General features: G+C 37.4%; 4 protein-coding genes across 5 annotated transcripts; 1 reads left to right on the top strand and 3 right to left on the bottom strand.

The window, feature by feature from the left end:
* Positions 1-9,272: 9,272 nt before the first annotated feature.
* On the bottom strand, positions 9,273-9,659 carry LOC138905120 (uncharacterized). The gene has a single exon (XM_070193622.1). It carries the CDS (start codon positions 9,657-9,659, stop codon positions 9,273-9,275), a length of 387 nt encoding a protein of 128 aa, XP_070049723.1.
* Positions 9,660-19,066: 9,407 nt separating this feature from the next.
* Positions 19,067-22,722, bottom strand: LOC104086547 (uncharacterized). The gene is made up of 4 exons (XM_009590839.4): positions 20,994-22,722; positions 20,294-20,848; positions 20,090-20,113; positions 19,067-19,473 (listed from the first exon to the last, which is right to left on the bottom strand). Exons 1-4 carry the CDS (start codon positions 21,040-21,042, stop codon positions 19,400-19,402), a joined length of 702 nt encoding a protein of 233 aa, XP_009589134.1. The 5' UTR covers positions 21,043-22,722; the 3' UTR covers positions 19,067-19,399.
* A 2,991-nt stretch (positions 22,723-25,713) lies between these two features.
* Positions 25,714-29,766, bottom strand: LOC104086548 (equilibrative nucleotide transporter 3-like). 2 transcript variants are annotated; one of them, XM_009590840.4, is made up of 10 exons: positions 29,602-29,766; positions 29,293-29,377; positions 29,060-29,164; positions 28,809-28,964; positions 28,592-28,735; positions 28,390-28,495; positions 28,066-28,241; positions 27,004-27,164; positions 26,337-26,595; positions 25,714-26,255 (listed from the first exon to the last, which is right to left on the bottom strand). In XM_009590840.4, the coding sequence occupies exons 2-10, from the start codon at positions 29,338-29,340 to the stop codon at positions 26,145-26,147; spliced, it is 1,266 nt and encodes a 421-aa protein (XP_009589135.1). In that variant the 5' UTR covers positions 29,341-29,377; positions 29,602-29,766; the 3' UTR covers positions 25,714-26,144. The 2 variants fall into 2 exon arrangements, with proteins under 2 accessions (XP_009589135.1, XP_018623002.1); XM_018767486.3 differs by lacking the exon at positions 29,602-29,766 and adding an exon at positions 29,494-29,592.
* A 27,407-nt stretch (positions 29,767-57,173) lies between these two features.
* Positions 57,174-61,154, top strand: LOC104105985 (protein PAL OF QUIRKY). Its single transcript, XM_009614433.4, has 2 exons — positions 57,174-57,338; positions 59,642-61,154. Exon 2 carries the CDS (start codon positions 59,644-59,646, stop codon positions 60,889-60,891), a length of 1,248 nt encoding a protein of 415 aa, XP_009612728.1. The 5' UTR covers positions 57,174-57,338; positions 59,642-59,643; the 3' UTR covers positions 60,892-61,154.
* Positions 61,155-72,089: the final 10,935 nt, after the last annotated feature.

A 72,089-nucleotide genomic window follows, 5' to 3' on the forward strand; every position in this document is an offset into this window, starting at 1 on the left:
TGCAATTTAAAAATATTTCTCCTACAACTGAAGAGCTAAGGAGATTTACTTTGCCTGTTGAACTTAGCGATGAGTATCAAAAATATTTGACATCGTGTAATAGGGGAAAACTTCCTATTGATGATAGTGATGATTTTGTCACGCCACCCCCGAAACAGATTAAGGAGCATGTCCCACCAAAAAAGGCGTCGGGTGTCTAACCTGTTAATTATGACCGTGAGTTACAGAAGTTGAAAGCTGATGTTAAAAAAGTTTGTATCGGTTTTTTATATATATATTTTTTGAAAGTTTTGTTAAAAATATATATTCAAAGTCTATTATTTTTCTTATTTGTTTCCTTTTGTAGCTCCATAAGCAGTTAAAGTCCTTCATGGAATATGTTTCTGATAAATTCAAGGAAGTCTTTGAGTTGATAAATTTCAAGGTATGTGTTTCTTTTCCATTGTGCATTTCCTTTTATTTTTTTAGTTAACTTATTGTATCCTTTTTAAAAAAAAATAGTTTGGTGCAAGCGAAGACAAATATGGTGCACATCCAGAGGAAGACACCAGTGGTCGTCAAGATAATAATAATTTGTGAGCAATATGAAGTTTGGTGGCAATGAAGATGTTGACATGGATGGTTGTAAGGTGTGTTTAGTTTTGCATTCTGCACTTTTCTTTGTTATTTTTGATCATTCGATTCTTTTTTAAAAAAAATAGGTCGGTGGAAGTGAAGGCAAAGATGATCCACATTTTCAAAGAGATACCAGTGCGCATCATTGTAACAACATTGTGCTCGATGCAACAGATCAGTTAGGTGTCAATATCATAGAAGAAACTTCTGGTGTGAAAGTTAACATGTTTGCTGCTAAAGTAACTTTCACACCAGATGCAGCGCATGTTGGCGCTATTAGTGAGATTGAAGATGAGGCGGCAAGGGAGCTAGAGGCAGAATCTGAGAAAGAAAAGGTTCCCGAATCTCAAAATGTCGTTGTTTGTGTGACTGCAAGTGTTGATAAGGCGGCATGGGAGATGAAGAAACAATCTGAGAAAGAGGTTCCTGAATCTCAGATTGTTCTGTACCAACCTGAATTACTTCCTGAAGTTTTGCCTCAAATGGAAAAAAGAAAGAGATATCCTGTAAAGGTCGTGCAGTCTTCGTTCATTACTGTATTTGATTCACGATCCAATACTGGTGTTGTTGCAGCGAAAGAAAAAAAGCAAATTTAGTCTATTAAGCATCCTTTTTAAAGCAAAATCGGAACTAACGTTAACATCTCTTTGTTGAATATATTTGTTGCGTGGGTCAAAGAAGGGAAGTCGAGAAAAAAGTATGTTTCCAACTTGTGAGTTTTGTTCAGTTTTATATTTTAATATATTGTCATTTGTAGCATTATTTTATATCAAATCACTGTATCTCTTTTGTGTATATTTGTTACCATGAATGAAATTTACCCGAACCATGTTAGTGAACTCGATCGTGCTTATGATCTTGGGGTATATCATGTTAAAGACAAAAAATGGTTTTACACTTTGGCATATAATGGTCAGCCTTTGGATGACTCGGTATGTAAGAAGTTACTTTTTATAGTTTTTTTTAATTTTAGCCATTGTACGCATGATCAGGACTCTTAAGCTAGAACAGATTATTAATTGCTATCTTGCCTGGCACAAGAGAAGTAATGAGAATTCATTTTTCTTTGTTTTCTGTGAATTTGGTTTGAAAAATCATAGCTGCTTAAAGCTTACAAGCCTTCAGTGTTTTGTTTCTACGCATTGATATTTTGTTCTATTATTTGAGGAAGAAGGGGAAGTATGACAAATACCTACCTATAACATTCACCACCACAGATTGGTACTTCGACGAGAAAATTAATGAGTTGTGGCAGATGTATATTGATACAAATGGAGATAGTGAAGTATGCAATCCGAAATATGTCATTGCAGAGTATATTCAGGGATATGTCATGGATGCCAATGTTCCATGGCACACTGTTGAGCACGTCTTAATTCCAATTAATGTTGCGGAACAATGGTATTGGATAATGGTTGTGATGTCCTTCAAGGATTGGTGCATTTATGTGTATGACTCTATGCGCGGTGGAGCTGCTCATCAAGCCAAAGTTCATTACATAATGTGCAAGTATTATGTGTTGCTACCTCATTTTTTCGTGCACACACATTTCTATTTAAACAAAAAAGATATCAATTGGCGCACTAGTGTCTACAAATCAAAGGACTTGATTACTGTCATGACCCAAAATCCCACCACAGGCATCGTGATGGCACTCAGTCTCTAAGACTAGGTAAGCCAATTTTAATAACAATTCTGTAACGACCCGACCGGTTGTTTTGAGAATTAGATCCCCGATCCCCTAATATCTGTTTTCCCCACATTTGTTTCTGTTTTGGAGATTTTCTGGAGTTATTGGTTATAAAATTCGGGGAGTTTTGGGATGCTTAGTCCCTAGTTGTGAGTTTAAGCCTTAAAAACTATACCATAGTCGGAACTATGTGAAGACAGATCCGGAATACAATTGCGTCAACTCCGTTAGCTCCGTTGAGTGATTTTGATCTTAGGAGCGCGTCCGAAATATATTTTGGAGGTCTGTAGTAGATTTAGGCTTGAATTGGCAAAAGTTAGTTTTTCGGCGATTTCGGCCGATAGTGGAAATTTTGATATCGAGCTCGGAATGGAATTCCGAAAGTGGTTGTAGGTTTGTAGTGTCATTTGTGACCTGTGTGTAAAATTTGAGGTCATTCGAACTAGATTTGATGTGGTTCAGCGTTGTTTGTAGAATTTAGAAAATTCTAAATTCTTAGGCTTGAATCTGTGCTTAATTCATGATTTTGGTGTTGTTCAATGTGGTTTGAAGGCTCGACTAAGTTCGTATGGTGTTATAGGATTGATTGGTAGGTTTGGTTGAGGTTCTGGGGGCCTCGGGTGTATTTCAGATGGTTAACAAAATGAAATTGGACTTAGGAAAATCTGGTGCTTTTGTTGGTTATGGTGTTTCGCACCTGCAGAAGGGAGGCCGCAGGTGCGGAGGGAGTGTGCAGATTCGGAACTGGTGGGGTTGGTGATGGAGCGCAGGTGCGCAAGTTTGACCGTACCTGCGAGCCCGCAAGTGCGAAGCGTGGGCGCAGGTGCAGAGCCCGGCTGCTTTAATGAAATGCACAGATACGATGTTTGGACCGCAGGTGCGAGGATCGCTGGGCAGAAAAGGAGATTTCGAGGATTTGAAATTTCATAACACAAAATTCGATTTAGAGCTTGGTGGGAGACGATTTCTCGAGGGATTTTGAAGGAGAACTATTGGGTAACTAACTCTAACTCTATTTTGATCATAATACATTAATCTATTGTTGTTTTCCTCGTCTAATTAAGGAATTTGAGGGTAGAAGTTTGAAATTGGGGGAAAAGGTTCCCCAATTGAAAATCTGAGATTTGAATGGGAATTTGACGCCGTATTTAGATGATTTTTATTCGAGTGAACTCGTGAGTGAATGGGTGCTCATAATTTGTAATTTTTACCCAATTCCAAGACGTGGGCCCGGGGAGACGTTTTGGGTTTTTCCTAATTTCACGCTTTAACTTCGAATTAATTAGTTAAATTAGTTACTTGTAGTTATATTTACATTATGCAATTAATTTGAATAGATTCAGGCCATTTGGAGTCGGATACTCGTGGCAAGAACGTGATATCAAGTTGATTTGATCGGTCGAGGTAAGTGGCTTGCCTAATCTTGTGTTGGGGACTTTTCCCTTAGGATATTTGATATTAATTGATGTGTAGGCACAGTGTACGTGAGGTGACGAGTACGTACATGGGCTATTATTGCAAAAATCTTATTTTTCCTTTCTAAAACATAAACTGTTTTCCCTATTTAATTGCACTAATACGTTTAATTGTTTAGCTTAGATTAGAGAAGCATGCTTACGTGTTTTAACTGGCTATTTGACGTTCTGTGCGCCATGCTTAGTTAAGTCCCTACTTTCCTTATCTGTGTTCAGTGTAAATTGTATAACTCGATGCCATACCTGTCATTTCATCTTGCGTTGTATATTTAAATTGGGACTATGGACATATTCTGGGAGATCCCCCTGTATTGCATATTCATTCGGAACTACGAGACGGTATCCCGAGAAATTCCCCATTGTGTTTACCTTGTTCTGAGCCGAGGGCTCCCTTAACTGTTAAATTTTTGAGAATTTCTTTAATTGTGTTACCGTAAATTTTAGTTATATCTTTTACTGTTTAATTTATTATATTTACTCCGGTAGGGCCTTGACCTGATCTCGTCACTACTCGATCGAGGTTAGGCTTGGCACTTACTGGGTACCATTGTGGTGTACTCATGCCCTTTCCTGCACATGTTTTCGTGTGTAGATCCAGGTGCGAGCTATCAGCCTCGGGGTTAGTGCGTGCTGTTGATTCTAGGAGACTTCAAGGTACTTCTGCTTGCGTCTGCCGACCCTCGGAGTCCCCTTCTACTCCCTCGCCTAGAGATTTTCCTTATTATCTTCACACTTTTGTATAGAGCTACATAGATTATAGCAGCTTGTGACTTAGTGATATTCCGGGTCTTGGAAAATTATTTTGTATATGCCGAGTGGTACTAGTTTTGGTTATTCACAATATGTTGTTTATCTTTAAAATGTTGTATTTTATTTATATTTTTTGTAATATTAGGCTTACCTAATCGTAAAGACTAGGTGCCGTCACGACACCTAATGGAGGATTAATTTGGGTCGTGACAAATTCAAGCCATTTTTTTTAATTCAATACAAGTGTCAAAACCAACAGCGAAAATATTCAAACAACCTCCCAAGAGTGGTAATACTGAGTCACGAACTCTAACTGAATACATGGAATGATCTCGAGGACCGAATATACAGTATTGTTCGAATAAGAAATTAATAGTACAATAAAAATGGAAAGACTCCAAGGGACTGCGTCGACCAAGCAGTTCTACCTTAAGTCCTTGCGATCACACTCAAACTTTGTCCGAGTTCGATATCTTCAATACTTGGCTCTGCACAAAAATGTGCAGAAGTGTAGTGTGAGTACACCACAGCCGGTACCCAGTAAGTATCAAGACTAACCTCGGTGGAGTAGTGACGAGGTACAGTCAAGACACTCACTAGTCAAATAACTTGTGCAATATAGTATACAAAAATAATAGGAAAACAAATAGCAGTTATAGCAACAATAATCAACTAGTGATATAAACAACAAGGCACCAAGACACCATAATTATTACTCAAACGAATAAGAAACACAAGTACACCCAATTAAACAAGTCCTCGAATATAAATCCTCCACATATAATTCCTTCGAATATAAGACTCTTTTCAAATAAATATCTTTCGAATATACTTCTTTCAAATAAATATCTTTCGAATATACTTCTTTCAAATAAATATCTTTTGAATATAATTCCTTCGAATAAAAGTCACTTCTTTGAAACCTCGTTTCATAATCATAAAACATGGGTCTCGGCCCACTTTCATATTTTTGTAACACGGCCCTCAGCCCACTTTCATGTATACATGGCACCTCGTGCCCATATTTCTATCAAAACCGTACGGACAACTCACATGCCAATAATAAAAACCATCATATTTTCCCTGGCACCTCATGCCCACATTTTATATTTGTTGCGGCTTGCAACCCGATCCCGTATAACATTAATCATACATGTTGCGGCGTGCAACCCGATCCCATATAACATAATCTGCCTCACAATAGCTCACGATTTCAACATAGATAAGACTATTATCAAGTTTACCGAAACAACAAGATAAGTTGCACAAGATATAAGAATAAAGGAAAATCACAACATCACATGAAAATTACCAACGCAATAACCTCACATCATCACATAAAAATTACCAACACAATCATCATCACATATCATCCCTGACAATAGCCACCCTTATCTCTCTTATAGCCACCCTTATCACTCCTGTAATAGCCTTCCTTATCCCTCCGACCTGACCATATCAATAGCCAACCTTATCGCTCATATAGCCACCCTTATCGCTTTGTATAATAGCCACCCTTATCGTTCAGTATAATAGCTACCCTTATCATTCCGCTAAGATAATATCCTAACACACATAACCACAGTGAAATGCCACATTTATACCCACACAATATTTAAATGGAATTCCCCCCTTATGTCCTCATAATAATAACTCAAATCATACAACAATTCATACGGAATATTATAATGACAACACAACACAAATAATTCATATCACAAATTTTCCAATGGCCACAACAAATTCCAAAGATACAATAAAATTAATAAATTTCACAACAGATAGCCCAAGGCTCCACACAACGTATATAACACCTCAAAAACAACAATAGAGATAGAAAAGTAACTCAACATAGGACAACGCCTTCTTAAATTCAAATTTTGATAAATATATTAACGTCTCAATTTAAACTTATTTAATAATTATTTGCATATGGAAAACCCATAATGAAATTAATTTCAAGAAATATCAAATCAACAAACACACAGAATTCACATAAAAATCCAAGTGTCAATCACCCCAAATTATCATATAAAATACAAACTCGACAAACAAGGAATGAGGCATGACAAATCAAGGATTTACTAAGTTCCAACAATTTTCCAATTTAATACATAAGGGTGTCTACGCATTTTAACCGATATATTTGCACATATAAACCAAGTACATACTCGTCACCTTGCGACGACTTTCAATCAAATAATTTCTAAATGCCAAATGGTTTGGTTTTCTGAAGATTAGACACAAAGGACTACAACTTTCATTTTTGGATCATCTCCAAGTTCCTTATAGATTGCAAGATATAAGCTTCCTAAGTCGGGTAACGAACAACATGATTTCCTTCTTCGCGAATGCGAGAGTCTCTTCGCGAACGCGAAGAACAACACCAGACACCAGAAAACCAACATCCAAAGTAGCCCAAAATGATCTGAAATACACCCGAAGCACACCCGAGGCCCCCGGGACCCCAACTAAATATACCAACACGTGCTAAAACACGATACGAACTTAGTCGAGGCCTCAAATCACATCAAACAACATCGAAACTATGAATCGCACCTCGAATCAAACTTATGAGTTTATGAAATTTCCAAATTCTATAACTTGTGCCGAAACATATCAAATCAATCCGGAATGACCCCAAATTTTGCACACGAGTCCTAAATGACATAATGGAACTGTTCCAAATTCCGGAATTTAATTTTGACCTCGATATCAATAAAGTCAACTCCCGGTCAAACTTTTTAAAAATCTTTCATTTTTCAACTTTCACCAAAATGCGTCAAATTGTCCTACATACTTCCAAATCTAAATCCGGACATACGCCTAAGTCAAAAATCACCATATAAAGCTATTGACATCATCAAAATCCTATTCCAGAGTCATTTGCTCAAAAGTCAAACTCCGGTCAACTCATTTCATTTAAGCTTCAAAAAAATAAGAATTGTTCTTTAAATTTAATCCTGAATCATTCGAAAACCAAACTCGACCAGACACGCAAGTCATAATACACATCATAAAGTTTCTTGGGACCTTAAGTCGCCGAACGAGATGCTAATTCATAAAATGACAAGTCGGGTCGTTACATTCTTCCCCTCTTAAACACACGTTTGTTCTCGAACGTGCCGAGAATTATTCTGAGGACTTCAATTTACTGAGTGTATTTACTATACATATATTCGCGGGTGATCCTACGTCACCACAATCGACATAAGTCCGACAACACCATCTCAATTGAAGACTATTTCTTTTATCCACACTTATAAACTTTAAACCCAATATTTCTTACACTCCAAACATTTTCAAAAGGTCTGATTTTCATATCAACACATGATATTAGTCTCAACTGGTTATAGCAATTCGTGCCTACACTCGCACACATCATATGTATGCCCATAACCACATCTCTAATCATAATAGTTGTTCATAATCAATTACAACATCGTCAATTAACCTCATGTTCACTAAAATTTAGTTTCAAATCTTCACCTTACTAACAATCAGACACGAGGCATGAACACCTCATAATTACTTACCCGAATTAACGAGTCACATTTACGCCATCTGGGCACTCACCTTGTAGGCTAAAACTCAATAATTACAGCACGAATATGGCTAAATATGCATAGAAACACATAAAGAAATTATCAAATAAGCCTAACAGGCATGACTCCGTATCAGTACTATAGTACAAATTAAATTTCACAAAGGGGGAATTTAAAACACATAAATTTAACCACAAGGATCTCATCCTGATATAACTTCCACCGCGGCACACAGCCTGGGTTAAACATATCAAATCACATTAAACCGCGAGGATCTCATCCTCAACTCTGAATCACAAGTACTTTGCACATTGTGCCACTGAGATTTTTCATTTCTTTTCTTTCTTCTTTTTAATAAATTCTATGAAACAATTTCACGACACATAATAACCCCCATTACCGGTAAGGCATATAATTCATAATATTGTAATCAATTATCCCAAAATTACATCAAAACCTATTGTAGTGAGTAATCGAAAGTCACTTTTGGATTCATAGCCCACAATAATATACAAAAAAAATGATAGACATGGGCTAACACCAATAAATCTCCCAACAAGGATAAATACGGGAGTGGAGTACAAATTCACAGACTCACCATATAAGGAGCATGAAAGGAGCTTTCACCTCGATAATCGAGATCGAATCAAAATAAGAATAATGTTCCTCTATTATAAATTAAATCATACCGGTAACAACACCATATGGTGTATTGGCCTCAACCAATTCATAGCAATTATATCAACGGGCCGGGCCACCCCCTTTTGGGCGCCCTCTACCCACCTGTCCTTCACCCCTAGTTGGTTGTGCACGTAGAGTATTAACTAGAATAAAGTATGTATCCTGAGTGTTGTGATGAAATTCGCCTCTCCCAAGTCTGGGACAATCTCTCATGATGTTCCTGGTATCACCACACTCATAAGAACCCCTCTGAGGTCGCGACTGCTCGTACTGAGTCTGTGTCGGATAACTAGAATAACCATTGTAAGAACCCTGTGCTGGTGGTGCACTAAAAGTATTAACTGGAGCACTATGAGTACTCTGAATTGCGGACTGGACTTACCGACGGCCCGAGACTCCGCCATGATGAGTCATAGATACAGAGTAGAATCCGTTGAATCCTCCAGAGTTTCGAGACCTTTTGGCCTCTTAAGACTCCTTTTCCTCACTTCGAACACGTTCTAACATCCTGGCAATCTATATTACTTGCTGAAATGGAATGTCAGTCTGCAACTCTCGAGTCATACATTTTTTAAAATCATAATCGAGCCCTTCAATGAATCTGCGGATCCGCTCTCTAACTGTAGGAACCAAGATAGGTGTGTGACGGGCTAACTCACTAAACCTGATAGCATATTCTAACACCATCATGGTTCCCTGACACAACCGTTCAAACTCTATGCACCATGCATCCTGGAGAATCTGGGGAACAAACTCTTTCAAAACCATTTCCGAAAATTGATCCCAAGTTGGTGGTGTTACATCGGCTGGTCTGCCTTCTTCATAAGCTTGCCACCATCGATACGCTGCTATTGATAGCTGAAATATAGTAAAGACAACTCCGCTCACTTCCACAATATCCATTGTGCAGAGAATACAGTGACACTTTTCTAGAAATCCCTAGGCATCCTCAATAGCTATGCCACTGAAGGTAGGTGGACTATACCTCTTAGATCTCTCAAGTCTCTTTTGTTCTTCATCTGATGCCTCTGGCCTGACCTCAAGCTAAACCGGAATAACATGATGTACTGATACTATACCCAGAACCTGACTAATGTGAACCTGCTGTTCTGGAGTATGGGTGGTAGGAGTTTGAATTCTTCCCCCAATTTGTGAAATATTTGGTGAAAGGGAGATCAATCCTGCCTGAGTTAATGTACCAAACATGTTTAGGAACTATGCTAAAGTCTCCTGAATTCCGGGGATAACAACAGGTGCTTTCGGTATTTGTCCCCCAACTAGAGCTATTAGCGGCTCCTGAATTGCTACTTTGACAGGTGTTCTAGCTGCGGCAAGTGCCCTTCATCGGCCTCTACCTCGGCCTCGGCCCCGGCCTCTTGCGGCCCTAGTAGAATGCGCAGGTGTCTGCTCAGCTATTCCAGTAGCACGTGTCCTCACCATCTGTGAGAGAATAGAGATACAGAGGCTCAAATTCCAAAATCAACAAATTCGGCACGACATGAATGAAAGAAGTGGAAATTTCCTAATATTTTTGTAGCCTCTCGAAGATAAGTACAGACGTCTCTGTACCGATCCACAAGACTCTACTAGACTCGTTCTTGACTCGTAGAACCTATGAACCTAGAGCTCTGATACCAACTTGTCACGATCCAAAATTCCACCATATGCATCGTGATGACACTTGGTCTCTAAGACTAGGTAAGTCGATTTTAATAACAATTCAAGCAATTTTGTTTTTGAATTCAATACAAGTGTCAAAACCAACAGAGGAAATATTTAAACAACCTCCCAAGAGTGGTAATACTGAGTCACGAACTCTAACTGAATACATAGAATGATCTTGAGGATCGAATATACAATACTGTTAGAATAAGAAATTAACAGTACAATAAAAATGGAAAGACTCCAAGGGACTGCGTCGACCAAGCAGCTCTACCTTACGTCCTTGCGATCACACTCTAACTTTGTCCGAGTTCGATATCTTCAATACCTGAATCTACACAAAAATGTGCAGAAGTGTAATATGAGTACACCACAGTCAGTACCCAGTAAGTATCAAGACTAACCTCGGTGGAGTAGTGACGAGGTACAGTCAAGACACTCACTAATCAAATAACATGTGCAATATAGTATACAAAAAAATAAGAAAACAAATAGCAGTGATAACAACAATAATCAACTAGTGATGTAAACAACAAGGCAATAAGACACCATAATTATTACTCAAACGAATAAGAAACACAAGTACACCCAATTAAACAAGTCCTCCAGTATAAATCCTTCACATATAATTCTTTCGAATAAATACCCTCTGAATGTATTTCTTTAAATAAATATCCTTCGAATATAAGACTCTTTTCAAATAAATATCTTTCAAATATACTTCTTTCAAATAAATATCTTTCGAATATACTTCTTTCAAATAAATATCTTTCGAATATACTTCTTTCAAATAAATATCTTTTGAATATAATTCCTTCGAATAAAAATCACTCTGTGACATAATCATAAAACGCTAGTCTCAGCCCACTTTCATATTTTCGTAATACGGGTCCCAGTCCACTTTCATATTTTCACGGCACCTCGTACCCATATTTCTATCAAGACCATACGGACAACTCATGTGCCAATAATAAAAACCATCATATTTTTCCCAGCACCTCGTGCCCACATTTCATATTTGTTGCGGCGTGCAACTCGATCCCATATAACATTAATCATACTTGTTGCGGCGTGCAACCCAATCCCATATAATATAATCTATCTGGTAATAGCCACATGCTCAAGATTTCAATATAGATCAAACTATTATTAAGTTTACCGAAACAACAAGACAAGTTGCACAAAATATAAGAATAAACACAAGAAAAATCACAGCATCACATGAAAATTACCAACGCAATAACCCCACATCATCACATAAAAATTATCAACACAATAACCCCAAATCATCACATATCATCCCTGATAATAGCCATACTTATCTCTCATATAGCCACCCTTATCACTCATGTAATAGCCTCCCTTATCCCTTCGCCCTGACAATATCAATAGCCACTTTTATTGCTCCTATAGCCACCCTTATCGCTCTGTATAATTGCCACCCTTATCGCTCCGTATAATAGCCACACTTATAACTCCGCTCAGACAATATCTCAACACACATAACCATAGTGAAATGTCACCCTTATGTCCTCATAATAATAACTCAAATCACACAACAATTCACATGGAATATTATAACGACAATACAACACAATCAATTCATATCACAAATTGCCCAATGGTCATAACAAATTCTAAAGATACAACAAAATCAATAAATTTCACAACAAATAGCCCAAGGCTCCACACAACGTATATAACACCGCAAAAACAACAGAGATGGAAAAGTAACTCAACATAGGACAACGCCTTCTTAAATTCAACTTTTGATAAATATATTAACGCCTCAATTTAAACTTATTTAATAATTATTTGCATATGGAAAATACATAATAAAATTAATTCCAAGAAATATCAAATCAACAAACACACGGAATTCACATAAAACTCTAAGTGGAAATCACCCCAAATCATCATATAAAATACAAACTCAACAAACAAGGAATGTGGCATGACAAATCAAGGATTTACTAAGTTCCAACAATTTTCCTATTTAATACATAAGGGTGTCTACGCATTTTAACCGATATATTTGCTCATATAAATCAAGTACGTACTCGTCACCTTACGTGCACGGCTTTCAATCACACAATTTCCAAATACCAAACGGTTTGGTTTTCTGAAAACTAGACACAAAGGGTTACAACTTTTATTTTTGGATCATCTCCAAATACCTTATAGATTGCAAGATATAAGCTTCTTAAGTCGGGTGACGGACAACAGGATTTTCTTTTTCGCGAACGCGAAGAGCAAAATCCCAGAAGCCAAATCCTTCTTCGCGAACGAGAAGAAAAACACCAGACACAAAAAAACAGCATCCAAAGTAGCCCAAAATGATTTGAAACACACCCGAGCCCCCTAGGACCCCAACTAAATATACCAACAAGTTCTAAAATACGATACAAACTTAGTCGAGGCCTCAAATCACATCAAACAACACCGAAACTACTAATCACACCTCGAATCAAACTGATGAGTTTATGAAATTTCCAAATTATATAACTTTTGTCGAAACATATCAAATCAATCCGGAATTACCCCAAATTTTACACAAGAGTCCTAAATAACATAATGGAACTGTTCCAATTTACGAAATCAAATTTCGACCTCGATATCAATAAAGTCAACTCCACGTCAAACTTTTTAAAAATCTTTTATTTTCCAACTTTCGCCAAAATGCATCAAAATGTCCGACCTCCAAATCCAAATATGGACATACACCTAAGTCCGAAATCACCATACGAAGCTATTGACATCATTAAAATTCTATTACAGAGTCGTTTGCTCAAAAGCCAAACTCAGGTCAACTCTTTTCATTTAAGCTTTAAAAAAAAAAGAATTGTTCTTTAAATTTAATCCTGAATCATCCAAAAACCAAACTCGACCACACACGCAAGTCATAATACACATCACAAAGCTGCTCGGGACCTTAAGTAGCTGAACGAGGCGCTAATTCACAAAACGACAAGTCGGGTCGTTACAATTACCCCTTTTGATGTAAAACTGGTTGAAGGACTGCCTGAACAATTCGAAGTGTATGAATTTCTTTCAACACAATCTATTTTGTTTTTAGATTCTGCAATTTGATAATTGTTGTTATTTTTATTTTTGTAGTGATTGCGATGTAGTTGTGGCATCATTTGCCGAGTATTTCATTGAGGGGAAGACGCCTCCAAACAATTCAATGCATATGCACACCGGTGCAGATTTGGTGCTCTCTTGTGGGATTATGCTAGAAAGAAGAAGGAACTGAACGCGCAAAGTGATGATGAGATTATTGGTCGACAGAATAAGTCGTGAAGCGGAAGAAGTAGTTACCTTTGTCATTGTTGTGGGATGAACTCAATAATTTCGTTTTGTATTGTGTTATGTTATGCTATCATTGTTGTAAGACGGGTCAGATTTGTTTGTGTTTGAATTTTATGAATACTTTTAAGATTTGTATGGAAAATGAGATGTATGCTCTGTTATAAAGGTTTAATGCGTTTTAGTGCAATATTGGAGTGTTGCAGTTTAGTTTATTTTGGTGTTTTATCCCTTGATTTTGTGTTGTGAATTCAAGATATGAAAAATATACGGTAGTTTGTGATACACTGTCTCTTCCAGATACACGCATGATACATATATGATACACGCATGATATAAAGATGATATAGTCGTTTTGGATTGTTGCACAGTTAGTTTCTTCACAACGAGTTCTGCAGTTTGTTTGGTTTTGAAATATGTATTGATGAAGCCACACTCTTATTTGCAAATTTCTAAAACTATTTGCACAGTTTTCTAGCTGCTACGACTGTTTTCCATTAGTTAACTTTGTTATTACACAAATACATACATGAGTAAGAGACGATATACAAAGATACATAGGTGATACACACGAGATACATAGATGATACAAATATGATACATAGCTGATACATAGGTGATACACAAGAGATACAAATATGATACATAGCTGATACAACTTCTTTTTTAATCAAAAAGATGTATAATTTAAAAAATACATTTGCAACACAATTTTAAATGATATATCAAATATTTATTTATATCTAAAATTCAAATGACATTCTGCATTGATACAGTCCTTGATATATTGGATTCTTCTAAATCCCTATGATATTCAGTAAAGTAAAATAACAAGTAACTCTAAGTTTGACATATTTCATCCTCTCTTTGGATTATTTCTATAATTTTTCCTATAAAATCGACCTTTTTCGTTCCATTTCAGAATTTGGCTTGCACCTCCCCTTCCTTGGCCTTCTTATTGATTTAGTCACGTCTGGTGGCAAGACTTTTTCATCTAGAACTTCTCCAGGAATTTTTCATGTGCTTTCATCAGGAACCGGATAAATTAGAATTTCATAGGTCTTCAATAGGTAATTTCTAGTATAGTACACCGAGCAATACTCAATGTGATCGATGTATTTGTATTTTAATACTGCCCAAGCATGTGCACATGTCAGCTCATCCAACTAAAACTTTTTACAGCTGCAAGTTTGATCTTTTAGGAATACTATTCTCTGCTTACCCTTGTCAAGTACTGAATATAAGTAACTCGTCGAAGGGGTCACCTACAAAATTTATCAACTATCATTAGTGGTGACAAAGCATATCCCCTCAAAACAATATACTGGAGAGCCTATAAGATTCAAAATAGCTTAATATCATGTCAAACTAACCAATATTTCAGCAGTGGGGTAGGCATATATGCTACATTAAATTGAAATCCGTATATACATGCTGGTGGTCGCCTAAAAGTTGAACAATTTGCTTACATAATGACTAATTTCTTACATGCCCCCAAAGAAACAGAGAATAGAGGTAGACCAACCAACTTTGAAAAGAAACAGAAAACCTGAAACCTCGGGTAACATAGATAAGACCCTCCATTACTTGAACACTATAATATTGCCTTTGTGCAAACAATGAATTTTAGAAAACGTTAGCTTTAATCAATTTGGTCTCCATGTGCCGTGTATGTGGACACTAGTTTAACAGAATCACATAAAGGGCTCAAGATATAACATATTCGTGAATACATGATTACATATTATATGCACAAGTATCTACAGATTCTAGTCATACCTTCATCCGATGTGACAATTCGAGATTGTCCATCAACATTGTATCATATGTTTTCCCAAGATTAGTAAATGATTCTATTGCATTCTTTTAGTTTGTAACGCTCAATCGTCCAATCAATTGCCTTATGTACTCCAGCAAAGGCAGTACCGGGAGTTCCCTAACAACCTTGAGCGCTAAATTGATCGATTCCGCAATGTTTAAAGTCATTGTCAATGTTCTGTTGACAGTGGAATGTGTTCTGGACCATCTTTCACACCCAACGCTTATTAATTAATTTTTGACCCTCTTATCAATTCTCTCTACCTCTGCCATGTAGTAATCAAACTTCTCAACTGTGTATGCTTTGGCCATAGCAAAGAATATGTCTTTGAGATGCAAATGGTTCTTCTTGTAATTATTTTTTACATTATTCCATAGATGTCATATGTAGACACAGTGAGGTACTTGTGGATACAATGTTGCCGCTGCATTTTCAATGCCTTCATGCATGTCTGAGTTTATGCACATTCCCTCCCTTTCCCCAAATGCATCCTTGAACCTCGCAAAAAAATACTCCCAGGAAGCATTATTCTCTCAATCTACTATGGCATATGCGAGTGGTGGGATACTACCTAATAAATTGAATCATATAAACAGGTGTATATATATATATATATATATATATATATATATATATATATATACACACACACACACACACATTAGTATTCTTATTTTTACCTGCTGGATCTTGTGTGGATGCTATCAATAATGTTCCTCTATATGTCGATTTAAGAAAGGTTCCATCTACAACAACAACCGATTTGCAATACTGCCATCCTTTTATAGACGGATATAGTGCAACGAAAGCATACATGAACATGCCTTCCTCTATTTTTTTCAAACTTACCACCGACATAGGATTTGTAAGAACCAGCATATAAAAGTAGCTTGGCAACTTTTCACATGATTCACTCAGGTTCCCTCTCAGTTAGGGCTGCTTATCGGGCGGATTGTGCGGTTAATTACTCTTAACGGTTATCGGCTTTTAAATGTATTAATCCGCTAGCCATCCGATAAGATATCGGGCGGATTGGTAACGGTTTAGCTCTTATCGGGCGGTTTATCGGCCTAATTCAATCTATATTGCGTTCATTAATTGTTTGTTGACCGCCTAGCATACAAGTTCAGAATAAGAAATTACACATTGAGTCCAGACATACATGTCTGTTAACGCCTACATAAGAATGATGTAGTGTGTCATGTATTGTAGAGTGAAAAAAGTTGTGGCACAACACTGTTGTTCTTCTATTAAACATAGACAACATGCATTAGTTTTAAAAAAACAAAAGCAGAGGTGAACCATAGACATCATCTTAAACAATCTTGTTGTAGGGTGGGAGAATAAGCTAAGCTAAGCCAAGCCTAGGATCTTCTGATGCATAATACGTAAGGGTTCTGATTATTTAGGAATTAGGCGTTGGAACTTAGAGATGGAGTACTGGAAGAAGTGGAAGGGTTTTTGATATTTAATATATATATATATATATATATATATATATATTCTTAACGGGTTAGCGGATTATCCGTTAAGAAAATTGAATAATCCACCCCTAAACCGATAAGCCGTTAATAAAAAATTTTCAATCCGTTCCCCGTCCGTTAAACCGTTAACCCGATACCAATAAGCCATTAAGTTTCGGTTTCGGTTCAGTTTTCGATTTTAGTTCGATTTTGAACCCCCTACTCTCTGTAGTTGAACTACATATTCCTTTGATCTTCATGCTTGCATATATGTCATTTGAAGACCATACAGCTTGTTCATGTCTCCAATTATGTCATTAGGAGTGTATATTATTTTTGGGTCTTTATACCTGTCTATCATAAGACTGTCGATGAGTTTTGCAGTAGCTTGACGTTGTGTGTAAGATCTGTCTTTCAGCGGGCATGAGTGCAGTTTGCTGAAATTTCTGACCTTGAAAAGTTTTGCTTTTTTCAGGCTCGAAGACTTAAAACACCAATCGCAGTTGTTGTTGATGCACACTAAGCAGTACCTACGACAAGGATATAAAATTTTCCATCAATAAACAGAACGACATGAAATACAATGATATATAGTGATACACATTGCCATCAACAATACTAGATAAAAAAATACAACGACTATACAGTACTACACGGTGACAACCACAACTAAAGTGTACAACCACAGACTTACAAGTAGCAACTTATTTTCTGCATAATTATGCTTCTAACATCAACTACGATATATATTGAGATACATAATTATACAGTAGATATTCTGATACCTGCTTTCACTTGATCTATGCACCTTAAACTGTAATTTTTCCTTTACTGCCAAGTGTTTCATGACTTTAATTATCGTAGCATTGTCTTTATAAATTTGACCTTAATCTACATCTATGTATTGAGGGTCAGTTATTATTGTATTTTCATCAGATTCCGTATCCTGCCAGTCTTCTCCATCCCCAAACTCAATCATATTAATTGTATCACCATTGTATCTCTCATGTATAACTGAGCTTTGTGCACACTCTGAGGAAATCACAACAGAATCTGAATTGTAGCAGATCATATCCATATCCTTTTCAGTCGATGTTATACAAAGGGGATACATTGTAAATTCCGAGCTTTTTTTAGCTCAAGATATACACATACACCCATATTATTGTGTATCACTATTGGTGGAGAACCGTTTTGGACAGTGTATTTGATTTCATTAACATTCATAAGTTGTTTCGAAATCACGCCTACGAAATCTTCAAAACTTATATTTGGAGTAACTATTACAGCATCCGCATTGTAATATACAAAATTGTTGTCAACATTCCATCGGCCACCATACTGAATTAAAATTGGTAAATTTGTCATTGAAGTAGCTAAAATTAGGTCAAAACTCACTAATTCCTTGATTTTGATTGTAGTTCGTAGTTCCCTCATCAAAGCTGAATTTACAGAGAAATCGCGAAAGGAAATTGTTGTTTCTATAGTGAAATTGATCGATTTTTGAGTGAAACTATTTTGGGCCGTGATTTACAGAATGTATGTCTCTGTAAAATTGATACGCTTGAAAAACAAGGAAGGAAGGAAGATCTTTAGCGTGATTCTCGAATGGAAGAATCCTTCCTTGCGTGTATCTCTAATTTTCGGCTAATTTTGGTAAGTGTCTAATTTTGGGCTAGAGGTTGGTATCTTTGAATTTAAATTGGCAACTTCCGTACTTTTCCCCATAGCTATTTTTGCAAAACTTTAAAAGTGCCTCAAATGATCCTCTTTGTGGTCCAGAAGCATAAGCTAGACACTAGATCAAACAACGGGTAACTTGAAACCACCATAGTACATACCAATTACTCCTACCTGAGATGAGGAACTACTGTAGAATCCAGCAAAGTTTCATCAATAGAGAATAGTAACAAAGCTTTTTCTACAGAATTGCTAATTGGTGTAACAAATAATTGAAACTTTAAATTACCGGATTTTCATTTTGAAACTTTAACCAGACCATCTTACGAGCTATAGAAAATACATGGTAGAAAATGAACCAAGAAAGAAATTGCAAATTAGCATAAGTCAACATACTAGTGATTTTAATCTGTAATCAAGATATAATCAATGACGTTTCAGTTGTCTGATTTTCAGGAGATGGAGGCTTTTATTTACAGCAGCAGTAGGCTGATAAGTCAATCCACAATTCCCCTACCCCTTCCAACAGCAATTGATATGATAATGTTTTGCATTTTTCAGCCAAAAGCAAAGATCACTGCCACGGCAAAACTCAAGTATTTATATATCGTCTAATGCAAATACTGATCTGCTGCCACTACTAATACTGATGAACTTGAACATCTCATACATCAAAAGACAGCACCAGCCCCTGGTTTGAGAATCATAATCTAGGCAGACAGCAGTGCACCATATTGATAATTTTTAAAGAGACAACATCCACTGCTCCATGTACTTCTTGCCTCTGCAAGTGAAAAAGGAATTAGACAAGGAAACTATAATCATATTTGCATATCCATTACACAGACTACACAGGAAAGCTTAAAGATTATATACATATCTATCTTGAAGAATCATTATAAGTCTGCCAGTTTTTAGACGAATAGTTAAAGATATCTTATGACTAGACACTTCAACGCTTAACGGGGGGAGGAGCTAGGAAAATAAGGTAGATCACAGAAAGGGAGTCCATGTCGAGCTCAGCATACAGGTGTTTCCTTGGTCACAGTTACTCTTCAATAGGACATACTCATAATCTGTGAAGCATATTTTAAATTAATGAAAAAGAAGAATAACCAGACAACTAAAGAAAGTAATGGGCAGGAGTTGACTACCAATCCGCATGAAGATAATTTCAAGAGTCAAGAAAGAAAACGGATGCCAAAAAGAAAGCAGCCGCGGAGACATATATATACCCTAGGTATTGGCGATGTTCATGTTGACATGCTGTGAGAAAAAAGAAATTTAGTTTGATGAGAGTATTTATACTACTTAGTCCCGTTGTTGCAAATAGAAAATGGTATCTAACATTGCCATTGAATAGGAAATCTTATGCGCCAGAGAAGAAAAATCTAACATACCATCAAGTGACGAGGAATCCTGTCCTGTAATTGAAAAATCAAAGGATGGTTAGACTTGTTAATGAACTGCATTTTAGTAAAGATCTATAATTTTACTAGATCATGCTTTAACATGCACCAAAATAGACTTTGAATACATTTAGTAAAAGTGTGAAACATTTTTTGTACATTATGTAAAAGACTCTAGAAAAAGAAAATACTCACCGTAGTAATAGTTGAAATATGACAGGACCAGCACAACAGGAATGTAGATACCTCCGAGCACCCAAGACAAATTGATCAACTTATAATAATGTTTCTCAAAGTCAGAAAAATCTATAGCATCAGAAATATTCTTAGCTCTGTCAATAAAAAAATCCATGCTCATGACAAGACCTTCACTGTTATCCACAACATTAGCTGCTAGCCATCTTTTCCTGTTCTGTTCCAATTCCATTAGAATTGTTGCGTCTTCTCTCACCTTTTTATATTTTTCTGTAAAACCCTGGATGAACGCGTTCATTAGTGTAATCCTTGATTTTGCCATGCCGACGAGAATGAATGTTCCAGCCAAAAATAAACACATCAATAGAATAGAGATGGCAAAGGCAGTAGCAGTTGGTATTTTGATGGTTAGGTAGATGCTAATTCCTCCCATGAATGCAAAAAGAAAGAGGATATTGTTGGACAGTTCAGATATGACCTTGTCAGCTCGTCTTTCTAAATCATTTTTCTCCCTTAGTATTGCGCTGCTCCTCTGTTCCACCTCTAACAACATCACTACATTTGTACACAATAAGGGACTATCAAATAAAAAAAAGGAGAGAAAAAAACAAAAGAAGCAAGCAACTTGAGAGAATTAAATTTCAGTATATCATAATCTAGAAATGCAATGTTTATTATCTGCACAAGTCTAAATCAATACCTTGGCGGCTTTCAATATCATCATTAGTTATATCGTCTGTTCCAGCCATGAGGATACCAACACCTTGAAGTCTTCATATATCATCAATTTCTCTATCTCTTGTTCCAGCCAAAAAAAATAATATGCAAATTTGAATTTGGTTAAACAACATACTCAAACACTGAAATCAACTCCCCAAACCCGAGTAGCAACCCAAAGACAAACTATGACAAGCCAAATAGAGGATGTTCCACCACAAGGCGAGAAACATATGTTTGTATAATGTAACTTTTCCAGCTTTACAGATGAATGATAAATGTACATTCTTTTTCATGTATAACGAAAACAAAATGATGTTCTTACTGAATAAACATAAAAGTGCTTAAAATTTAAGCAGTGTAGGGTAGGGATTCATTCCAGAAGATAAATAAATGAGGTTGTCTAAAACCTCTCAAGGCACCCATGGCCTCAGTGCTATGAAATTCACATAAAGACGGTTCTCTAAAACATCTGACAAGAGTACATTTTCCTTACCAGGTGTAATATCTTCATCTCTCTTAACTATATATCACCAGAAAGACTTTGTGACTAAATTAAAGAAAAAAAGTATATGGAAGAATCTTGAATCTTACTCATATCAATAGTTGCTTCAAAATATAATGTATACACTTAAGAGTCAGTATCATTAGCTACCAACCAGCTGTATATTTGCAACGGATAATAGCTGCAATGCTTTGGATGAATTGGTAATATGAGAAACATCTTTTGAACTGTCAAGCAGATACACGAATTAACTTATTGAGCTTAAATGCTTGGTCTTGTCACTTGCATATAACCTGGTGACTATATTTCAGAGGATGGGCAGGTAGCATATGTCGCTCCCGTGCCTGTCTTGGTCATTAAACATTACGGCCGCAATGAGGAGAACTTGTGCAGGAATAGTAGGGAAGAAAACACAAGGCAAGCATGAAGAATTTGACATGTGAAATGCACAAAATCTATAGTGTCCTCATAAGAATAATACCACATAGCTAGTAGAAGTAGTAGAGTCAAGCACATAAAGTGTGTAGACACAAATAAAAGACCACAAGAACAAGAAGTGTTGTCAAAGACTCGCTTGCGGCACGTTTAGGCCCTCAAGGTAGGGGCAAAATAGAATTAGCACTTTAGTTCAGGCACCAAGACATTTTAAGGTGTGTGTCTCATCACCCATGAGGTTTGCCATGAAGAGGGCAAGACTAAACATAACTATTTCACTTAATTATTATTTAGTCCTTTGTCCATATATACATTTTTTTTTATGTTTACAGTTATTATTCTTAAATTTGATAACTATTTTTAAGTTTTCTCTTCAACTGCGTAATTCTTCATTAAAACTCCCACTATATTTGTGTTTTGCACTTAAAGCTCCAACAATCCTCAACACTTTTTATCGTTTTTATGGATTTTTGCCTTCCATAACAACATTGAGAACAAGTCATCAGAAAGAGGAACAGAAATCCTAATAATTATTAATGGTGAAAATACTAGAAAGAAAACGTTATACACACTCATCCAACTGATATGAAAGGATAGAAGATATATTAATAAGATTCCATCACATTCACCAAATGCTAAAAGCTGAAAGCATTGATGACCTAGCAGTGCTTAGTTTTCCAGCATTATTTCCAATTAACAACAAGATTAAGAAACAAATACATGAACTGGTGGAGAAAAACAAAGAAACTTAAAAGAAAAGTAAAGACAATGTAGTCATATTTTTAAAAAATTAGACAAGTGAGAATGTGGAATTAAAAATAACTCGATTTCTTCCTCTAATTAATATAAATAAAATAGTTTTCTATCAATCTTATTTTACTTTTTTTCTTAATTATATTTCTCTATTCATTAGTTGGTCACGTAATTATATCTAATAATCTAACTTATTATTTATTTTTCTTACATAAATTATACTCTCTCCGTCTCAATTTATATGAAAGAGTTTGACTGGAAATGGAGTTTATGAAATAAAGGAAGGCTTTTGAAACTTGTAATCTTAAATAAATCATAAAATTTTGTGGGCTAGAAATCATCTCATTAATGGTAAAAAAAAAAATTTAAAGTTGAATTGTTACCAAATATAGAAAGGGACTTACTAAAAAAAAAAGGAGTCACTTAAGTTGGGACGAAGGAAGTATGTTTTCTGGGTTCTCCCATTTCAGTTGTGATGCAATCAACGTTAAATTCATTTAATTTTCTGTACTTTATAAAACTAAGTTCTCATTTTTTTTAATTTCACATTCTCAGTTGTCTAATTTTTAAAAAAATAATATTTCATTAAATAATATATATATATATATATATATATATATATATATATATATATATATATATAGGCTTTTAAGGTTTTGCTTTAGGTCTCGGATGATGTTGGGCTGCCCCTGCCATCAAGGTTGATATTTCTCATTGAAGAAGTGTGTGCGTTCAAAGTTTAGCAGCCAAAGAGAGCATAGTTTCGACCAGCTCATTGTTTTCTGGAAGAGTTAGTTGAAATTCCATAGGTTTGTGCTTCATGATCTTTTCACCTTATAGTAATTTTCTACATAAAAAAAATCGTGTAACGGCCATTTCACCTTCCCTCACATGTCGTGTGAGTGCATGAAACAACAAAGGGAAAATTATTTTATCTATACTATATTAAAAGCACAAAACTCATATCGAAATGTCGTTCGCCTTTTTTACCCTTAGTAATTATATTTTAGTTGGATATAATTGTACTTGCCATCACTAATAATTTTTATTGGGGAAAAAAACCAAAATTGCCGTGTATTACCATTATTTAGGGTTTTCTTGGTTTAAAATTAGGATTGTTTACTGCTGTATTCTTTGCGTTTTTCTTTGTTTTGATTCTTTACGCATGGCTTTCCTTTAGGATTTAGAATTCTTTATTATCAATGTTACCTATGTTACAGTGTGTCTCTTACGTTGTGTTTTTCCTTTGTTTAGGTTTAGGATTTACTTTAAGTTTCTAGAATATGTATACAAGGGTTTGCTTTGGTGTATTTAATCATAGTAGTATTTTTCACCTTTCTAATTTATTCTACAATATTTATTTTATTAATACTTAAAAGGGAAAGATATAGGATATCATTTCTTACTAAATAAACCAGAACAATATGCGATTCACTCTATAATTGCAGAACCGCCAAAAATCAGTACTGGCCCTTTCAATCTTTCAACTACTAATAGTTAAACAATTTCAAGTAGAGTATGTATCGTCCTGATAATGGCTCACAAATCGCATACTCGAAGTGTTTCTTGATCTTGGTTAAATTCTTACCAATTTTGGGGAAAATTCAAAAGAAGGTTTACACTTTACACCAACGTTAAAATAGAAATCTTTTTTTGATTGTCATTACTCTTTGGGGAAATAAACTCGTAAAAATTGCATGGGACCCTATTTGGTCGCCCCCTTTTAACTTATACCCATTTTATTTTTTCGTTTGCATCCGTACCTATTTTTTTTTGTTAAAATCGTTTTAAAAAGATGACTTTACCCTTCAGGACTATTGACAAAACTGTATACTGCATGACAACACTTTAACATGTTTTGGCATGAAATTTTAGCAAATAAACTAAATAACTTAAGCATGTTTAGTATGAAGTTTTAGCAAATGAACTAAATAACTTAAGCATGATAAGTAAATGAATTAAATAACTTAAGCATGTTTAGTCTGAAATTTTAGCAAATGAACTAAATAACTTCAGCATGCATTAGCAAAAACTCATTAGAAAATTACATATTGCAAGACAAAAACTTAAGCATGTTTAGTCTGAAGTTTTCGCAAATGAACTAAATAACTCCAGCATGTTTAGTCTGAAATTTTAGCAAATGAACTAAGTAACTTAAGCATGTTTAGTCTGAAATTTTAGCAAATGAAATAAATAACTTCAACATGCATTAGCAAAAACTCATTAGAAAATTACATATTGCAAGACAAAAAGTTAAGCATGTTTAGTCTGAAGTTTTCGAAAATGAACTAAATAACTTCAGCATGTTTAAACTGAAATTTTAGCAAATGAACTAAATAACTGCAGCGTGTTTAGTCTGAAGTTTTAGCAAATGAACTAAATAACTTCAACATGTTTAGACTGAACTTTTGGATAAAACTCATGACAAAACAGTTGGCTGCATGATAAATAACTTCAGCATGCATTAGCATAAACTTTTAGCTTCAATGTGAAACAACTTCAGCTGCTACTGTAATTGGCTGAAGTTTTACGCCATCTCGCATGCTAATGAATAACCCCTGGTACTGTAAAACAACGCCATCTCCAAATGTTAGCATGCTGCTACGTTTATCAGGGCTTGTTTTACAGTATGCTAATGCGAATGAGGTCATCTCCAAAGTAGCATACTAATGCTAATACTATCAAGAGTGAAATTATCATATTATTACGGATTTTTTGTCAATTACCTACCAAATCAATAATTTTTAAAAATAGAGTACAAAATAAAAGGTGACACAAATATAAGGTACGACCGCAAATCACCCAATAAGCTCCAACAGCTACGTATTCTCACTTACAATCTAGGATCCTTATACATGAAAATAATCATTTCGGTCATTATGGACTCTATTATGAATTTCTGAACATATTTTCTATAGTGTCGTCTTATCTCTTCCTTGTCCGGGTTCTAGTTATGAAAGAAGGGACCGAAAAGAACAAAAAAATGAAAATCTAAATATTGAAAAAACCATTGGCCAGATAATATTTTTTCTAGTAGCACGCACAACAAAACGTCCGGAATATACATCTTACTGCGGGCTTCAATGGTAGCTCGGCTATGTAAAAAATTTCAATTGTAAAACAATGAAAATAACTGAACAAAAATTAGTTGACTATATATACATGCAACTAGTTGGTTCTAGTTACTGTTTTTTGCATTCTTTTTCAGAAGTCCAATTATTTTGCAAATGCAGAGGCTCAAGTAATCTCCACAAAGTAGTTTAGTCATCACATATGGGAAATAATTTCATCATTCCCTATACTCCACTAATTGTTCCTAAAAGCTGAAACCTGATATGAAGAAGGGAAAGAAATGCAGATTTCAAAGCCAGAAGTATACGATCATTTCCACTAAATAACAATGTTAGCTATTGTACTGTCAAACCATACCATCTTGAGTCCTCAGAATTTCCCGTTACCAATAATCCACAACCAATCTAAAGAAACACCAGAAAATATTCCACCTAGTAGAAATAGCACTAGTATGTTGCCCAATGCATTTTGCTCAGGCCCCTACAAAAATCAAATTCCAGCAAGTGTTAAAATTTTAGGAAAGGACATCTCTATATTCGGCAGAAGAAGAACTTTACCAACCTTGTATCCTTGAGGAGCAACTGTCATGACACAAACAGTGAGATAACCATTTGTGAGTCCCAAGAAGGATACGAGAAATATCATCCAGCCTTGATCGCCATATTTTGCTGTGAAGTAGAAACAAGGGATAAGCAAGAAACGAGAGAGTGTCGCGATCATCAGGCCCTTTCTTGATTTAAGCTTGATTTTCTCTATCAGTGGAATGCATCTTGCTATTAAATCCCAAACATTGTACATTGCTATCAAAACTAGAGCATACCTGTAATAAAAATTTTTTTAAGAAAAACATATTATATTAGTAATTCATATATAAAAGACATTTTTCATATTAATATGCAGTTAAAGCAACTTAGTTTCTATCAAGCCTAGCATGTCTTATCTTCTTTGGGTGAGAACTCCAAGATATCAAGTTGACTCTGCACATGCTCAAGATAATATGGAACTGTGTGCCATTTGAATTTCAATTTGATACTGTAAATTATCACACGGAGTTCCAGAATGCTACTTCTACAGATTGGAACATTCTATATTTTTCATTTTAATACTTTATCCAATGTCTTAAAAAATGACTACTATTGATGTAGACCATTCAACCTGATAGTTGAAAAAGAAGTTAATGAGGTATTGCTAATTATTATAGCAAAGATTTCTTGGCATGTACACTTACCATGAGCCCAATTTGTGGGTACCAGAATTCTCATATAAGAATCCGGGGAAAATTGATAAAGTGAGGACATATATCAAGTATAAGTCCAATGCATAATCAATGTTCTGGAAAAACAATTGTTTGGTACTCAGACGTTGTAATTGCTTAGCATCATCACCGGCCTGTCGAGTTGAATGAAACATATCAAATATTATGATCATGAAAATCACTTACAACCACTACTAGAAAAATGGTAAAATTCGTCCAAAAAAAAAAACAGACCGAAATCGGTCAGAAATTAAGTAAATTGGTCGCAAACGTCAAAGAAAATATTTCTCACAACGGAAATAGTGGCCCCACGACAAAAAAAATAATAATTCTGACCGATTTCGGTTGGAAATGGGTCAATATTTGACCAAGACCTGGTCATACTTGTATATAATATACAAAAATAATTTTTTATTAAAAGTTTTCAAAATTTCCGACCGATTTCGGTCGAAAATTGGGAAATACTCTTGTCCCAACTTTTCCATCTTATAAGTTGAGCTTTGATGCATAGAGTCCAACAGTTGTGGACTAACAAAAAAAAGCAAATATAGGAAGGGTTGTAGTTAGTGCTTAGTAATAAAATTTAATATTCTATATTTAGAATTAGAATTCAACAAAATAATAATAATAATATATACTAGTACTAATTAGTAATATAGTAATAAGATATAATATTGTGGTGCTATGATATCTCGAGTTGGGGAGTATACATGCGATACAAAAAATATATATATCTGGAAGATTTCTAAAATTATTATATATTTAAAATTCCGACTGATTTCGGTTGGTATTTTGAAAATTAAATTAAAAAGAATTTAATTAATACCGATCGATTTCGGTTGGTATATTGAAAATTAAATAAAAAAAATTTAATTAATTTGACTGTCAGTCAACGCATTGAAATTTTCGACAGCGGTTGGAAATCGGTCGTTTTTTCTCAATTTCTGACCGATTTCGGTCGGTTTTCCTGGACGAAATTAGCCAGTTTTTTTTGTCGTGAACAATTTTTAATTTGAGGAAAAAAAGTTAGTTTACCTTTTCGATTGGTTGAGTTTGGATGCCTGCAGCAGCTAAGTCTGCTGCAACAGTTGTTGATCCTTCTCCAGCTGCCTTTGTGCGATAGTGCTTAACAATTGGTAGCTTAGGGAAGATGAATGCATATAGAAGGATGCATAGAAATTCAAAGAATGTGGAGATGGCAAGAAACAACACTGCAAAATCATGAATTCTACGTACGTTTCTCACAGGGGCAAACTCAACACAGTATATCATGATACATCAATTTACATCGGATTGAAAGTAAACCAAGTATAGTGTTATTCTATTTAACTTTCCAACAACGAGATCAGAATTACGTACTAACTCCTTTTCGTAGACCGTTGCTACTGTTTTCAAAAGCTGCTTTGGTCAGTAGCCTTAAACCAGAGGTGAGAGCTCCAGATGCAGCAAGACCAGCTAAAAATGACTGCATAATTCATTAGAGTCGCAATGCAAACTTAATTCAGGATTTCATGTAGCAATTAAAGTAGAAGAAAGTTAAAAAAATATTAGTGCAACTTACTTGGATGAACTCAGGGCACATGAAAGATAAATCTCCAACCATTCCACCTTGAACATGAGCATCTGCAACTCCAAATGTACCTACTATAGCACATACACCAATGTAATTTCCAAGTCCACCTTTACCAGACGTCGCCAAATCCAACTGGACAGAAGTGAAAACACAGATTATGGAAAGAGTGAGCGAAAAAAATGACAGCATAAAAAGCAGAACATACCACTATGAGTAAAAATGTGCTTAAGGTGAAAAGAGTATATCCAGCTAAGTTGCGCATTCTTGTATCAACTTTTGCCTCATTATATGCAAGAAGTGCCATTGTTCCAAGTGCAAACGGCTGATAGACTAGGGTGAGAACCCTCGAAGGATGATAATTCTTCAAATACATAGACAAAATAAAACCAGTCAGTAGATATTCAAAAATTCAAAAAATCCAGGTGATTTGTTTGCATCGTTTCAACTTAGACTCACTGGATACAGTGCATAGTAGTAATCACCAATGCTCAGCAGACTATTCCAAGAAACAAGTGAACCAAGCCCCAGAATCCAACAAACAAGCATACCCATAAATTTCCCCTGAAAAATTCACATACATTTATATCTCAACTACACCATATTTTAAAGTAACTCTTCCACTTTTACCATAACAATTAACAACCACAACACGATATATAAAGTAACAGAAATGACAGTCTGAAACAAACCTCAAGCCTAGTGGGATTTGGACTTCTGCTTGAAATAGCAGTAGTCATGGCTGCTTCTTTGTTGATCAAATTCCAACACCAAATACTGCAATTGCACAAACCATCATATATCAATCTTTGATAGTATAATTCAGTGTAAACAGAAATCTCACAATAAATTTGAAATTCATTAAAAAAGCAATAACAAGGTGTGGAAAAGACCTTATATCAACTGGTTAGGATGAAGAAGACTGAAATAGCAAAAGTAAAAGGGTTCATATATAGATGAACATACATTGAAATAATAACTAATACTAGTAGGACAGAAACCTTATCAAGTGACAATAAAAGATAAGCTTCCTTTTGTTGCAAAGGTATGGAGTCTCTGTTGACTGCAAAAATGTAAAAGGGTGTGAATGGAAGATTTTCTGATTCTTTTATGAATTTTTTGGGAATCTCTAGGGCCAATTATGGTTTACTCATCAGAAGTGATAATTGTAGAAGAAGTTGTGGAGTACAAAAACCTTATAAAGCGGCTTGGTGGTAGGGGAATTTGGTTGGTATCGGGATTCGTATATTTATGCATTTATGGAAATCCATACTATATTTAATGGCAAAATCCATGCAATAATAGTCGGAATATAATTAATGTAGGTTTTGTCTGCTCACTTTAATGATAAATTATTGAAGGTTATTATTAACCCTCCACTTATAGAAAACCATTTAATTATGATCAAACAGAACTTTACGTAATAGGTATGAAGTGTTGCGTATTCTACCAGTCAACTTGTGTAATAATTAGGTGGGGATTTGATTAGGGAGTCTTAACTAGAATGATATTCAACGGTTATTTTCTACGATTCAATTGATGTTACTCTATGAATTTTAATGAAAAGCGAACTGGCAATATTCATTGTTTAAATATAATAAGCTCCTAGAAAATAAAGGAAGCGTTGATGGTGCAATAAATAAAAGAATAGCTCGAACTTAGTGACATTCGAACGAGTGCCGACTTATTTGGGTTACCTTCTTCTCCCAAACTCTTTAACAAAGAAAATACATAAAGAGGGGGGGGGGGGGGATGGAAGAATGCATAGCAGATTTCCAAAACGAGTTCTAATGAAAGCCGAAAATCATTTTATCTGCGGAAGGAGGGCAAAGGAGTGGTCAGAACAAAAAGTTTAATTCATATGTGGGTTTCCATTGAAGAAAAGCTATATGATTTTGTGTCTACTAAAGTATGTGTTAACGGAACACAATGTAAATTTAAATTAATCGAACCGGTGAGTTTCGAATATTATTGTATATGGTGAAATATGTTATGTTAAATAATTGTATAAAAGAGTGACACGTGGAGCCAGAGACAGAGGGTAACTAAAACCGAAGACAACTGTTTCATTTGTTCCGGAAAGAATGATGGTCATAAAGATGCAATAAATACCTGACACCCGTAGCATTTAATGAAGAATATTTTACATCATTTAGTTTACTGCCCGCTATAAAGAATTTGTCATTTATGTTCCTCAATCCCTCATAATTGACATTAAAGAAGGGCATGATCCTATGACATTGTTCCTTATGTGCAACTATAAATAGTGAGCTATGTTATCATTGTAAATGATACGAGTTTTATGGCAAACTGATGCTATAATCTATTCAAAGCTTTATTTTACTTACTTACTTTTTGATTTCATTACTATTGTGCTCGAAAGCCTTGCTCCCGGAATTACTGTTTCTGCTATTTCGTCTTCATTTCAAGGCTAAGTATTGCATATTTCTTCAATTCTTGTATTATTTCAGGATCGAATTAATTCACTTGTCTAGAAACCACGTATAAATTCAATTGTATCGTTTTACGGATAAACAATTATATAATTAAATAAAAACCCAAAAAGTCATGCTCATCGGCGTATAGCTGTGGAAGAGAATCCAAGTAGAAGATACAAGCGAGAAGATGATGGTCAACTTCTAAATTTCGTTGTCACTACTTTTGAACTGTATGCCAGATTTTATTGAAATACCATTCGGGGGATCGAAATCTTGGAACACTGCTTTTGGCTTGGTTGGCTCCATCCATTACGAATTGTCAATTTTGTAATCATCTTTTTTCCTAGCTTATTTCGATTTCAGTATGATATTTGGTACGATATTTTTTATATAAGCATTTTAAAAAATATTAGTATTTGGTATGCCATTTGGTGTTTATAGAAAAATACCAAAGCCTAAAATTTCAGCAAAAAAGCTTCTTGATCTAGCTGGTTAAAAGTTAAAACATTGTTGCTTTTGAAAAAAGAAAAAAAAATTATTTAGTATTTTTTAGTGTATTACTTTCTCCGGTCCACAATAAGTGACCATTTTACATTTGGCACACCCATGAAGGAAATACGAACTCCTAGAGAAAAAAATATATTAACTAAATTAACCTTAAATAATTATTACCTTGACATATTGAAATATGTAAATAAGGGCAAATTTTACAAAAATAAAATTAATTCCTTCTTAATTATGTAAATGAACACTTATTTTGAATAAAAATAAAAAAATAAAATGGTCAGTTATTGTAGATCGGAGGAAGTAACAAACTAGAGGACTGTCGCAAACCATTTTGTATTCGTTTTGTTACTCAGTTTACTCTCCTCTTATGTTATGGAGCAGTAAATCAAATCTCCAACTTGAGGTGGATGTGCTCTGTCGAGTGTCGACTAAACTTCCTTATTATCTCATCCCCATTGTGCCATATAAAAGACGTTTTTTTCCCCTTCAATTAATCTATTACACTCTTTTTTCTTGTGCATTCTCACCAATTGAGCATAAAAATCCTTACACATTAGAAATAATAGAACACAATCACTTGGCATCGATATTTTTTAGTTTTCTGTAGAAGTCTAATTATTTGCAAAAGTACTCAAATCGATCAGTGATCAACTTCAATAAGTATCAATAAATATTTTTTGACTTGATCTTCGTGTCTGACACAAAAGTAATCCTCGTACTTCGTAAGCAATATCCAATCATTCGCAATGGAACTTGTTAGGATCGGGATTTTGGGTAGTGCAGAATTTAGCCAAACAACGTTATAATGATAATAACAAATACAATGGAAGTTGATAATAACGGCAATTAAAGAAGATAAAGAAGACACAAATTTAACGTGATTCGGTCAAGGTGACCTACGTCCACAAGCGGAGAGGAGCAATTTCACTATACCAATAAGAGTACAAAAAAGAGTACAAAATTAGAGTAAATACTCTAATTAATCCCAAATATCCCAAGAGAATAACCTCACAAGATCACTCAAAAGAAAGGGTTCACACAAGTGTTTCCCAACATTCACTCTCTTACAAAATACTCTATAATGAAATAAAGGAGGAGAAAGAAAGACAAGAGTGAAAAGCTCTTGAATTGGTGTGTTTTCAAATGAGGAGAAACTCCTTTATTTATAGCAAAAAATCCTTGGCCTAATAATGGATATTGTGTCATGACAAATGTCATGATCCGCAAATTTATTATAATGGATATTATGTCATGACAAATGTCATGAACCCCAAATTTGTTATAATGGATATTATGTCATGGCAAATGTCATGAAAATTTGGCCATATTACAAATCTCCACCTTGGCCTAATTTCGGCTTATATATAGTAAATTTGCTCCACCTTCTCAGCAAAAACCCCAATGGGCAAAATCATTCTTCATAAATGCCAATCAAGTTCAGGCAAAGCTTGAACTTGGATACTGGAAGAGGTTTTGTGAACATGTCAGCATGATTGTCTCTAGTGTTGATCTTCTGAACAGAGACTTTTCTTTCAGCAATGATTTCTCGGATGAAATGATACTTTATATCAATGTGCTTCGTGCTCTCATGATATATTTGATCTTTAGTCAAGTGAATGACACTTTGACTATCACAGAAAATAGTAATACCTCTTTGGTGTAAACTGAGTTCCGCAAATAGGCCCTTCAACCATAAAGCTTCTTTGATCGCCTCGGTCACTGCCATATATTCTGCTTCGGTAGTAGATAAAACTACTACATGTTATAATGTAGCTTTCTAACTAATAGCGCAACCACCGATGCAAAATACATAGCCTGTCAGTGATCTTCTTTTGTCAGGATCACCTGCATAATCTGAGTCTACAAAACCAACAAAAGTGTTAGTATTTCTCCCAAACCCCAAACATATATTTGAAGTACCTCGCAAGTATCTGAGAATTCATTTCACAGCATGCCAATGTGCTTTACCAGTGCAACCCATATATCAGCTTACCATGCTCACTGCTTGTGAAATGTCTGGACGTGTACAAACCATTGCATACATAATACTGCCGACTGCATTGGAATAAGGAACCTGTGCCATGTACCTCTCTTCTTCCTCTGACTGCGGGGACTGAGCAGCTGATAACTTAAAGTGAGCAGCAAGAGAGGTACTAACTGGTTTAGCATCTTTCCTGCCAAACCTCTCCAAGACTTTCTCCAAATACTTCTTCTGGGTCAGAAATAGCCTGTTGACTTTTCGATCTCTTTTGATCTCCATGCCAAGGATTTTCTTAGCTGCTCCCAAATCTTTCATCTCGAATTCACTTTTCAGCTCACTTTTCAAATTGTGAATTTCTGTTAAATCCTTAGCAGCATTGAGCATGCCATCAACATATAATAATAGGTACACAAATGAACCATCATTTAACTTTCGGAAGTAAACACAACTATCTTACATGCTCCTCGAATAACCATGACCCAACATAAATGAAGCAAACCTTTTATACCACTGTCTTGGAGACTGCTTTAATCCGTACAAGGATTTCTTCAACAAGCAAACATGATCTTCTTTTCCTTCAATTTCAAATCCTTCGGGTTGATACATGTATATTTGTTCCTCAAGTTCGCCATGTAAGAAAGCTATCTTAACATCAAATTGTTCTAATTCCAAATCATACATGGCAACGAAGGCAAGCAAGACACGAATAGAGCTATGTTTAACAACATGTGAGAAAATATCATTAAAATCAACTCCTTGTACCTGACTATAGCCCTTTGCAACTAATCGTGCCTTATACTTCGCATCTTCAACCCCTGGAATGCCATCCTTTTTCTTGAAGACCCATTTGCTACCAACAATTCTTTTTCCTGATGGCGGCTTCACAAGAGACCAAGTACCATTCTTGTGGAAAGACTCAATTTCTTCATTCATTGCAATCAGCCACTTGGCTGAGTCAACACCAGAAACTGCTTCTGAATATTTTGATGGTTCTCCAATTTTTTCAGTTTCCCGTGCAACTGAAAAATCAAATGCAACATAATCTCCAAACCTTAATGGTCGTTTACCTTCTCTTTTTGATCTATGTTTGGCTATAGAATACTCCTCTTCTTCTGGTTCAACTTCATGAGTCTCACCTTCAGGAATTTCAGTTTTTGTCTCAACTTCAGGAGTTTCAACTGTATTTTGCTCCAAAGTTGATGAGCTTGGCTCAGAAGGAATGCCAACCTCAATCTCCACCTGGTTCTATGTATGCTTTCCTTTATCTGTATCACAAGAACTAGAAGACTCTTTTCTAGAATGTAACATAGAGGATTCATCAAATGTTACATCTCTGCTAATTATAAATTTTGGTGCCAGGGGATCAGGATACCATAGTCGGTATCCTTTCACCCCAGATGCATACCCAAGGAAAATGCACTTTTTAGCCCTTGGCTCTAATTTTCCATCATTTACATGCATGTATGCAGGGCAACCAAATATCTTTAAATCAGAATAATTAGAAGGAGTACCTGACAACACTTCCTCTGGAGTCTTAAAGTTCAAAGGTGCAGAAGGAGCTCGGTTGACAATATAACAAGCTGTATAGATAGCTTCTGCCCAAAAGGCGTTTGTCAACCCAGCATTTGAAATCATGCAACGAGCCCTTTCCAAAAGAGTTCTATTCATCCTTTCTGCCACACCATTTTGCTGAGGTGTCATTCTCACAGTACGATTTCGAGCAATTCCTTCATTCTTGCAAAATTCGTTGAATTCATCATTACAAAATTTCAACCTATTATCTGTTCTAAGCCGCTTAACCTGTTTTCCTGTTTGCTTCTCAATCAAAAATTTTCATTGTTTGAAATTTAAGAAAACATCACTTTTATTTTTCAGGAAATAAACCCAAACTTTCCTTGAATAGTCATCAATGAAAGTTAACATATACCTGGCACCACCTTTTGATGGGGTACATGAAGGATTCCAAAGATCTGAATGAATGTAATCCAAAGTACCTTTTGTTCTATGAGTCGCTGGAGATTTGAAGCTAACTCTTTTCTGTTTTTCGAACACACAATGTTCACAGAACTCCATATTTTCGGTACTTTGGCCACATAAGAGACCTCTTTTGCTGAGGATGGAAAGACCTTTTTCACTCATATGCCCCAATCGCATATGCCATAATTTGGTGATGTCAGAATCTGGTTTATCTGATATTGAAACTACAGCAGCACTTGTGACAGTAGATCCCAAAATAGTATACAACGTACCAGATCTGCGTACTTTCATGATCACAAGAGCACCATGAGAAATTTTCAGAACTCCACCTTCACCTGTGTACTTGCACCCAAGAGATTCTAGAGTGCCCAAAGAGATGAGATTTTTCTTCAAGTGAGGAACATGTCTAACATCGGTGAGAGTTCTCACCACACCATCATGCATTTTGATTCGGACTGTACATTTTCCAATAACTTTGCAGGCAACATTGTTGCCCATCAAGACAACTCCACCTCCAATAGATTCATATGTGATAAATAAATCCCGACTGGGACACATATGATAAGAACAACCCGAATCTAAAATCCACTCATTGTTAGATTTGAAACTATTATTAGTTGCTAAAAAATAGTTCCCTCAGTCTCATCAGCAACTACACTTGCTTCGGCAGTGTCAGTATTTTTGTGCTCATTTTTCTTTTCTGTATGCTTTTCTTTGTTTTTCAATTTAAAGCATTCAGAAATAATGTGACCTTTCTTATGACAATATTTGCAGATGACATTTCTGTATCTGGATTTTGACCTTGATTTAGGTTTCTCACTACTTGAATCTTTCTTGTTGGATCTACCTCTTATGAATAAGCCTTCCCCTTGGTTCTCACTAGTTTTCCCAGTAATATCTCTATCTATTTGTTCTTTTGATTTCAAAATAGATTTGATATCTTTATAAGAGATATTATCCTTTTCATAAAGCATAGTATCTCTTATATGTTTAAATGACCGGGGTAAGGAAACAAGCAATAACACAACTTGATCCTCATCTTTGATTTCAGCATCTATGTTACTTAAATCCATAAGAAGAGAATCAAAAGTATCAAGATGAGGAAGTATAGAGGTACCTTCAGCCATACGAAAAGTGTAGAGTTTTTGCTTTAGGTAAAGCCTGTTTTCTACTGTTCTTTTCATATATAAGGTTTTAAGCTTTTCCCATATGCCTTTGGCTGAGCTTTCTGTTGCAATTTCACACAAAACCTCATTTGAAAGATTTAAAATAATACATGCTTTTGCCTTTTTGTCTATGATGGCAAACTCCTCGTCTATCATTTTATCCGGCATCTTCTCATTTCCTTGCAGTGCCAAATCTAAGCTATCTTCCATCTTTAATTGCCACATTTCGAAGTTTGCACTTCGGTCAAATTTCTCAACATAAGACTTTGTTAGAGTCATTTTGGCTATTTAAACTAACCGGTTAGATCTGGCTCTGATACCAATTTGTTAGGATCGGGAACTCGGGTAGTGCGGAATTTAGCCAAAAAACGTTATAATGATAATAACAAAGACAATGGAAGTTGATAATAACGGCAATTAAAGAAGATAAAGAAGACACAAATTTAACGTGGTTTGGTCAAGGTGACCTACGTCCACAAGCGGAGAGGAGCAATTTCCACTACTAGAAATTCGCTAAAAACCGACCAAAAATACCGACCAACGTTGGTCGGTTATGGAAAATGACCGACCAAAACGCGACCTTTACGGTGTGGACGGTATTTTGATGGTCGGAACGGCTTACCGACCAAAGTTGGTCGGAAATTACCGACCAGCTTTGGTCGGTATATTAAAACGACCATCTGACAAGTTTAATTACTTACCGACCAACTTTGGTCGGAAACATATTTTATTAATTTAATTTTACCGACCAAAGTTGGTCGGATTATCTTTTTTTTATTAATTATTAAAATTAAAAAAAACCGACCAACTTTGGTCGGTAATTGAAAATATATATTTTTTAAAACTAATTAAAATTAAACATTACCGACCAACTATGGTCGGTAATCTCAACAATGCAAGCAAAATACCGACCAAAGTTGGACGGTAGTCTTGAATTCTGGGAATTCAACGTTCATTAACCGGCCAACTTTGGTCGGTATTTTGGAATAATTTTTTTTATAATTAAAAACCGACCAACGTTGGTCGATTTTTCTGGGATTAATTTTGGCATAAAATGCCTGTTTTGGCAGCTAAACCACCTGCCAGCATACCAATACAACAACACAACAACAACAAAAACACAACAACAACAACACAACAACAACAACAACAACACAACAACAACAAAAACAAAAACACAACAACAACAACAACAACAACACAACAACAACAACACAACAACAACAACAACAACAACAACAACACAACAGCAACAACCAAAACATTCAATAAATACTTTAAAACTAATAAATTAAAGTTCAATTGAACATAAAAATCCAAAACCAAGTTAAAACTAATTACAACTAGTTCAAAACTGATTCTATTTGTCTAGTTCAAAGTATATAAGAGTCAAGGGGTATTTTGTACAACATCATCATCACCGTCTGATGAACTTTCATCTACAAGACGATATAGAGAACGGTCTTGTGGAAGACGGGAAGCACAATCACGGGGAGGACGGGAGGAACGATCACGAGCAGGGCGGGAGGAACGATCACGTGGAGGTCGACCCTCTGGAGATGACTCACGAGATTGGGGCAACGGAAAAGCTCCACTAGATAGGAGAGTTCTGATCTGAGCTTGCATGCCAAGGAATTGAGCATCTCTAAGCCTTTCTCTTTCCTTGGCCGCTTCTAGCTCTGATGTGAGCTTTGTCACTGTCTCCCGCATAGCGTAGAGGCTCTCCCTATTAAGTTGCTCGCCATGCGAGGAAGTCCCTATTCCTCGCATTCCACACTTATAGCGATGGAAGTTTTTAGTAGGAAGCCCGTATACCTTCCCCCATATAGCCTGTATATTCTAGTTGTAATATTTCTTTGACCACACCATAATAATCAATATCTCCAACTTGATTGCCATCACCACCTAGAACCCACACCCCGCTGTTGTTGCTATTTTTATTTTTAGAGCAATCCTTTGTATGAAACTTATAACCATTCACTACGTACTTAGACATTGTTGTGACCTGAAGCCTAGGTCCACAAGATATATCTTTTAAAAATTGATTTACACCATTATTTGGATTATTTACCTACATAGAGTTAAAAAAGTCATAAGTTAGCACAACTTATGAATCAATTTTTATACATTCACTACATATGTATATATATATATATATATATATATACACTTACAAACTGTTTGAACCACGTATCAAATCTCGTATATACAGCATCATAGCCAAATTGACCCACGAAGTGACTGTGACATATCAAATATTTTTAGTAGTTGCATCAATATGTAGTCACAGTAAATTTTATATTTTGATAACTAATAAATCAATACTTACTTGAGAAATGGTACAACTTCGGGACAATTTAGCAACACATGAAGTGTAGCTGACTTGTACTCCATATCACTCAAACTTCTCTTTCTAACATCCTTAGAACATCGGCCTGGTTGATTGCATGTCTAATAAAGTCATCAACCCCTTCTACAAAATCCTCCCGCAATCCCCGCCGATTAGGATAATTTCTATTGTACATCCAAGTACGATGTTCCATCTATACAAATAAAACAAGAACAAATTAATTTATTCTACAATTATAAATTAATTATATCCTTTTATGTTAATTCAAGATAATTATGTTTTCATAATTATATCAATTTATATCCTAAAAGTTCAATTCATATCCAAAAGGTCCAATTCATATCTTAAAAGTTCAATTCATATCCTAAAAGTTCAATTCATATCCTAAAAGTTCAATTCACAAGAACAAATCCTAAAAACTAAAATTTCAATTCATATCCTATGAGTTTAAACATAAACTAACTAAACTAAAGAAATTCAACCCATACCCTAAAAGTTCGATTCACAACAACAAATTAATTTATTCTACAATTATAAATTAATTAACAAAACTAATTAGTTAATAAAACTAATTAAAACAAGACCTAAACCCTAATCCTCAATAAAATGCAATGTTCAAATAATTGAAACACTAATCAATTGAAACTAATTCATAACTAATTAACAAAACCTAGAAATAATAAATAAATGGGTTGTAATAATTCAAACCTAGAATTTTTAGGAGATGGAGAAGGAGAGGGGCGGCAGTGGCAGTGGCAGCAGTGACGGCGACGGTGACGGCGCGGCGACGGCGCGACGACGACGAGGGGGAGGGCTGGACGCGAGGGGGAGGGCTGGGAGAAGGAGAGAGGGGAAGAGGGAAGAGGAAAATATTTCAGAGAAATGGGGGTTTCCCCCGTTTTTCACTTCTCTGATTTTAGAATTACCGATCAAAGTTGGTCGGTAATTTTGGTCGGTACATTAAGTGCTGACCGTTTGACCAAAAACCGACCAATTTTGGTCGGTTTTGTAAAAAAAAAAAAAAAATTTTGTGTTTTTTTTCTTAAAATATTATAAACTATAAAAAATATTATAAACTACAAGCATTTATTTTATTTAACTATGCAATTATTATAAATAATTATAAACTATAAGCATAATCTTTATAAATAATTATATTAACTATTTAATTTTAATAAATTATAATAGCATCTATCTAAGTAAATTTTCTAAGTTATAATTAAGTATGTGAGTAATTTCTCACACACACACATACACTATATTGTAATTGATGCTAATAACTTCTTTTTTCATTCGTTCATCACTAATAATGCATGACATAGATTAATCGATATATAGGTCGAGACGTTTTGATGAATCATCGATTAATATTCATCAATACATCTAAGTAAGTTATAAGTCGATGAATCAATTTACAAATAGATATATTTGATGATAAAGTATATATACTAATTAGTATCTTCCCAAGTCTATCCCTAAAAGAACCCGACCCTGTGGTCCTAGCGCTTCATGTTCTTATATATATATATATATATATATATATACACATACAAACACACTTCATTGTAATACTTTAACTATATATATAGCTTGTTATAGTATATGTTAGTGTGTATATATATAGCTTGTTAAAGTTTGACCATGTTTGACCTATTAATTTAATTCGTTTACTTAATATTAATATCTTCTTTCGTTTATTTAATTTGTTATATATATATATATATATATATATATATATATATATATATGTCACAGATGTTTAGTATTAATTCTTTTATTTTTCATTCATTCATCACTAATAATACATGGCATAGCTAGATTAATCGATATAAGTCGAGACATTTTGTTTTTACTATTAGTCGATATAGGTCAAATGTTTTATTTTTAATATTCATCGATGCATCTAATTAAGTAAGTTATAAGTCGATGAATCAATTTACAAATAGCATGTTATATATAGTATATGTTAGTGTATTAATTATTTGTATTACAAAAGTGTTAGCGAATTACATTTATATTATTTAGATAGTAAATATAAAAGTAATTTGAAAGTTTGATCAATATTGTTGACGTAATAACCGACCAACTTTGGTCAGTTATTTTGCAGAAAATAAAAATTACCGACCAAAGTTGGTCGGTAAATGCTTCCCCTACATTAACCGACCAACGTTGGTCGGTAATTTTAAATATAAATTCTTAAATATTATAAAATATTTTAAATAATAAAATAATTATTAAAATTTAAAAAATTGGATCCAGATTACCGACCAACGTTGGTCGGTAATCCAAAATTTTCTTGTCTGACCAGCTTGGTCAATTCATTGACCAATTTACCGACCAACGTTGGTCGGTATTTAGTTTTAAAAAATGTAAATATTTTTTTTCCCTAGTTTCCGTCCAACCCGGACGGTTTTTGGTCGCATTATTTGACCGACCAACGTTGGTCGGAAATTGTTGGTCGGTTTTTAGCAGATTTTTAGTAGTGTTCACTATACCAACAAGAGTACAAAATTAGAGTAAATACTCTAATTAATCCCAAATACCCCAAGAGAATAACCTCACAATTTCACTCCAAAGAAAGGGTTCACACAAGTGTTTCCCAACACTCACTCTCTTACAAAATACTCTATAATGAAATAAAGGAGGAGAAAGAAAGACAAGAGTGAAAAGCTCTTGAATTGGTATGTTTTCAAATGAGGAGAAACTTCTCTATTTATAGCAAGAAATCCTTGGACTACTAATGGATATTATGTCATGAAAAATGTCATGATCCACAAATTTGTTATAATGGATATTATGTCATGGCAAATGTTATGAACCACAAATTTGTTATAATAAATATTATGTCATGACAAATGTCATGAAGATTTAGCCATATTACAGAACTCCTAATTTAGAAAAACTTTTTTGAGTATTTTCTTTATTTAGCTGGATTGAGTAGATCTAAGTTCTTGAATTATACTCGTAAATCATCAACTAATAAGAACGCCCAGTTATGTATACATAGGTTTCTTTTAATTCATTACCATAATGTTATGAAAGAAAGTGAAGTGATCTACTAAGACTGTACTGTTAAAGTCTCTTCTCATTAGGCATGATATGTGAATTGTTGCCAGTCACTAATAAATCTCGATATCCATTTTAATAAACTATTAACATATAAGTTATTTTGTTACAGTATAATATAGAAACACTTCATATGGTAATCAGCATTTGGTTTCCAAAGTACATGACTTAGCTTGTGTTTGACTAATTAATTTGAAAAGTACTTCTAAGCAGCAATTAACGTTTGACCAAACTTTTAAAAAGTATTTTTTCTCAAAAGTGTTTCTCGGGAAGAAACTATTTTTCTCTGCTTTTTCTAAACTGTTTTAGCTTCTACTAAAACAATATATTTTTCAGCTCGGAGAAGCTTGGCCAAACAGGCTATTAGAAATTTTAGATGGCCACAACTTAAATTTTCCGAATGGGCTTTTCCTCGACCTATCTGAAAAGCCCAAGAACATATCTTGGGCTGCAATGAAATTCGGCCTAAAGAAGTAGCCAGCCCTCTTAAATACACCTCATTGACCCACATAAGATGGAACTACTATTTTGGAGTAGTTCTTAGGCTGCTTCTCTTCTTTTTCCCCCCTTTATTACTACATAATATTAAAAATAATAAGGTTATGACAATTAAAAATGTTATTAATATTTATCAAAATATTATCCCAGATAAATAATTTATAAGTAAAAATAAAAAGAGGTGCATTAGAAATATGAGTTAAATATATAAATGCTTGTTAATCCTATTTTAGAAGTGAGAAATCTACGTTAGACATTTTTCATAAGGTTTCAAAATCAATATGACAAGTGCCATAAAAGAAAAGTGAGTAATAAGTTAGAGAAAACTTAATAAACAAGTAAAATATAAATGAATAGATTTTCATTAGTGCACCTTAGTGCGTGACTGATGTTTCTCTTGCAATCAAATTAGTTTAATTTGGTGTTAACATCGTACAAGTATTCCATTGAAATTTTATATTAGTATTAATCCCCATTGCATATGATATAAATGAAATTGTAACATTGTTTACCCTTAAAATCGGATAACAATTAAATTTGTTAGTGGTTTTAAGGATATGTGATTTCACTTGGCATATAAACTAAGAAATATGAGAATTGGAGTTAGAAATTAACTGTAAAATAAAGCAAATCGATATATCATGCAACTTTGGCCCTTGAGCTAGGTTGCCCTCGTACCAACTAAGTGTGTTATTGAAGAGTAAGAACTGAACTATTGAATAAGAGAGTTTAAGAGAGAAAACGCAATATATTGCTTTGTTATGCGTGGAATGTCCTTTTTACAAAATAATCGGAACCCCCTTTATATAGTAGAGAAGTTCTACATATGGTACAATTCTAAATACATAAGGAAATCTCCTGATTGGTTAATCAACCGGTCTTGACTTGATACATGCCGAGATCTCCGCCACAATCCTCGCCTGGTCACGAATTCCTTGGCTTAGCAGGCTTTCTTCGATCTCGCTAGATCTCTATCCTTCTCGGTCTCGGCCTTAGCTGGTCTCGATCTCGATCGATCCATGAATCACAAGCTAGGCACTATCTATTCATGTAACGATCCAATATAACTTAGGATCGAACATCGGTCCGCTACCCCAGTCTCGATTAACCATACAAAATCGGACAAGCCCGATTTTTACCGTATACATATAGTCCCCTCATTTTTTGGAGAGTAATGACAAGAAATGATTTGAGCTTACGATCTTCACCTCGGTACATCATGACGTAATCGTCGTGACATAAGCAGCAGAAGTGACCGAAACGCCTCGCCAGTACAGTTTCCCAGGTATTTAATGTGCGTCAGTCGTCGGTCGGCCGCTACCAGTTTTGAACCGTCGTTGTGAAACCAATAAATAGCCTGCTTCTTTATTATTTCAACTTTACTTTCAAATCTTTTTCATTCTAATCTCCATAGTTCTTTGCCTTCTTCAAAGCTTCCTATCTTCAGGTCTTTGAGTTTCTTTACTTGTTCTTCTTAAAACACCAAATACTTCAGCCTCCATTCATCTTTGCCCACAAAAACTAAATGGCCAAAATATCTAAAACTGTTCCGCAGAAAGAGGCTGCTTCCTCATCTCGCCCGGCCGGCGAGAAACCAGTGGTGGGGCCACACCCTGAAGAACTTATTCCCGGGGTGTGTGTCATTGATTCCGACTTTAAGGTCGAGAAACCCTCATCGATTCCTGGTCGATGTGAGGCGATATCGAGATATATATGCTCGATACCCAAAAGCCTCCTTGACCAGGTGAAGAAAGATTGTAACTGAGGAAACAAAGAGGTTGTGATACCGGCACTAGAAGAAGCGATCACCACTCACGTGGAAGGATTCCTGAGTGTTTACACTTATCCTTTCACACCGGGTCCCCTCGATCCGGTCATCGTAGACTTTTGCAAGATATACTAGATGACCCTCAGTCAAATTCACCCCTCTTTCTGGAGGGTCGTGATACTGCTCCGCTTCTTCGTGAGCAAAATCGACGAACTTCCCTCCACCTATGACCACCTCATAAGATTATACAGCCCTCAATTCTATTGAGGTGGGCTGATAAAGCTTCAACGCCAGGCCACCAAGGCGTTGATCTCGAGTATAGATGAAGACAAAGATCGGTGCTGGATGGGCCGGTTCGTTCGGGTGAAGACCACAAACCTGATCCCGTCTGAGAGCATGTCATTTCCTGAGAAATGGAATATGAAACGTAAGGATGATTCCGTCTTTAATTTTTGTTCGTTGGTTTTACTTCTTCATCCATTCTTATTAGTGTTTTTCTCGATGCAGTCGTTGCTTAGATGCCGGGTGCGGTTCCCCACCTCAAGAATTCGGTTAGGAGCCTGGTTTCGACATCAACACACGCCGAGCATGCATGGCGCGATTTGTCAAAGGGTCGGTGGGAGGCTCGTACTCATGGTAAGCCTTCTTCGTGACTTACCGATTTGTCTATCGTTCAAACATCTTTTCAAACATGAGTTTACTTACTTTCTTCTTTTGTAGGTCTCGTAAAGGACGCGACTGTGAGACCCCCGTCCGGTGATAAAGAAGTTTCACCACCTATCTCGAAATCGGCGGAGGAGAATAAGAGGAAAAGGGCCTCGAACTCCGAGGGTCAAAAAACCAAGAAGAGGACAACCCGTAAACCCAAAGGGAACACAATCCCACTGACTATGGAGTCAATCCAAAGGCTAAGGGAAGAAGAAGAAGAAGACTCTAGGCTGGTGACCCGTACGCGAGATAGCACCGAGATTCGGAGGACTGCGGAATCGGTGTGAGTTAATACTGCTCCGTCTAGGCTAGATTAGGTTGAGGAGGAAACTTCGGCCCAAGTCCCCGAGCCAAGAGGAACCGAAGATGCTTTATCTCGGGGCAAAGAGACCGTTGAAGAAGCAGTGGATGCGGGTGTAGAAACCGGGCTCGAGGCTCCCCAAGTCGGAGGTGGTGCCCCAAAAGACTTATTTGGGGGGCAATAGAGATCGGGGATTCCCCCTCGTTTCCTTTATTTTTCGAGTCGATGATATGCGACGCTCAGGTCGTGGAGACTTGTCACGAAGAATGAGCCCTCGAAGAGGAAGATCCTTTCCATGGTTATTTTGTTAGGGTAGAAGGTGTCACCGGTCTGAGTGATTTGAAGGTTCCGAAGAAGAGCTCGGGTGAGGCTTTCTCGAGTTTTAAACTTACCAATCAGTTTCCTGCCCCTAGTGCTGATCCCGGGTGTAAGCGAACAATCATTATCACAGTCCCGGAGGATGCCCGGGTTCTTGCTGTCTTTGTAGAGGTGGCTAGCTTCTTCCGATGTTTGGTCACAGAAGAAGACCAAGCCCAGATGGACGAGGTGGGAGCGCCTTGTCTTTTCAACAAAGCCCAACAGCTCCTGAACCGGGTAAATTCATATTTTCTTTGTCAATTTTCATACTTGTACTTTTCTCCCCTTGTATAATTCCTTCTTTCTATTTTTGTAGGCTTCTGTGCTTCATCACGAGGCTTTCTTATGATCTCGAGGGAGCTGAGCCGGTACGAAGCTGAAATCTGAGGGCTTACTGAGGAGAGATATGCCTTCAAGCTTCTCAGTGAGTAGAGAGAAGGGTATAAAAAAGGACTTCGGGCTGAGCTAGAAGCAACTCAGAAAGAACGAGCTGATCTGACCGAGCAGGTAAAAAGAGTCTTTGAAGTAAATGACATTGACTTGGGCGTGGTTGCTAATAGTTCGGTCCCACGGGTCTAACGAAAGCTCGATGTAATCAGACAACTTTTTGAGGAAATGGACACAGTGAAAGCGGAGGCCGAGGCATGGAAGAATAACATGGACCGCCTTGCCTCATAAAATGTAGCTGCCCGAGCTCAACTGGCCTCGGCTGAGATCCAACTCCGAAGCTTGAAAGAGTAGGCCTTGGTGCAAGCCAAGAAAATTGAGGAGTTCCAGTCTCGGTTGGGTTCATCAACTTCCGATCGAGAGAGGTTGGCCACAGAACATGCAACGGCCAAATCAGAGTTCGAAACGGCCAAGGATAATGCTGATGCAATGTTGGCCGTCTACCGGTCCGACGCTGAAGCTACTCAGGTTCGAGAAAAGGGGGTTGCCAAAGTTGCTCAGGCTCGAGCAAACTAGGTTGCCGAGCATTCTAAATGCTAGTCTCGAAGGGAGACTCTCGAGGAGATCCATGCTCGTGGCTTCAATCTTACAGCCGAGATCGAGAATGCTAAGGAGCTCGAAGCTGAAGCCATAGTGTTGGCCTTTCCCGATGATGATAATTTTGGGAGTATGAGCGGATGTGAAAGCGGAGAAGGCCTCGAGAGCGAAGATGCTACTCCCGGAGAAGACTAAGTCCTTTAGGATTAGTATTGTTTGTGTTTCTTTTAAGACCGTTTCGGTCTTTAGTAGAAAATTTTTATCGGGCCATGTTGCCCTTGTAAATGATTTTTGATATATATATATATATATATATATATATATATATATATAAACTTTCTTCCTTTGTGCCTTATAAAATTATGTAGTTGTATTCTAAGGTCCGAGGTTTAGACAATTTGATTGAAACCGAACTAGTATATCCCTTTGGCTTTACGATCGAGTGAGTGCTTGCTCGAACCCGAAGTAAGGTAACCCTTAGGTTTTTTTAGCGAGGATGGTCTCTCGAACTCAAAGCAAAAACAGCCCTTAGGCTTTTGTATTAGGCCGATATAGCCTTTGTAAAAAGATTGTTTATGGCTTTCTCCCCTTTTCGGCTTGAAAAAGTTTTTTATCTTTTGTATTTGCAAAACTTGTAATGCCTTAGCATGAAATAAGGAAATGTTCGAGAGTTCGAACAATTTTGTACTCATTAGAGTTTTCAAGTCTTCGATAATTCGGTTTGTGAATGAATTCGAAAGCCTGTTTTGTTACGGAATTTGGACGTCTCCGACCCGTGTTAATTTGACAGTAGCCTCTTTAGTTCGAAATTTTCCCCTTGGGCTTATTTTTCAGTTTTACTTCAAGCTTTCCTGAAGTGTCAGTCCCTGAGTGGGGTGGCAGTGGCCTATAAAAATCGAGGGTTGCCTAAAAGGTCTTATGATCTCGGAGTTTTAATAATTGAATCTCGTTTATTTTTCAGACGGCAGTCCCCGAATGTGGGGGTAATTATCCGAACTCTGGTTATGGTCGGCCCTTAAGCCTGTTTACATAATAGATCGAGAGTATGAACTTGTAAAGTAGAAATTATTTTCTAAGGCATGAGATATCGGTAAAGAAATATACTTCTCTTTATAAATGATTATACATGTGTACATTTTCTGTGCCAGGGCTCGAGCAAACTACGCGAGCACACGGTTCGTTTGACCGTTTGGCCCTTACAAATTTTTCCTATCGAGACCCTGCTGCCATGAAGTAACTTCCTCGCATCAAAGTTGACATTCGAGGTCAATGCCCCCCAGTATTCGAGGTGGATTGTAAAGAAGCCTCAGATTCTATTGAATTGTTCTAAGTTAGCACGATCAATGGTTGCCTCATTAAAAACCTCGCCGGAAAACCCATTTGGGACAAAACCGATCTAAGGAAAAAAGAGTGCAACGCGTGCTTTCAGATCTAAAGGCTTCGTGTCGAAGAATCCATCGTTATTTCTAGTCAAACACCTGCAAGGGTTAGTTTAAAATATAAATGAAATGGGAGGGGCGTACCTTAGCAATAGTATCGTTTTAGGTGCGATACGTTCCAATTGCTCGGCAGTTGTTCGCCATTCATCGTGCCGAGCTTGTAGGATCCTTTTTCGATGATTTCGATAACCTGGTACGGTCCTTCCCAGTTCGGACCAAGTTTCCCTTCATTCAGATTTCAGGTGTTGAGGGTGACTTTTCTTAGCACCAAGTCCCCGATGTTAAGATGTCGAAAATTGGTTCTTCAATTGTAGTACCTTTCGATCCGCTATTTTTGGACGTCCAATCGGACGAGAACGACTTCACATTTTTCGTCCAACAATTCTAGGCTCGTGTTCATGGTCTCGTTATTCGACTCCTCTATTGCATAGCGAAACCTGATGCTAGGTTCTCCGACCTCGAACTGGATCAGAGCTTCGACGCCATAAACTAACGAGAAAGGTGTTTCTCCGGTATTGGATTTCGATGTTGTGCGGTATGTCCATAGAACTTCGGGTAGTATTTCTCTCCATTTTCCTTTTGCGTCGGTCAATCTCTTCTTAAGATTTTGGATGATGGTTTTGTTGGTCGATTCGTCTTGTCCATTCCCACTGGGATGATAAGGTGTTGATAGGATCCTTTTGATCTTGTGATCCTAGAGAAATTTAGTTACTTTGCGGCCGATGAATTATTTTCCATTATCACAAACAATCTCGGATGGCATCTCGAATCGACATATGATGTGGTCCCAAATGAAGTCTATGACTTCCTTTTCTCTGACTTTCTCGAAAGCCTATGATTTAACCTATTTAGAGAAATAATCAGTCATAAATAAAATAAACTAAACTTTACCTGGGGCCGACGGGAGAGGGCCAACGATGTCCATTCCCCATTTCAGAAAGGGCCATGGGGACAGGATCGAGTGAAGTAGTTACCTGGGTTGATGGATTATGGGAGCATGCCTTTGGCATTTGTCGCATTTTCGAACGAACTCCCTTGCATCCTTCCCCATATCAGTCCAATAGTACCCTGCTCTGATTACTTTGTGGACCAACGATTTGGCATTAGAATGATTTTTTCAAGTGCCCTCGTGAACTTCTCGTAGGATGTAGTTGGTATCTCCCGGTCCCAAATATATTGCCAACGGTCCATCGAACATCCTTCTAAACAGCGTTCCGTCTTTGGATCTGATGGAAGCTTCCCCGTTCTTTAAGTACTATATGTACTTGTTTATCCAATCCCAGGTTAAACTTGTGGAGTTTATCTCGGCGTGACCTACTTCGATTACCGATCTCATGAGTTGTACGACAGTCCCCGAGTTGAGTTCGTCGTCTTCGACCGATGAACCTAAGTCTGCAAGAGCGCCGGCCTCGCTGTTCTGTTCTCGAGGTATATGTTGCAATGTCCATTCCCTAAATCGATGTAGAGTCATTTGTAGTTTATCCAAGTACCTCTGCATTCGATCTTCTCGGACTTCAAAAGTCCCGTTAACTTGGTTTACCACGAGGAGGGAATCACACTTAACCTCTATGACCTCCGCTCCCAAGCTTTTAGCTAGTTCGATACTTGCAATCATGGCCTAATACTCGGCCTCATTGTTAGTCAATTTTATAGTTCTGATAGACTGTCTAACTATATTACATGTGGGTGATTTTAGTACGATGCCTAATCCGGACCCCTTCGCGTTCGAAGCACCGTCCGTAAAGAGGGTCCAGACTACCGAAGATGTACCCGATTTTATGAGTAGTTCCTTTTCAATCTCGGGTACGAGGGCTAGCGTAAAGTCAGCCACGGAGTCCGCCAAGATTTGAGACTTGATAGCGGTTCGGGGTCGATACTCAATATCGTACCCACTGATTTCTACAGCCCATTTGGCCAATTGACCCGAAAGTTCGGGTTTGTGCAGAATATTTCGAAGAGGATAAGTTGTTACAACACATATTGGATGACATTGGAAATATGGTTTTAGTTTCCTAGAGGCGCTTATTAAAGAAAGCGCTAATTTTTCTAAGTGTGGATATCTAGTTTCGGCCTTTCCTAAGGTCCGACTAACATAATAGACAAGGAATTGCATACCTTGTTCTTTTTGGACCAAGACTCCACTTACCGCTATCTCCGAGAGTGCCAAGTACAGGTAAATCTGTTCATCCACTTTCTGGGTATGAAGCAGCGGCGAGCTTGATAAATACCGTTTTAGTTCCTCCAAGGCCTGCTGGCATTCTGGAGTCCATGAAAAATTGCTCTTCTTCTTAAGCAGCGAGAAGAATCGGTGGCTCATATCTGAGGATCTCGAAATGAATCGTCCTAGGGCGGCTATTCGCCCCGTCAGCCTCTGCACGACCTTTACATTATCCACTACTGTGATATCCTCGATAGCTTTGATTTTATCAGGGTTGATCTTTATTCCCCGATTAGACACCATGAAACCAAGAAACTTGCCCGAGCCAACCCCGAATGCACACTTTTCGGGGTTGAGTGTCATATTGTATTTCCTTAGTATATCGAAAGTCTCCTGCAAATGCTTTAAATGGTCCTTTACTCGCAGGGACTTAATTAACATGTCATCAATATAAATTTATATTGATTTTCCTATTTGTTCTTCGAACATTCGGTTTACTAGGAGTTGATAAGTTGCACCAATATTTTTTTAGACCGAATGACATTACATTATAATAGTAGGTACCGTACTTAGTGATAAACATGGTCTTTTCTCGATCCTCCGGGTTCATTTGTATATGGTTGTACCCGGAGTAGGCATCGAGAAAACTGAGAGTCTCATGGCCGGCCGTGGCATCGATCATACGATCGATATTAGTCAAAGGAAAAGAATCCTTGGGGCATGCTTTATTCATGCCTTTATAATCTACACACATTCTAAGTTTGTTTCCCTTCTTAGGGACTACCACTACGTTTGCTAACCATTCGGGATACTTTACTTCCCGAATGGATCCTATTTTGAGAAGTTTGGTTACCTCGTCCTTGATGAAGGTATGTTTGACCTCGTACCGGGGCCTTATTTTTTGCTTTACCGGGCGGAATTCAGGGTCCAGATTTAGTTTGTGAGTGGTAATTTTTGGGGGGATCCCTGTCATATCGAGGTGGGACCAAGCAAAACAATCCATGTTAGCTTTAAGAAAATGAATAAGTTTTTTTCTGAGCTCGGGGGTTAGCCCCGTGCCCAAGTATACCTTTCGTTCATATTGATGTTTGACCAGTGTGACTTGTTCCATCTCTTCGACCGTTGACTTGGTGGCGTCGGAGTCATCGGAAATTATGAAGGATCGAGGGATCTAGTAGTCGTCATCCTCGTCGATCCCTTGCTCCTGCAATTGGGTTGAGGCCGGTGTCTGTAGTTGCTATTTGGCCTCCTGCTTTCCCTTCGAATCTGATCCCTTTATTGATGAGAGTGCCGATACCAGTATCACTTCATCGACTGCAAACATCTCCTTGGAGGCGGGTTATTCCCCGTACATTATTTTGACTCCCTCCAATGTCGAGAACTTTATAACTTCGTGGGGGGTCGAGGGTACTTCCCTCATGTTATGGATCCAAGGCCTTCCGAGCACGGCGTTGTACCTCATGTCACCCTCAATCACATGGAACTTTGTTTCTTGGATGGTCCCGGCCATGTTTACTGGCAAAGTAATTTCACCTTTGGTGGTTTTGCTTGCCATGTTGAAGCCGTTATGTACTCGGGCTGCGGGCACAATTTGATCTTGTAGGCCGAGCTGTTCTACGACCCTCGATCGAATAATGTTGGCCGAGCTACCTGGATCAATCAAAACACGTTTAACTTGAATTTTATTCATAAGGACATATATTACCAGTGTGTCATTATGGGGTTGTAAGATCCCCTCTGCATCCTCGTCATTGAAAGACAAGGTCTCTTCCGGTACATAGTCTCGAGTTTTCTTTTCCCTCGTGATCGACACCTTGGTGTGTTTGAATATGGGCCCCTAAGGAATTTTAATCCCTCCAACAATTATGTGGATCACGTGCTGTGACTCTTCTTGTTCATTCTGTCTGTTTGAATCTCTATTCTTGAAGTGTTTTTTAGCCTGATCGCTTACGAATTCTCGAATTTGCCTTTCGTTGAACAAACATGCTACCTCCTCCTTCAGTTGTCTGCAATCTTCTGTTTTATGACCATGGGTGCCATGATATTTGCACATTTGATTAGGATTTCTCTGGGCCGGATCAGTCTGTAGAGGTCGGGGCCACCTGGTGTCTTTGATGCGCCCAATGGCCGATACAATAGCTGATGCATCAACGTTGAAGTTGTATTCCGATAGTCGTGGTGCTTTTTGAGTTTGACATTTTCTGTTGAAACCACTCTTACTCATGAGCCCTCGAGATCTCTGTCCTCGATCATTTCTTCTATCAATTCGAACGGGGTTGCGTCCAGGCCCGTTGTTTCTCCAATCTCCCCCGTATGGCTAATATCGATCTCTGTTTGACCGTGGTTCCCGGTCAATATCCATTTTAACTATGTCGATGGTCCTGTTTGGATAAACGGACCCGAAAGAGCCCCCCAACTGGTCATCCTAGACCTTAATCTTTGACTGGTACCGATTATGCATATCGGCCCAGGTTACAACTGGATATTCGATCAAGTTCTGGTTTAACTGTTGTGAGGCTACCGAACTTCGTATGTTTAGGCCTTGAGTGAAAGCCTGAGCGGCCATATCATCGGTGACCGGGGGCATATCCATACGCTTCATTTGGAACCGAGATACGAACTCTCTGAGCATCTCGTTGTCTTTCTATTTTACTTTGAAGAGGTCTGACTTTCTAGTCTCGACCTTTATCGCTCCGGCGTGTGCTTTGATGAAGGAATCTGCGAGCATGGCAAAAGAATCAATGGAGTTAGGTGGCAAATTATGGTACTATATCATCTCCCCCTTTGATAAAGTTTCTCCGAATTTCTTCAGCACTACAGACTCAATCTCATCATCCTCTAGATCGTTCCCCTTTATTGTGCATGTGTAAGAAGTGACAATGCTCGTTGGGGTCGATAGTTCCATTATACTTGGGAATTTCTGGCATGCGGAATTTCTTCAGAATGGGCTTAGGAGCCTTGCTCGGGGGGGGGGGGAGGCTTTTATACGAATTTCTTTGAATCCAAACCCTTCAAAATAGGTAGTGCCCCCAGAATTTGATCAACTCGGGAGTTATATGTTTTCACTTTTTTATCATTCGCTTCAATCTTCGTTTCCCCCGATTCAATTCGCTTTGTCAGCTCCTCTAACAATTTCAAGATAGAGGGGTCGGTTCTTGACTCATTCACATTTGACCTCCCCAACACTGGTTCGGCCCTATGAACAACTTCCTGTGATGGCTCGGGTTCGACCCTACTCGATGCATGGTTGTGATTTTGGAGTTGTGATATTGCAGCCTGTTGAGCCTGCAATATTTCGAATATTATTCGAAGGCTGATTCTGCCTTCTTCGCCGCTCTGTGTGTTTTGACCGGCTGATCGAACGTCTCTACGGACGCTAATTTCGGGGTCGGTGCCCAAATTTACATTTAGGGCAACATGGGAACTGGCGTCGATGGGGTCTGTAACTGGTACTCCCTCGAGGTCAACTGGAGGCATTTTGTTCCCGGGGGTGGCTACGTTGTCATTTTCGCCATGAAATCCAAGGCAATTGTCGATGTGTGTGGGTACTGCTTGAGAGTTCGACATGCTGATCCTGGAATCAAAAATGCTTACAAAAACAAGTGTAAAGCAGTGTGTGTTATGAAAATTAGCACAAGGCAATCACTATTATCCTTAGCCCTGCGGTGGGCGCCAAACTGTTTACCCTTAAAATCGGATAACAATTAAATTTGTTAGTGGTTTTAAGGATATGTGATTTCACTTGGCATATAAACTGAGAAATATGAGAATTGGAGTTAGAAATTAACTGTAAAATAAAGCAAATCGATATATCATGCAACTTTGGCCCTTGAGCTAGGTTGCCCTCGTACCAACTAAGTGTGTTATTGAAGAGTAAGAACTGAACTATTGAATAAGAGAGTTTAAGAGAGAAAACTCAATATATTGCTTTGTTATGCGTGGAATGTCCTTTTTACAAAATGATCGGAACCCCCTTTATATAGTAGAGAAGTTCTACATATGGTATAATTCTAAATACATAAGAAAATCTCCTGATTGGCTAATCAATCGATCTTGACTTGATACATGCCGAGATCTCCGCCACAATCCTCGCTCGGTTACGGATTTATCGGCTTCCCGTTATTCGACTTAGCAGGCTTCCTTCGATCTCGCTAGATCTCTATCCTTCTCGGTCTCGAGCTTAGCTGGTCTCGATCTCGATCGATCCTTGAATCACGAACTAGGCATTATCTATTCATATAACGATCCAATATAACTTGGGATCGAACCTCGGTCCATCACCCTGGTCTCGATTAACCATACAAGACCGTATACAAACATAACTAATGCGGAGGCTTTTAATTTTAAAGAAAACCAGACAACTACATATCCAATTATTCATGCGGAATTTAGTATCTAGATTGATATTAGTTATAACCACACAATCCCTTATAAAATAAAAAGAAGAAGTAGAACAAAGGATAAAGAATAAAAAATTCGACTAGCCTTGGCCTGTGGCAAAAAAGTAAACCAAATGGTGCTAAGTTTTATTATTTGAAGACTCTAGCTAAATAGCAAACAGATTTATAATATAGGAATAATTCATGCATAATTTATGTGTAAGTTATAACTTTATATAGCCATTATATAATCTATATATACCGGCTTTAAAAAGTTAATCATGAATCCCGCCGACTACTTAGGTAAAGATCCCAAGTTTTTTGGGAAATCAGTCCATTTTTTTCATTTAGAAAATATGCCGGCCATTCATCTCCATAGAAATATCTCGAAACTTATGATACATTATTTGGGAAGAAGATCCAATTTAACGTTCTCTCTCACAAACACAAACAAATCAAAATCTCTATCTTCTTTTAATTTCTAAATTTAAGAAAAGAACGTTTCCCACCGTTCACTTTTACTTGGTCACTATAGACTTTGCATATCCCTTAAGAAATAATAAATGAAGTGCATAATTTTTCATGATACCCATATTAATTGATGCATATTTTTAATGGATTTGAGAAATGATTTGAATTTAGTAATTAATACTGTGAGTATAACATAATTTTTTTTTAATCTTATTTTGATATGCTAAAAGTGATAAATAAAAGTGAAAATATATTTTTAGAATATTTAACAAATAAAAGTGAACTAAAAAATAATACGTTTGTCCACTTCTAATATGAAAGTCAAGTGGGAGGGTTGCTTTTGTAAAGAAATGCTCTCTTCATCTACTTTTAAATAAGACATCATGTACAGTGCTTTAAAGGTCACTATTTTCTAAAGGTTTTATTAACCGACCACCATATACTGAAAGTGAAGGGTACATAATTGCTATTACCAACTTGCTTTTAAGAATATAAATTGAATTATGAATTTTCAATTGCTGTTTGTGACATCACATAAACCATTCAAAGACTCTTTCTTTCTATCTTTAAGAAATTGGCAGTTCGAGTTTCTTAATATAATATTTCCTATCTAACTTGCTTTGGGGCTTGGGCATTTATTTTATTTTTATCAATTATCAAACCTTTCATTTATTTGTTAAATAATATTTATTTATACAGTACTTTGAGATGTTATATAATACTATATATTATTGAAATATGAAAAAATCTAGCTCTACGAAAGATTCAAACTCGTAACATTGTCATTCGAATAATAGTTTGAATGGCCTAGTCAAAATTTGTTTGTGGTCTAGAAAGCTCGATAATAGGAGAAAAGTTATTGCAGATACCTTAAACTTTAATTCAGACCAGTTCATTAGGGACTTTTTGCCCAATAACAGTTCATTTTAAAATTGTGATTAATGACTATGACTAGCTTTTAATTTTATTAGCAAGAGAAACTAAGAGGGATCACCCAAAATACTGCACGAATCATCATTTAATGAAACTAATTAATAATTAATGCAACTTAATCAAATAATTTATATAATTATCTCATTTTTTTATGAGCCCCAAGATTTAAGAAATGAGAACCCAGAGTAGCTCCGCCGACCAAAACCGCCAAATACCCCTCGTCCTTAAAAACTTTGTATTACAATTGGAGAAAATTATTGTTGCAGCTACTGTTTGACCTTAAAGAACCATTGAGCCGATATTTCAAACAAACTGTTTACTTATTAGTGTTTTATTATTTGATTCAGTAGCTATAACAAGTTTTATTGGTTAGAACTTGGAAGTCGGACCGTACCTTCAAAAATATAATTTCAGTTTTTTTTAATTTATATGTTTGACTATTAAACTGAGTGAGTGTTGGTTCCTATTTGGATTCTTGTTGGTTAAGAAGTCATTACTCAAATCATACGGTAAACTGTTTGATTCAGTAGCTATAATTGTTACTCCTATTACTTTGGTCTCCTCTCCTAATCAGAATTCAAACTGTGACACAATAATTGATTAACATTGTGGGATCTTGTATTTTTCTTAGAAACTTTCTTTATTTTTGTTACAACAAACAAGGACAGTTCAATGCACAAAATATTTCGCATTTATATATGATCGGGGAAAGAATCGCACCCCAAGAGACTGTAATGTAAGCAACATATCCTGATACAAACATTAATAACTGATTCCAGCTCGAACATGTTACCGGGCTCCCTTCTTTTGTTATTAGATGAATTTCAAATAAGTACAACAATTTTACATGAAAATAAATGAGATGATATCGTTTTAGGTAGAGTTAAAGTGGATTGGTTTGCATGAGTTAGCAAAAACAAGTGGACATAAAACCTTTTCCTGCTACAATTTGGGAATCCCCAACCCCACCCCCACCCCCTACCCTAAAGAAAAAAAAAATGGAAGCCACGTCTTTGAAAGAAAGAGGTAGCTTAAAGACATGAATGAAGGACCCATCCCCCCCCCCCCCCACAAACCCACAACCACAACAAAGGTTTGAGTCTCATCCCCCCTTTTTAAAACCTTTTTAGCTCCACTATATATCCCACCGTTTCTTTCCAACATTTTCTCCCTCTTCTTTTAATCTGCAGGCCAAATTTGCAGCAGAAGTTATACTCTTCTGGTCTTTGACATCAAAGAGTTTGAAGTCTCTATCATGTAAGTTACCATTCTATAATTAAAGCCCTCCTGTTTGATTAAATGCTTTCATTTTCTTTTTTGCACTTCTCTATTTGACGGTTCTTTCAATTCTGTTCAAAATGTTTCAATTTCAAAACTAATCACTGAAGTCCAGTTACATGAACCTCAATATCCATTTCGTCTTACTTTTACTAGTATTTAAAAAATCAATCATAGTTGTGTATTGAATATTGATCGTACTATGACATTTAATTATCACAACTCTTCTTCTATATGAAAGCTTGTAATTAAAACTCATTGATTTCTGTTTGATAGTTCTATGATCCTCATTCTTTTGAGAATTTGAAGTCTATTGTAACAAAATAAGCACTTGAAGTAATGTAAAATTGCACGGAATCAACTTTCAAGCATGAAGCTTTTGAGGCGTTCTAGTTTTTGTCAATTTTTTTGTCCTACACACAGCTACACTTAAACAAAAAGAAGAAGAGAAATAAATGAAAGAGGGTAGAAAACATTAGCATATTCCAAATGTTTGCCTACCTTTGGCAGGAGGGAAGACTAAACGTGGCCCCCAACAGTCCTTGCAACTACAAGATACCAGCTCATTTGAAAGAATTGGTTCTCTTTCCATGAACCTTATCCTTTCTGATTCGATATTTGCGAATGAAATTTTGAAGTTCGACTTCAAATAGAGATAGTAATTGAAGTAAATAAGTAGATTTCTTAGGTTGTAATTCGATTGAACTACCCTTAACAAGAGCTTTTGATTCTTGTAAATGCGTGAAAAGGTTTTGGTAGAGAGCGTTTTATCATCTTTAGTCTGACTTACCCGGCCTAAAGGAAAACAAAAAATAAAATGATCCTAAATGAAGTAATTTGTTATCAGCATGCCCGAGCCAGAGTAGAAAAACTAGTAGTGCTGCTGTTAAAGTAACTTTAGCTTGTCATAATAGTATGCACTCATGAAGACATGGTAAGAATAGTAATATGTGCGGTGGCGAAGTTATGAATTTTTTCAAGGGTGTTCAAATTTAAAAGAAGTGAAATTTTTTTACGACAAAGGGTGTTCAATATGTGTTGTATATCTCTAAAATGTATAATATTTTACTTATATATACAGTATAATTTTTCGATGAAGGGTTGTCAATGGAATGCCTTATGACCATGTGGCTTCTCCCATGAATACGTGCTTGAACGGTTATATACGTAGTAGCATGATAAATAACGATACCTTAGTTAAAAAGGATGATGAGATTCTGAGTGGAAGAGTGAAATTACTTACTACTACTATTTAATACCTTTTTTGAAGAATTACTTATTTAAAAATTATATAGAGTACCCTAAATTCCAAGTTTTGTGTAATAAGAAAAGGTTTTAAGAAAATTAATTATAACCAAAGAAAATATTACTACTCCACTTCAGACAATATTAATAATAACGATATTATTTAAAATGAGATAAATAGAAGGAATAAGTCAAATTAAGTCTGTTGTATGTCTGAAAAAAGAAAAATCACGCATTAATTGTTGACTTGAGCCAAGTAAACTCGCATGTATGCTCCTGGCTTAATCATATTATTGTCTTTTGATCAGCATTGATAAGGGAATTAGCCAACCCTCGTGTTAAATGGCCTAATCCAGTGACGTGCTGTGTTCAATAGGCATCTTTCTAATTTTGTCTTCCCTTTTAGTTTTAAAAAGCAAATAAGCATAGTTTATTAAGCCATCCAAAGGTTATTTATAGCAAGTTGACAAATGCTGATATCATCAAATACGAATCTTTCATATGATACTTTATTAAAATAACCACTAACATTACTGTAATGAGATTGGTCTTCTTTCCCTTTTTTTAAAGTCTAATGTGAGATTACTGTGGTTGCTGATTCATCATTGAACTTTATAAAATTATGCGAGTTTATATATTTTAAACCGATAAAATATAATTTTTTAATACCTTCAAGTTAAATTGATATGAAATACATACACAGTTACTGTTATAGTCAACTAAATTGTAACATTTTTTTACAATTCAATGTATGTAAAACTTAAATCCTATCCATGTAACGAGACAAGTCAACTAAATTTCTTCATAAGATGAGAGAGTTTTTGTTAGGTCATAAATTATACTAATAATCATGAGTAGCTAGTAACTTCTTCAAGTCCGCATTTTTCACAATTTCGACTCATTCTTTTCTTTTCTTTTCTTTTTTGTTTTTTCATCAAATTAATTTCGAATAGAAAGGCTACAGTTACAAGTTCAATGTAACAGTACCAATAACAGTAACAAATCGACTAACCGTCTCTTCCATTTTCCATTTGCAGTAATGAGCGGGTCACATCACGCGCCGCCGGAGTTCGACTCCGTCAACGGCGACTCATTAGCCTCCACGCCTCGCTCCGAGCACCACCATCACCACACGTACGACGACACCACTACCGCTCCACAGGCGCCACGTGCCCGTTTCATGTGCAGCTTCGGTGGCAAAATCATCCTCAGGCCACACGACAACCAACTCCGCTACGTCGGCGGCGACACTCGAATCGTTGCCGTGAACCGCCACACTACCTTTGCAGCTCTCCTCGGAAAACTCTCAAAACTGGCCGGAAATTCCAACATTAACATCAAATATCAGCTCCCTAACGAGGACCTTGACGCTTTAATAACCGTCACCACCGACGAAGACGTAGAGAATTTAATGGAAGAATATGATCGGCTAACTCAGAATCAGAAATCCGCTCGGCTACGGCTCTTCCTTTTTCCTAACGATTCAGGTTCTAGAGCCAGCACTATCAGCTCCATCCTTGACGGTTCAGCTAAACGAGAGCAATGGTTTGTTGACGCTCTTAATGGTGGACCGGGTTCAGGTACGGGTTTAGAGCGTGGGCGGTCCGAAGCATCATCAATTGTTTCTGAAGTTCCGGATTATTTGTTTGGGTTGGATGCTTCTGATGATCCACCCCGTGAATCAAGATTCGGAAAAAATAAGATCATTTCGGATCCGGGTTCACCCGCTCCACCCATTGTTTCTTCCCCATATTGTTCTATATCATCAACAATGACGTCATCAGCTATGACAATGATCCCGGATCTACCACCCGTTAAAACAAAGCCCGATAAGCCAAACCCGATAACTGAATCCAAAGAGACGCCGGTTCAACGGCAACAACCAAGCTATCCGGGTAGTCCGATTTGGCATTACCCGGCACCAACGGTGCAAACAATACCCGTTTACTATGTTCCAGGTCCGGTTCATCAACCCGGGAGCATTCCGGTTCAGTCCATTCCAATGCGGGCTCCATATGTTCATCCTTTCCCAGTTCCTCCTAATCAGCTACCTGTCGGGTATCCACCAGTTTCGAGTATAGGGCAAGTTTACAGTGGAATGAGGCCAGTAATGGGTGTTGACCCGAATGAAATTTCTGCTGCTGCAAGGGTTGTTACAGAAGGAATGAATCAGCAAATGTACTATGGAGTTAGGAATTCAGGAATTGTTCCGGGTTATGGAGGTCCGGTTAGTGAAGAAATGCAGGGACCCGGAACTGATGGAAAGGCCAGTCGGGTCTCCCAATAAAAAGTTTGATTGAGAAGCATATATGATGTGCTACTTATTGTGTTTAAGCATTTTGTTTTTTGTTGATACTTGAAGCAAAAGTTGCGTCCTTATATGCATTGTGAATGGTAAATAAGCTGTAATTGATAATCTGTACTCAAATATGTGTGACTTGGAGTCCTGGACGAGTATTTGACTAGTAAAAAGCAACTTGTAAAAGCATTTAAACAAAGACATTGTTTCTTTTTTGGCATAATATATCGAAGCCACTCAATTCACTTAGACACTCTATCTTAAGTATGTTCAATTTTAAACACTTAAACCAGGTTCTTAGTGTGTCATTTTGACACAAAATGCTGACATGGCAAAGTAAGTGTTTATCATATTTTTCATGCGCGTGGAATCATCCAAAAAATAAAATCCACATATTTTTTGCCCGAAAATGAATAGCTTTTGCCGGAATTTTTTCTGGTGAACTTTTCTTTTAATTTTTTTCGATTTGCTCACCCCATTACTACCGTATCCTCCTATAAATCTGAGCACACCCCCACTATAAACTTATCATTTGCTTTTTCCCGACCAAGCTCTAATGTAAAGTTCTGGTTAATGGGACGTACGGTAGTTCAATCGGAAACCTAGCCAATTGGAAGAAAGAAGAAAGACGTTGGCGAAATAAAAATTGGGTGAAGTTCTCGTTGGAGGTGCGAGGAAATTGTTGCCGAAACTAATGGTGGAAAACACCTAATGATAACCGAAAAATAATGGGGAAAATTAAAAGGAAAGAATAAAAATTGGTGAGTGAGGAAAAGGTACCAGCACTATAGGATAGGACTAGAGAATTAGAATTTTACGGTTGCAAATGCATAGGAGAAACCGAGGGATACAAATAGAGAATGCGAGATTCTTTATCTTTTATTTTCGTTGTTCTTTCGTCGGATAAGGATCCAAGGTGCGGTTAATGATAGGAAAGTGGGTTTAGTATGAAGAATAAAAAATTTGTAGGATTTTTGATTCTCCCATCTTATTGAATCTGAACTAAAGCAATGAAGAGAATTGAGTCCACGACCTGGCAGCTTTCCGCAGCTTCAACGTTCGTCGATCGGCACCATAATGCTATTTTTCTTCTTTTTCTTTTTACCTTTTTCAAACTTCTCTAAGTTAAGTCCACGTGTCCTAATTTTATTCGTCACTTTGGTATGTGAATTACATGCACTTTTTGTGGTTATCTGCCTATAAATTTTGTGTCTAAATGACACACGGAGGGTCTGATTAAAGTGTTCAAATGAAATATTCTTAAGATGAAGTGTGTAAGTGAAAAGTATGAACAATATTAAGGGGCTGTCGATGTATTCTGCCTTCTTTTTTCGAGTCTTGAGTATGATTTAAACTGATTTTTTGAAAGTGATTTCTCTAAATAGTGATTTACAAAGGAATTATTTTCTTAATTATCTTTTGAATTTTGATTAGACATAAAGTTGATGGAGTCGTGATATTGGTAAAGGTGGGAGAAGAAGAACTGGTGTTTGGTCGAAGAGTAAAAATAACACTGCATGTTTTGTTGATTAGAGCAAGTGTAGAGTGGAAATTGATTTTACCCCACTTGTTATAATCTATTTTAACACATTTAATTAATCTGGTATCGAAAAGTGCTCTCTTGTTTTCATATATTTTTCTGGGAAAATTTCGCTGACACATCAAACATATTAATTATATTTATCATCCATAGTTATATTTTCAACAAAATTATTATTCGTGGCTATATTTGAACTTTATAGCTAATTCATAAAATAAGAAATTAATTATTTTGAACTGAAATAAAAGAGCAACAAGCTCTCGTAGCTCAGTGGGTTAGAGCACCCATTTAGTATGTTGTATTCGTTGTGCTTGACACATGTTGTATTTGTTATTGTTTACCCTTAAAAGGGGTAACAATTAAATTTATACGGGGTTTTAAGTATATGTGGATTGATTCAATACAAGTAATCAAGAATGTTAGATAGACGAATTAAGATAAAATAAATAACCAAACCAATTGTGACATTAAAGTCGGGCTCGGACTTAAGCTGAACAATAGTTTTGTCCTCGACCGAACCCTCGATTCGGAGCCAAATATATATGAAGAGCTACGATTAAAATAAAAACTTTTCAATACCTAGAAATCAGAGAAATAAGTTTGTATTGCCTTGATATGCGTGTTACAGTGTCTCTGTTGAATAAAAAGCTTTCCTTTTATATAGTAGTTTCATCCCTAGTACAATTCTAAAAAATATAAAAATCCTCCTTTCTCGTCAATTACTGATACACTACCGACATCGGGCGAGATCCGTGCCATGATATCTTATTGGGTGTGGATATCACGACCCTCTGTTAGTCGTGTGCAACCGTTTATACTGCTTTCCGAGGTCTTGGAGCTCGTTCTAGGTTCAGGGAGTATTGTCTTTTCGGGCTTGGTGGCGAGTATCCCATTCCAGCCTCGATCCAAAGAGTTCCCAACTTCAGTCTCGATCTCAGACATTCATACTCTTACTTCGTTTGACTTACCAGGAAGTCGGGGTGTGCGCTAACCCCGAGTTTACCCGTATACAGATAGTCCCCTCGTTTCTTAGAGAGTAGGTTAGCCGAAATGATGGAAAACGATAGATGAACCCCGGTTCCTTCCTTCCTACGTTACAACCAAAATGACAAATAAGCTGAAACATCCCATCAATCGCGTCATTCTAACTTCGGACATGAGTCGATCATCGGCTGGTCACCTCCGAATGTGAAACGTCGCGTATTGATTACATTTTCTCCTATAAAAGCTTCGACCTTTTGTACTACTACTTTCCGATCCTAACTTTTACCTTCTAATTCCCTAGCGGCTTTCACCTCTTTCAAATCTTCATATCTTCATCTTTGATCTTCAAATCTTCAAGTTCTTAGGTTTCTACCCAGATCTTCATCCTTCCTTCAAACCTTCACTCTTTTTTTCAACCTTCATACTTATTCCTTCAAACCTTCATACTTTTCCTTCAAATCTTCACACTTTCCACATCGCGATGGCTAAGACTTCCAAATCAGTTCCTCAGCATGCTGCTTCTTCATCTTCCCACCCGGCCACATATGTCGAGGCGGATGTTCTCGAGGTGGTTGTTCCCGAGGTGACTGCTCCCGAAGCAGCCCAAGAGCCCCCCCTATGAAAACAAGACCGAGATGAAGGAGCATGGAGATACTTATGCTCCATTACCGAAGATACCCCTACCATAGTCCGAGAGGACTGTAAATGGGAAGGGAAGGGAATGGTAGTCCCCAGGCCTAAGGATGATATTACTACCCATGTGGAGGGGTATTTAAGTATTTACACTTACCCCTTTATGCTGGGCCTAGTAGACCCAGTAGTTCTGGCCTTTTGTAAGAGGTACGAGGTATGCCTCGACAAATCCACCCGTCTCTTTGGTGGATTGTGATCCTCTTACGTTATTTTTGTGAACAACACCAAATCTCCTCGATTCACCCTCGTTCACCTACTCCGTCTATACAGTCCCCAAATTTTCCAAGGGGGACTAATCAAGCTTGTTCGTCGGGCCAGCAAGGCTCCCTTTTCGAGCATCAATGAGGATCAAGACCGAGTTGGCAAGGGCATTTTGTTCGGCTAAAAACTGAAGATCTGATCCTTCTTGAGTTTCTGCCATTCCCCGGTAAGTGAAATGCATCTCATAAGTGTAATGTTTCCTTAAGTGTCAATTTTCCTTTATTTCCTTTCTCATCGCCAGTATTTATGGTCGTGCAGTTGTTGCCCTGGTTCCCAATGCGGTCTCAAGGAATGGATCGAAGGAATCTGCAAGCAGATGTCATACTTAGAGCGCGCGTGGCGCAAATTTTGAAGGGCAGATGGGAGGCCTGTTCTCATGGTAAGGCTTTTCCCTGAATATTTATTATTACGCCCCCAACTTACATAATGCTGACTTTATTTTCCCTTTCCTCCACAGGTTTGCCTAAGATCACTGAACTTAGGCCGTTGGAAGGGGATGAGGATGCGTCCTTATCTATTGAACTGTCTGTTACGGGATAGTCTGGGGCTGCCGTGGGGGAGAAGAAGGGGAAAAGAAAGTCCCTGGACTCCCCAGGTCCCGAGGTGAAGATGAAAAAGAGGGCGGCTTCACGGCCCCTTGCCGGACCCTGTATTTCTTCACCGACTCAGGGATGAGTCCGAAGAAAGTGACGTATTTGTCTCCCATGGATCGACCCCTGCCGGGGAGCAGATGACAACCAAGGGAAGGGGCCACTAGGCTGATCCTCTTCCGATTTGAGAGGCCAAAGCGGAGGTAGATACTGTGACCTCCCAAGAAACCGTTCCTGTTTTGAAGGAGGCGACCGGTGTGGTTGATATCATTGAGACGCCCTCCTATATAGAGTCCATGCTTAAAGAGGCCCAAGCGGGAAAGGAAAAGTCAAGTGAATGAGTTCAGGGTACAGATGAACCTCTCCACTCCTTCTTCGACAGCATGGACATGTCCATATTGGAAGATTTTTCCAAGCTGGGCAACGTGGAGATCCTGAATAAGGACGTGCCCTCGGGAGATGGCGGGCCGAGATCGAGCCCAAAACTGGTGAAGTAGTTTCCCGCACTGAGCGTGATCCTCGGCCACAAGAGAACTGTCATTCTTACGGTCCCGGAATATGTTCGGGTTCTATCCGCTCTAGTGGGTGCGCTAAGTCTTTTTTACGAGGTGCAGCAGGTGCTGAACCGGGTCAGGAATAAACACTTTTACACCCCCTCGTGAATTCCACTTAGGTTTCTATATATATTACTATTTTTGTTGTTTTGCAGGCCTCGGTGCTTCACCATGAGATCTTCCTCAGGTATCGCTTTGAAATCAATCAGCTCGAGTTTGATCTCAAGGAGCAGTTTCGGAAGAAAGACATGTACAGACTTCTCAGTGAGCAACATGATGGAGCTGTCAAAGATCTCCAGGCCGAGCTAGATAAGGCTCAAAAGGAAACTTCGACCCTGAAGCGGGAACATGCCGAATTGGTTGAAAAGGTAAAGGTCTTTGAAGCTAAAAACAAAGAGCTAGTCGTAGTGACTAAAAACACAACCTCGCAGGTCTAACAGAAGATCGACCTGATCGACCATCTCCGTGGCGAGATAAACTAGGTCCAGGCTATGGCCGAATAGTGGAAAGGCAGAATGGTCCAGCTGGCTTCGGATAAGGAAACCGCTAAGGCAGAGCTGTCATCAGTTGAGAACCAACTCCGGGTGGTGAAGGACAAAGCTGACAAACAGTCTCAACTGAATGATGATCTTTGAGTACAACTAAGCTCGGTCGTGGCGGAGCAATATGCCCTCGACAGAGAATATGAGGCAATGAAGTCCAAATTGGACACAACCATTGCCGATGCAGAATAAATGGTAGCCTAATACAAGGCTGATGTGGAGGCAGTCGAGACCTGTCTAAAGACAAAGGTTGAGTATGTGAAGTGGCTGTCCCGGAGAGAGACCCTTGAAGAGATCCACGCCTGAGGTTTCGACCTGTCATATGAAATCTAGGAAGAAAAAAGGCCTGAGGCCTAGGCAAAGGAGCTCTTCGAGCTTGAAGGTGCCGAACGTTTCGAGGGATTCGGGGGCTCCGACGGTTCTGGTGACGAGTCAGGCTCCGGTGAAGACGAGGTGTAGATGCCTTATTAATTTTCTGATTTTTTTCTCATGTATATTTTTTTGTTTATTTTGAGGCCGCTTTTATTGGGCCTTTGTAAATATATTTCTGAATATATATAAGAAAATTTCCCTTTCTGGCAATATTGTGTCTTTACTTTTCCAGCATCATTTCCTCAATATAACTTTGTTTGCTCGAGGCTTTGGAAACTAGGTGTAACTAGAAGTTTTTTCAAGATGCTTAAGTGATTTTTAGATGATGCTTTTGCCGAGGGTAACATTTTAGTGGGTTTAGAGTCCTTATAAAGGCCTTACTTTTTGATTACGAGCTTCGTACATCTGCGAGCTATTTTTAGGGTGGTCGTAGCCTTTTGTAGTTGGGCACCACCTAATAGTTTTGGTGCATAGTAGCCCGGGTTATCCAAAATTTCTTTGAACGACAGTCCCCGAGTCGGGGTAGCCCTTGGGCTCGATAGTCCCTGAATACGGGCAGCCCGTGGGCTCTTAGGATCCGATATTTAAGAGGTAAGCAACAATGTAATAGCAAGGCGGAACTTTCTTTCATTTCTTAGTGTGTAAAGTACATGATCGAAAGCGCATAAAAACTTGTATCATGACTAGAATGGACTATGTGAGCATGGTTCATACAACTTTTTGGCCCTTACGGTGAATCCTAACCACCAAGCCTTGACTTCTAGCATACAAAGTTTTTCTTTCTTCCTTGCTAAAAACCTTAATCCGAGGGTAATGTTCCCCAGTATTCGAGGTCGAGCTTGATAGGGCTCGGATACTGTTGACATAAAGTAAACGATCATTGACTCTGGTCTGAGACCATTCTTTGAATCTAATTTAGCACGTTTTACTCTTGCCTCGTTAAAAACCTTGCCGACAAACCCATTTTGGGAAAAAACCGGTTCAAGGAAAAAAGAGTGCAGTGTGTGCTTTCAGACCTAATAGCCACATCCATCCCTTGTCTTTGCCTGCAAGTGTTAGTCTGGTTCATAACATGATTAAAGATTAATTGAGATCGTACCTTAGTAGTAGTACCACTTTAAGTGTGTCACGTTCCAGTTGTTCGGTAGTTTCACACCGTTTCCTGCTTCGAGTTTGTATGAGCCTTTGCCGGTAATTTCGACAACTCGATATGATCCTTCCCAATTCGGTCCCAGCTTCCCCTTGTTCAGGTTCCAGGTATGTAATGTTACTTTTCTCAACACCAAGTCCCCGATCTTGAAGTGTTGGAGGTTGGCTCTTCGGTTGTAGTATCTTTCTATCCGTTGTTTCTGGGCGGCCAACTGGACTAGGGCGGCCTCACGCCTTTCATACAATAGTTCCAGGCTCGTGATCATGGCCTCGCCATTTGACTCTTCGGTTGCATATTGCAACCTGAGGCTCGGTTCTCCCACTTCAACTGGTATTAAGGCTTCGGCCCCGTAGAACAACGAAAACAGAGTGGCCCCGGTACTAGACTTCGAGGTCGTACGATATGGCCACAAGACTTCAGGAAGGATTTTTCTTCCATTTCCCTTTGGCACCTATCAGCCTTTTCTTTAGGTTTTAAGTATGGTCTTATTTATTGATTCCGCTTATCAGTTCCCACTAGGGTGGTAAGGTGTTGATAGTATCTTCTTAATCTTGCGATCTTCAAAAATTTTATTTACCTTACTATCGATGAATTTTTTCCCATTATCGTACACGGCCTTGGCCGATATCCCAAATCGACATATTATGTGGTCCCAGATGAACTCAATGACTTATTTATCCCGAAACTTTTTGAATTCTTGAGCCTCGATCCATTTTAAAAAATAATCGGTCATGAATAGTCTGAATTGAGCTTTACCGGGTGCCCATGGTAGGGGACCGACGATGTCCATTCCCCATTTCATAAACGGCCATGGGGACATGACTGGGTGGAGTAGGTCTCCCGGTTGATGGATCATCGACGCATGTCTCTGGCAGTAGTCACATTTTCGTACGAAGTCCTTCGCATATTTCTCCATTTTGGTCCAATAAAAGCGGACCTTGATTAATTTCTGAACCAAAGACTCTGTCCCCAAATGGTTCCCGCAAGTGCCTTCATGAACTTCCCTAAAGGCGTGTTCGGTATTTCCCGGTCCCAATTATCTGGCTAGCGGGCCATCAAACGCTCTCCTGAACAATGCCCCTTCGACCAAGCAAATTCTGGTAACCTTGGTACGCAGGGTGATAAGTGGGGATTTTGACTACTTATTACCACCTTTTAGTTTTTGTTTTAGTCTAAAAGCATTGAATTGTGTTCCCAAAACTGATGAAATATGCTAAATTGTAGGAATATTGGAAGATGGACTCCCGAGATGAAATCCAACTAAAAAAGGAGTAATCTAAACTCAAGGCAATAAAAGGCACAGAAGCTCACAAAGTGAGGACCACAGAATTTCATCTGCGGCCGCAGATGATGAAGGAAAGTCCAGCAGACTTTTGTGCAAAGTGCGGACCGCACATGAATTGTGCGGTCGCAAAAGCTGGGCTAGGAACAAAGTTTATAGAATGTGCAAATTTCCAAGTTCTAAGTCCCTAGGAAATGCGGACCGCACAAGAATTGTGCGGTCGCAAAAGTTAAAGTGCGGACCGCAGAATCAATGTGCGACCGCAGTTACAAATCTGCGGACTGCAGAAATAATGCCTTGCATCCGCAGACTAGAATTATGAGGCCACACACCTCCAAGTCCTGACAAGTTGAAGAAATCTGCGGACCACACATGGAATTGTGCGACCGCAGAACCCCCCGAGGGCTTTTTTGTCCGAAATTGTGAGCTTTGTATTAATAGAAGAGTTTTACAAAATTAGGTCAACTTTTGACATCAGCAACTACAATAGCTGTTTCTCTTTACTTATTTTAGTAGTTTATCATATTTTGGGATATTTTAACATAGATTTTATCATTTTGATTTCACAATATGAGTTTATTTATCATTTAGTTTTCTATTTCTTCAATCTCAAGCATGAGTAGTTATATTTTTACTAGGGTTGTGACCCAACCCTAGTGTGTAAACCTTATGGGTATTTAATTTGATACTTGTTTATGGTTGGGTGTTGATTATTTAGCCTTATTCATGCTCTAATTTGTGGAATTAATGGTTGCAAATATTAGTTCATGCCTATTTGACTTTGTCTCTACTTGAGAAAGAGAGACTTAGTCTAGGACAATTGGCTAACAAGAAATTGGGTCAATCGAGAGATTGATAATCCAAATTAAAGGGTTCAACCTAGAGATAGTAATAATCCGACTTGAGCTTTTGTCAACCATTTTGTGCAATACCCATTTGGACTTGAGAAAGCCAAATTAGGCAAAATACTCTCTAACTGAGAGGTATTGAGTGGGTAATTGAGAGTTGATAGCTATAATACACCCCGATCAATAAAACAAGCATTAATGTTTATATCCCATTTGGCAAACACTTAGGTGATAGTCATAGCCCTAGGCTTTTTACAAAACTTGAAAAACAACAAAAACAATTCGATTAGTTTCATTTCCTAACTTTGCAATCTTAGTTTAAATTAGACATAGAATCAACCCCAATTTGTGGAAGTGTAAATTGAGATAGTTCAAACTAACGTACTATAATATATACGCCTAACTCCCATATATAACTCCCTGTGGAAATCGATCCCGACTCTTATTGGGTACTACTATTGCAATCGACCGTGTACGTGTTGTAGGGTCCATTCCTTGAATTGATATAGCGTTACCTGTAACTTGTCTAAATACCTTCGCATTCATTCCTCTTTCACTTCAAACGTCCCATCGACCTGATTTACCACGAGGAGGGAATCACACTTAGCTTCGATTACCTCTGCCCTAAGGCTTTGTGCCAATTTGAGACCTGCAATAATGGCCTCATACTTGGCCTCGTTGTTAGTCAATTTCACAGTTCTAATAAACTGCCTAACTACATTCCCTGTAGGTGGTTTCACCACTATGTCGAGCCCAACCCCTTTGCATTCAAAGCACCATCCGTAAAAAGGGTCCAAATTCCCGAGGTAGTCCTTAAGGTTAGCAATAATTCCCTTTCGACTTCGAGCACTGAGGCCGGCGTAAAGTCGGCCCGAAGTCTGCCAAAATTTGAAATTTTATGGCGGTTCGGGGTCGATACTCGATATCGTACCCGCTAATTTTGATGGCCCATTTGGCCAACAGGCCCGAGAGCTCGGGTTTGTGCATGATTTTCCTCAGTAGGTAAGAGGTTACGACACATATGGGGTGGCATTGGAAGTATGATTTTAAATTTCTGGAGGCGCTTAGCAAAGCGAGCGCCAATTTTTCCAGGTGAGGATACATTGTTTCGGCCTCGCCTAGAGTTCTACTGACATAGTAAATGGAAAATTGCGTACTTTCCTCTTCTGGGACTAAGACTCCACTTACCTCTTCCTCGAAAACCGCCAAGTAAAGGTACAACTGTTCATCCACCTTCACAATGTGGAGCAGAGGCGGACTCGAAATGTACTATTTGAGTTCTTCCAAAGCTTGTTAGCATTCCGGGGTCTAGGAAAAATTCTTCTTCTTCTTGAACAGTGAGAAGAACCGATGTCTTTTATCCGAGGACCTCGATATGAACCGGCCAGGGCAGTTATATGCTCGGTCAGCCTTTGAAAGGCCTTGACATTGTCTACCATGGTGATGTCTTCTATGACTTTGATTTTGTCGGGATTGATCTCGATCCCTCGATTGGATACCATGAACCCGAGGAATTTTCTGGATCCGACCCTGAATGCTCACTTTTTCAGGTTCAGCGTTATATTGTATTTCTTCAATATGTTAAAGGTTTCCTGCAAATGTTTCAAATGGTCCTCTGCTCGCATGGACTTGACTAACATGTCGTCAATATAAACTTCCATTGATTTTCCTGTTTGTTCTTCGAATATCCAGTTTACTAGGAGTTTTTAGGTAGCATTGCCGTTCTTTAATCCGAATGGTATCACCTTATAACAATAGGTGCCGAATATAGTAATAAAGGAAGTCTTTTCTTGATCGCCCGGGTCCATCCGAATTTGGTTGTACCTAGAATAGGCATCGAGAAATCTGAGTATCTCATACCCAGATATCGCGTCGATCATCCGATCGATGTTAGGCAAATGAAAAGAATCCTTAGGGCATGCCTTGTTTGGATCTTTATAATCCACACACATTCTTAGCTTATTTCCTTTTTAGGTACTACCACTACGTTAGCTAACCAGTCTGGGTATTTAACTTCCCGAGTGGACCCTATTTTAAGGAGTATAGATGCCTAGTCCTTGATGAATGTATGCTTTACCTCAGACTGCGGTCTCCTTTTCTGCTTGACCGGATGGAACTTCGGGTCCAAACTCAACTTATAAGTGGTTACCTCCGGCGGGATCCCTGTCATGTCAAGATGGGACCAAGCGAAAGATCATATTAGCTATAAGAAATTCAATGAGTTTTCTCCTGAGCTCAGGATTTAATCCCGTGCCTAGGTATACCTTTCGATCGGGTAAGTGTTCGATTAATATGACTTTCTTCAGCTCCTCAACCGTCGATTTGGTGGCATCGTAGTCATTGGGAGCTATGAATGATCTAGGAACTCCA

This window comes from Nicotiana tomentosiformis, chromosome 2, assembly GCF_000390325.3.
Source record: "Nicotiana tomentosiformis chromosome 2, ASM39032v3, whole genome shotgun sequence".
NCBI classification, from domain to species: Eukaryota; Viridiplantae; Streptophyta; class Magnoliopsida; order Solanales; family Solanaceae; genus Nicotiana; species Nicotiana tomentosiformis.

Bases quoted from the DNA above. Each gene is read 5' to 3' on its own strand.
- LOC138905120 (XM_070193622.1), bottom strand. From the start codon at position 9,659: ATGGATATTGTGGAAGTGAGCGGAGTTGTCTTTACTATATTTCAGCTA.
- LOC104086547 (XM_009590839.4), bottom strand. From the start codon at position 21,042: ATGGCTGGAACAGACGATATAACTAATGATGATATTGAAAGCCGCCAA. The intron at 20,849-20,993 runs GTATTGATTTAG...GTACAAATGTAG, and splicing joins TGATATTGAAAGCCGCCAAG to TGATGTTGTTAGAGGTGGAA. The intron at 19,474-20,089 runs GTATGTTAGATT...TTTCACTTGCAG, and splicing joins GGATTCCTCGTCACTTGATG to AGGCAAGAAGTACATGGAGC.
- LOC104086548 (XM_009590840.4), bottom strand. From the start codon at position 29,340: ATGACTACTGCTATTTCAAGCAGAAGTCCAAATCCCACTAGGCTTGAG. The intron at 28,496-28,591 runs GTAAGTTGCACT...TGAATTATGCAG, and splicing joins TGTGCCCTGAGTTCATCCAA to TCATTTTTAGCTGGTCTTGC. The intron at 27,165-28,065 runs GTAAACTAACTT...TCAACTCGACAG, and splicing joins AAACTCAACCAATCGAAAAG to GCCGGTGATGATGCTAAGCA.
- LOC104105985 (XM_009614433.4), top strand. From the start codon at position 59,644: ATGAGCGGGTCACATCACGCGCCGCCGGAGTTCGACTCCGTCAACGGC.